Raw genomic sequence first — 72089 nt, 5'->3', positions numbered from 1 at the left:
AGTCTGGGGAATACACTAGTGGCCTGCCAGCCATGGAGAGCCACTGCCGACCTCCCTGCCAACCAAGAGTGGGCACTACTAGCCAAGAATGAAGGATTGCCGGCCACTGATGTGCTGTGACACCAAGCTACAACGGAGCACAAAATAGAGAAAAGGGAGGGTCTCCCAAGGGTATGTACGCACTATGCCACCCCTCAAAACATCAAGGGAGGGGTATAGTCGGATCCAAGACCATCAATCACGCATCCCGATGCATGATCGCCAAAGATCCAACTTGTGCAAATTTAATGTAAAATGAATGCACAAAAACACATAAATGCCTAAAACTCTATCATGGATAATCAAGAGCGTCGGCGACTGAGAATTGAGACACGTTTTATCACTTAAAGTATGAAACGTCCCTCGTTTTTCGTGCTCAGATTTAAGACTTAATCCAAACAACAATGCAATACAAGCATGGCATACACAATGTGACTCAAGCATGCAAACATGTAATGCAATATGAACAACCTAACAAGGGTAATGGCATGCACAATGCTAATGCATGCAACAACTAAGTATACACAATGCAAATGATGGCATGCTTAATGTAATGTAACCTAAGCATACACAATGCAAAGTATAAGGCATAGGCAATGCGATGTAATGCAAGCATGCAAACAATATGTAATCAACCATGCTCAATGGACTTAAACCGAAAGAGACAGACCTCAGATATGCGCAAATCAGTGGCCAAAAGTGTTGGAATAAGGGCACAAAAGCAAGGTATGCATGCACAATGCATTAGCCTAAGAATTAAAGCATAAGAACACAACTCTCAAACATGAGCAAAGAGTGATAATCATGATAAGATGGCAATGAGGTAAACTCTGAAATATCATGTAAATGGATGCCAAACCCACTAAACAATGTAAGCATAACATGCTAGGATGTTCAAAGCACGAAATTAGCAAAGGGACTCAAGCCAAGGCCACATGAATCAAACCCCAAAGGGCTAAGGACAACCAAAACAGTCCTAGATCATGCCAAAATGAATCTAAAGCATGCATAGACCAAGGCCAAAATAAGTCAAAACGGAAAGCATAAAGCATGGTGTAAGTAAGGCCAACAAGGGGGATTGCACTAAACCTATTACAACCAAACATGGCATGACTTAACCAATAGAAAATAGAGTTTTGGCATGATAAAACAAGCCCAAAAAAACCACTGAGATGGCATCCTAAGGACCTAAGCATAGAAACATGCATAATGATCCATTCATGAGGCATAAAACACCAACTCTTCAAGGCATTGAAAGCATGACAAAGGCAAGTGTTTGACCATGAAACCTGCATTGAAATAACATTTCAAATGATGCCAAAGCATGCAAACATCACAAGTATAGCATGGTAGGGGCCTCAAAGCTCAAGACTAGTGAAAGCATTTACACTATAGCTATACAAAACATGAGTGATATTACCATGAAAGCCCAAAATAGTCCTAGAACAGCCCAAAATATGAACAAAATCATGCTGGAGCATAGCCAAAATATGCTAGAATGATGAGTCAAAACATCATGCACATAAAGCTAGTAAGCAAGATTTGTTCTGCAAGTACATGAGCCACTCAAGAGACTACCGAACCAACTTTAGACAGAGTCATGACATGTCAAATGATGATAAAAAAAACCCACTAAAATGGGGCTAATGCATGCTAGCAAGACATGCTACTTTGATGAACCACAAATGGGATTACACTACACATACGAGATGTATGCACAAGGTGACCCAACCAGCCATGGACAGAGTTAAGGCAAGCCCTAAAAGTCACAAAAAAATGCCTAAACTAGGCCTCAAAAGTATAGGGATACACGCTCCTTTGATAGGCCAATAACTCAAGCAAACAAAACAAAACAAAAAGAGAGGGGGTCACCCCCCTCAGATTTGAAGCCTTAAAATCACATGCCAACCACTGAAAATCCACTAGATTTCAGTGGCTAAAAGGCCAAACCAATACTATTCCGAAGGCCTTAAAGCATGGCACAAAACAAGGCCAAACAAGGCATACAAGAGGGTTATACACCCCTAACACCAAAAAGACCTTAAACAATCATCAAAATCACTTAAAAAAAAACTTTTTTCAGTTGAAAGCAAGGCCTAAAACAATATGCAAGGATGGCCAAAATGAGATACAAACAAAGGCTTAAATGGGGAATATACTCACCCTCGAAGATCAACTTCGAATCCAGCAACCTTTGAGGCTAGAAACCAAGTTTCAGAGCTTAAGTAACCCTCCCAAGAACCTCAGCTCGAAGATGGTGGTGTATCACTATGTGTTGTAGTGCAAAGTGCCAGAAAAATGGACTTTAGAGCATAAACAAACACAATATAGAGAGAGAGAGGGAGTGAGAAATATATATAGAGAGAGAGATACAACTTTTCTAAGATTTTTCAACCCCTGATAGAGAGGAAGGGCCTCTCCTTACATAGAAGAATGCAAGAAGAAGCTTGTTAAACAAGCTTGGCAAGAGCTTCATCCCTCCATATACGTGTATGGAGGGGAGAGGAGTGAAAACCAGCTGGCTCAAAAGATCTGGCGTGAAACCTGATGAGACAAGGGGTCTGCCGGCCATCAGTGGTGGCCAGTAGTGGCTCATTGATGGCCAGCAGGCCTCATCAATGGCCGACAGTAACAAAGGCACGGCCGGCATTAGCATAGTATGGCCGGCAGTGCACCAAGAGAATTATGCTGGAAGGACCAACACATGGTCCAAAAATGGGGTAGAAAGGATACAGGGTTTGGAAAGCTCAAACCTGTGACGTTATGCCACGAAAGTCGAGCACTCGACGAGCAATCGAACTTGTGGCTGGATGTACCTGCAAACACAACCAGGTCTTGAGGACGGTCAAAAATAGGGTGTCTACACAAATCGATTTAGGAAACCCTGAATGGTCATTTTATCAGAGAGAGGGATGATTTTCCCTTTTGTGATTTTCCTGAACCGTGGGTGAACCTCAAGACAAAGGAGCGTCTCCTCGGATTTGAGGTATTTTTTTGATCACCAGTTATCTGAGAGAGAGGATGCGGAAACAAACTTCGGTAATGGCATGGATCAGGATGGGAGCAACCATCTAGGCAAAGTAGAAGGGGACAAAGTGGAGTTGATGCTATCTGACTGTGAAGCTAGCACCATGTTATGGGTTTTGAGCACATTAGTATTTTTGTGATTGAGAAATGATGGTTTATGGATTGCAGTGATCTTATCTTGGATGCGTCTAAGGCACATCGTTTGACTTGGCAACTTGAGAAAGGTTGTATCACAGAGTTTGAATTTGATAGCAAGTCTGAGTCTGATTCTACTGAGTCTGTAGAGTCGGAATCAGACTCGAGTTCTTTTGTATTTTCGAGTCAGGTGATTCTGGGAGTAATGAGCCAAATGCCACTATCTTGTCTCGATCCTCTTTTTTGTTTTCTTTTGAGTCCACTATATCTGCTGAACCAAGCTTGATGAATGAGAATGGTATGGATTGTGCTGACTTTTCTATGCCTTTAATTTATTGCATTGACTGAGATTTTCAAAATTTTGATAAAAATGAAGAAAAATAAATTCCTGAAGGTTTGAAAATTTTGATTAATTGGGAGGAGGAGAGGTGTGCAAAACCTTTGATAGATGAGATTGTTTCGATTAATCTAGGTACTAAGAAGAATCCTCGCATGGTCCAGATTGGTTGCATGTTGTTTTTAGAGGAATGCAAGTGATTAGTCACTTATTTAAAGGAATTTAAAGATGTTTTCCCGTGATCTTATGAAGACATGCCTAGAATCAATCTTGAGATTGTCTAGCACAGGATCCCTCTTGATCTCGAAGAGGTCACTAAGCATATCAATACATGATTTTTTATTGTGTCAAAATATCCGACATGGTTGGCAAACATTGTGCCGGTTCCAAAAAATGATGGCAGGATTTGAGTTTGTGTCAATTTTAGAGATTTGAATATAACTAGCCCTAAAGATGATTTCCTGCTGCTACATATCAATGAATTGGTAGACTTCACTGTAGGTCACTATAGACACCCCATTTTTGACCGCCCTTAGGACTTGGGCACCTCTTATTCAATGATGAATAATACGCTGTACAAACCATTCAATTTCTTCAACAAAGAGCTTCGATTTTGAGTTTCAAAGCCTAAAACCTTGCACCTCCTTTGGACTAATTCTAGAATGACCACTCAGAGGCTTGCTAATCGAAAAGTGGTCAGCAGGCCAATTTTATTGGTCGGCTGTCCCTCTTCATGACCAGCTGCCAGCCATGTCCAGCGGCATATAGATATTTGCTGCAACTGTCCCCCCTATGTGCATGCCTTGCACCAACTGGTTTAATATAGATATTTCTAACAGACCAACCAATTTTTTTTTTTTTATAAATAAGTGACCATCCCTCATGATTTTAGGTTAGAAAAATTCGGCCAGTGCTCAAAACTTGCCAAACACTCCTCCTCTCTATCTTGCAATATACATACACTATACATACATTTCATAAACAAAATTATTGAGGCTTCTTGCTGAGATTATTGAGCTAAAATTTCAGCTCTTAAGGGTGATCACCTTCTGGTTTGTGAACCAATGAACATCCTTTCTTCAAGAGGTATAACTTTTGCCATCTTTACATTACTCTTTCTTATGCTTTTCTTGCTATTTTTCACATTGTTTTGGACTAGTTTTGTGGGCTGAAACTTGTGATTTAAAAGCTATCAAAGGTGGATGGGTTAACAACCCTTTCTTGAATCTTATTCCATAGCTTACATCCTTATGTTTCCAACTTGTTTCTTCACTTTTAGCTGCTAATTTTCAGAGTTTTCGAAGGCTAAAACATGTGATTTTAAGGTCCAAAAAGTGAAGGGGTTGCCCACCCTTCTTTTTCCTTGCTTACTAGCTTTGTTCTCCTCTTTTTTGGGTTTACTTTTCCTAGCTTTTCAACATGATTCCAACACTATTTTTGCTGTTTTAGGACTGTTTTAATTGTTTACTTAGTTTATGCTTTGAATGCCATGCTTGTATTGTTGCAAGTCCTTATAGATTTGGTGGTTTAGGCTATAGACACCAATCTATTTGAGTTGATGGCTTTCTTTACATAACTTCCATGTAAATATTCATATTGGTCATGGTCACCTTTGCCTAATCATCTCTGCAACCTCCCTGCTTTCTTTGCTTTCTTTGATTAAGAGTTGTCTTAAACCCTAGTTTGTTGCTCAAGGCATGATAAAGAGACTTTCCATGCTTAATGGTTTAATCTCTTCGGAGGTTTGTTACCATGGCATTACATCCCTCTCATGTTAAGTACAACTTCTTGTTTGACACTTCTGTTTATTGCCTTTTTGCACTTAGTGGACGTACTCATCACTTAGGGAAAAAATGAATAAAGAATGGCTAGGTAATGTAAAAGAGCTTAAAAAAGGAATAAAAGTGGTAAGAAGTACTAAAATTGGTTTGGGTTCAATTAGACGTTAAATTGAACCCATTGCGTATCGAGTCATTACATACTCTTTAGTGTGTTAATGATTCGAGAAGCAATGTCTACCACTTCCGTTAAGGTTGCTCTGTGATAGTGGAATCGTTTTGTTGGTCTTTAATTTCCATTCATTGATCTTTTGTCTTATCGGTTCATAGATCATCATGCAACAACTTTATGATGATTGATGATTTGTGAATTGAATCTACTCCTCCCTTGATTAGTTTCATGATAGGGAGAGGCAGAGAGGATAAACATCTATTGGAAACACTCTACCTTCGCTCTATTTTGATTCTGTGGCAGCAGGGCAGAACCCAAAATCAGTGGCCGACTGGCCGCTTTTTGTCCGGCCGACCACTTCTCAAGGCCGGCCGACCACCTTTTGTTATGCAAGTAGTGGCATTTTCATGGCAAAACAGAGAAAAAGCTAAGGAAAAAACAAAATCATTGTTTGACTACAAAACATAACAGAATCTGGCAAAGAACAGAATCTAGCAACAAACATAGAGGTTTTTGAGAGGTTGTTCTTATTTGTGTGCGTGCGGCTCCTCGCCTCCTGTCTTTTCAATTAGTTCTTTAAGAATTATTGTGTTGTACTTAATACATTAGATTCATTCAAATTTGTAATAATTAGTTAATTAGTTTACTTCATTTATTTGATGTTGTAATAATTAGTTTAAGTAGGACATTTATTCCGACCCTCTTGTATAAAGACACACTTGTAATATTGTGTATGTCTTCCAACCCCCACTTCTTTCTCCTTTTTATTTACTTGCTTATGATGGTTGCGTTAATGTTTTGGTTTTATATCATTACCATGTATAAAATATCCATTTTTGCATGCATTAGGTTCGGTTCATTATTCTAACCTTGTTTCTATTTCCTGCTTACTTGAATACATGTGCTAAACACATGCTTTGAGTTACGCCATATGTCATGTTAATAAACCGAACCTAGTAGTTGCATTTTGTATGTGTTGCATTAGTCACTTGCATATTAGAGCATACATTTTTCTAATTACTTTATTCTATTTTGGCTTGCCTCGGTTGAGTACTAGGTGAGCGTTTTTGCTTTAGCATATTGCATGTATGTTTGTGAATCCCCTGAAAAAAATGTATTCTCTTTAAAAACCCTTATGTTTGAATTATTTCCTTGAAAGCCCCTCAGTTTCTTGAATTATTTCGAATCTTGCTGGTTAGCATTTTTTTTTAATCGAAACAGGAATATCCTAGCCGAATTAGGTTCCTTAGTCTAATTTAATTTAATTCTACATAAATAAGGTTCTAAAACATAGGTTTTATTCCAAGCCCTCACTTCTTTTATTAAATTCAAGATTTGCCCCAAAACTAGTACATGTACTTTTTATACTATTGTACCATCAAATCAATTTGACATCTATATATATATACATTGGGAAATGTGTCCATGGCACCTATATATTGAATAAAAAAATTCCCCATTTCCCTTCCCCTTGGCCGGCCAACCTAGGAGAATGTGAGGGACCTATTTTCAAGACTTGTAATTATGATATTCTAGAAGCTCTAGTACCTAGTACCCTTAAATCTAGGGTTGTGTTCCCAACACTAGTTCCATTCCAACTAGAGGCCAACTAAATATTGTCTAATCACATGATTAAGTTCCCTAATCACTCCCTATTCCATTAGACTCCAAGTAAATCCAAACTTTTCAATCCAATTCCAACTAGTGGGCCTTTATGTCTTTTTATAACAAAATTGCCTATAAATACAACCACCCCCCTAGCATGGCATACACAAACAACACACACTCACATACATTCAGCTTAGAGGAGAGAAAGGAGAACAAGAGAGAAGTCTTGAAAGGGAGAGGAAGGAAGAGGAGAGCAATCTTTTTCAAGCCTAGCAAGTAAGCCACAACACAACTCTCTCCTTCATTTTCTGTTTTTGAATACATGCTCTTAAGGGTTCTAAACAATGTTTTCAGATGTGTTTTAATGATTTCCTTGTGTTAAAAAAATGAAAAGAGTCGAGCCATGATTCTACTCGTCTTGTAGTTTCCCTTAATTGGTACAAAATATCTTTTTCATACCTCTCTCAAACTTTCCAAAGGCCCACCTTCAAGATAAATTTCTGAGCATAATATATATTATTTAGCATGTTTTCATCACACAAAAGAAACGAAGAAAAACTTCTCTTAGTGGATCTCTCTTCTCACAAATCCTCTTGTTTTTGAGTATTGTGCATTAAAAATCTGTTTTTACAGCCAACTTTCAAAAATTCTAGAAACAGGTAGAAAAATATTCTGGAACTCATTTTTATGCCAAAATCTTCCTTATGAAGTTAGTTTTCAAGGAAAATTGGTTTCATTGAAAACGAGTGAGCGATTTGTGAGAAACTCCAATTTTCGTAACGGTCGACGAATCTGGACAGTGCTGGAGTGTTTCGTAAATAACTAAAAATCTAGAAAAGCTATCCCATTTCTGAAACATGTTCTGAAAACTAGATTAAATTCTCTACGAACAATAGGAAGGCCGAGTTCGGGAAATATCTGAAATAGCTCTTTTGATTTAAATCTTTAAATGGTATTGAATCTGGAAATTTAGTTTTGCATAGGTGTTTTATGCTCTTGTGTACATGAATATGCTTATTAGTTTATGATCATGTCTTGGTATGATGTTTCATGTGTTATGGTTATGTTCCTTATCTTCTTCATTTTAATGATGCTTATGCTTATGTGGATATTACTATCTTGTTGAGTTTGTTCTAACTTGACTTAAACATTGATCCAAACGGAAAACTTAATTGGGATGGTATTGGATTTTCGATCACTTGAATATTGAAGAAATGATAATGTGTTATGTATGGATTGATGGTATGTGCTCCCTAATTGAAGGATTAGTCTTGCGCAAGCAGTTGTCACGTAAACCCTAGAATGGAACGGACGTATTCGGACTCTTTGCGATGGTTTGATTGGTGAGATAAGGTTGGGTCTGGATGGGATATTCAGGAGGATAAAACTTTTTGGAACGATAAGGTTGGATTCAGAAGATAAAACCTTTTTCTTCTCGCTGTCCCTTTTGAGGCCCTGCGGTTGGCGCTACGCGGTATATAACAGTTGGTAGGCATCCAAGGTTAGTTCTGTAACAAAGCAGCAAAAGGGGGAGTTCCGAATAGTCCGGTGTCCAATTCTTGTGGTTGGGAGGATGAAATCTCTTTGGGAGATTTCTAGAATACTAACCACTAATATTATAACCTTTGTTATCTATTTGAATGACATGTTCCTTTCCTCTATTATTGAAATTGCTGTTATTGACTTGAATATCACGCTTCACTACTTGCTTGCTATAAATGTGATGGTGAATTGGATTGGGAAAAAGGGACGGGGTGTGTGTGCCTTTACTGGGCATTCAAAGCTCATGGCGTTTCATGCCAGGTATTGAAGACTAGTAGACCGGTCAAAGGCAAAGCTGAAGTATTTGAGGACGTATGGCTATCCTATGAGAGTAAGGGGTTAGTTATGTTAAACGTGTTTGAGATTGTAAGTGATAGATCCCATATTGTATTTAAGATATGATTTGTAATTTGTATATATATATATAACATTTGTAACCTATCCTTATACCCCGTCAACTTATGTAGGCCTTGTGTTAATACCTTGTCAAGATCTGTCAAAAAGGTAGCTTTGCTATCTAAGGTGGTTGGATTTTGAAGGGAGGCTATTTTGACTCCTCCGACCTTCCTGGGATCTTGCTTGGTTATTATCCAAAGGATTCATTAGTAACGTTTCCTACTCTTGTAACCTTAGATAAACCTTGTATTTAGTGGTTAATATATTATCCGATGTTCCCGATTTTTGGGGCGTCACAATGTTAGTGTGGCCATATCAAGCATATTTGCCACGAGGCTAAGTGCTTGTTTGATATACCTCTTGAATGCTAGTGGATGAAGGCTATGTCGCCTAAATTGGGACGATTTGATTATTGTAAATATGAGCTTACTTTTTCAAAGTAACATATTCAAAACTCCTTTCAAACAAACATGAAATCAAAGCATTCCAAAGTGGGAGAAATAGTCTATACTTGTGTGCCTCACATAGTAATGTTAGCATATAATCGGAACAAGAGCATATAATGTACATAAAAATCACATCATGATTAGTAGAGGCCGATCTTTGATCAAGTAAGTGAGGTGCTCAATTCATGACCTTCCCTTCTCATATCTAAGTTCCCGAGTTGAGACACTTTGGTTATGATGGACAAGTGGCCTTTGGCACGAGTAACGGGTTTTCTAAATTTTCCAAAAATATTTAGGTGGCGACTTTGAAATCTGGCGATGCAGTTCATTTTTGGCATTTCTAATTGTAAATCGATTTTTGAAAGATTTTTCAGATTTGGACTCTCATTTGAGTTTTTTTTTTTCTGTTTCACATTGCACTTATGAAACCAGATTCAAAACCACGGGAGTCCGAACTATAGGGCTATCGTATCCGAGGAGATTAAACCCCTCCGAGGAGCACGAAAAACTAGCCACAGTTTCTGGCAACTCTACTGGGAAAATTAGAGAACTTGACTTGGACTTCATGATGTGAAATTTTATCTATAGATATATGTTCTTTGCATTGGATTTGCATTGGTGCTCTAAAGTCACTGTATTTTCCATCTGCTATTCTTGGATGGCTTGTAGGAGGCTTACCTAAAAAGCTTGCCAAAAAGGCTGGCCGGTTGTGGGCTTTGCCATGTTGGAAACACAACTCTCAGATCCAGATTACCACTATGTCACTTGATCCTCCTTTCACTTCTCGGTGTTCGGTGTGAGAGGTATATTTGGTAGTCTTGCTGAGGTACCCTTTTGAGCAATCGGCCTAGTTGCATATAGTAAAGACATAGTGATTGTTTCAACTTAGGACAGGATGCTCACCCGTATGCAGGATTTTATGAAACTGCTTGCTTGAAGTAGTAAAACCCTAGGCCATGCCAAATTTAAGACAGGGTAACCCTACCCCCTCATAGGGGTGTTTTGGCTCTCTTTACCTGGTATGTGCTTTACAGTGAAACTGTACAGGAATGCTCACATCAGTGGCGTAGTTGGCATCCGTATGTGGAGTAGAATTTAGTAGGGAGTACAGTCCTATAGCTTTGATCATGTCTATTTTGATGAAATCTTAGCTGAGGTGCTGTCCGATTTCTGATTTTGTTGTTCTTTTTTTTATTTCTTTTGTTAGGTAGTTTAAAAACATAGCTTCGAAAAGTTCTTATATTGCCCAAGTACTCTAGACCCGTTTTAGAAGACTGTGTAAGGTTGGAGATCTTGTTTAGGGACAGCCAGTGTTTGCCTCACTGTCACCTCTTGCACGGCGAAGAAAGGTCAGGTAAAGTTCACCAGTTCAGTTCTTTCAGCAATCACCCCTCAGCTCACCTACACTCAGTTCACCTCGAGCGCAGTCACCTACTCCCAGAATGGCTCAATATCTGCCATTAGATTTGGAAGACTTCTTAACCCGTTTACAGGAGTCAGTTGACTCACTCCAACATGATGTGGCCCGTCAAACTTAGGTCACAACTAGGTTGCAACAACAACAGCAACAGCCAGCTGTGGCTTCTACTTTACAGTACCTAATGTGACCATCCCCACACCCAGTACTACTGCCAATGCGGCCACAACTCAGGATCCATAAGCCAAATGTATTCTGGCTTTTGCCGTCTAAGCAGATCCCATTCCAGAGCCCCGGTTTACCAAGCCAAGGCACCTTTTGAATTCGAGGTTGACCCGACTGTGCTCAAAATCAACAAGCTGGAAAAACTATTCAAGAAAGCACAGGGGGTTAACTTTGTTCCAGATATAGAGGATGGGTACACTGAATCTGCAGTCACTTTGCTAGAGCGGTTCAAAATGCCGCATATTGACCGCTTTTATGGCGTCGGAGACCTAATGGTACATTTATGGCTGTTTTCAGATATCATATGACCAATGGGTTTGACTAGACTACAGAAGCTATCACTCTTCGGCTGAACTATGTCGGGTATAGCTGCCACCTGGTATGCCAAGTTGGAGGATTCTGTGAAGCAGAATTGGGAAGAGTTGGCTGAGTCCTTCATTGTTTAATACTCCTATAACACGCAGATCAAGGTCACAACTTGTGATCTTGAAGCAACACATCAGGAGCCAAAGGAGGGTTTCTCCAAGTTTGTTACTAGGTGGAGGGCCAAGGCATCCATGATGACCGCTCGACCCTCAGAGAAGGGCCAAATCAGAATGGTTGTTTAGAACTTCATGGAAAGTTGCTGCAGAAAATGATCATTCTCCCTTTATTCACATTCAAGGAACTTCATGAAATGGGGGTTCAAATTAAAAACACAATGAAGCAGAGGATCATCACTGATGACAAAGAGCCGACCAAGAGGCCTTTTGTTCGTAGTTCCAATGTTGTCGGGGGTAGCACTGCTACAAGGCCGTCAGAAGTGAGTGTTGTCAGCACAACCAAAATTGCCAACCCCTCTGCCAACATGGCCCCACAAACTTCTAACCCTACTCGACCTCCGGGTAGAACCTTCAACTAGCTCTACATGACTCTATCTCGAGCTATGTAGGTGCTAATCAAACAGGGACATCTAAAGCCCCTAGAACCTCGCCCACTTTCCGACCCTCTACCACCAAAGCACGATCTTACAAATACTGTGCTTTCCATCAACATCACGGCCATGAAACGGACTGGTGTTTCCGCCTACGTCATGAGATGTCATAGCTCCACCCCAAAAGCCCAATATAACTACCAGCTCACTCACTATCCACAACCAAGTCCCTCCGCCCAGAAATATCCACCTCATCCATACATTACCACCTGCCCTCGACCTGAACATCTATATCACCCGCTCCCACCAACCAAAGCTGATATTGTTCATCCTTGATAACGCAGACTTGTGCATAATGAACATATCCAACCCACAGCTTGAGCCTCACAAATCTATGGTGACAACATTTGAGGAAGGGGAGGTTTTGACCTCGGAGGGAAGTGTCAGTCTACTACTGGAAATTCCCGGGGAATCATCTGACCCAAGCTATTACATTGCACCTGAGGTATGGTTAGGGAATACGACCAAAGCCAAGGGTTAGATGATCTTGCGGATCTTGAAGAAGATTTGGACAACTTGTGATTCTTCAAAGAACAAGACCAAGGCAATGTACAGATCTGAGCTTATCGACTGACAACAGGGTGTGGTTGAGCGATGAATTTGACAAGGAAGAAGAAACTGGAGTTAAATTGGAGAAAAAGTAAGTCGGGGTTGCTATAGTAGCCGAAAAAGTTGAGGACAAAGGGAAAAAGCCAGAGGGTAGCACGGAAAAGCAAACCCAAGATTTAGGTGTTGTAGAAACTACAAACATTGAACGAGAAGTTGTGCTGGGGTAGTTTGAACATGAAAGGATCAAAGATAACCGAAAGACCACAACATCTTGTCACCCCAAGGGGGATACTTGTCTTGTGGGAGTGATCCGAGTTGAGCAGAACAACTGTTTGTCAGCGGCTGATGGTGAGTTGTGGGAAGATAACGACTTGCATCTTGCCTATACAAATGAAGACTAGGGAGATCATATCCCAGACAGTACTTGGCATGCGGAGGAAATAGACCACTTCACCTAGAGTGGATGGTATTTCAAACCTCCACATCCGGATCAGGCTGAACCCTCAAGGAAAGACCGGGAGGTTGAAAAGGAAAAGGAAAAGAAGCTAGAGGAGGAGCTGATCCTGAAGCAACTCAAAAAGATCTAAGCTGATATATCCATTTGGGGCCTTTTTATGGCCTAGCGAGTGCACCGACAAGTAGTATTGTCGGCAATGGATAAGATTAAATTGTCCATTAATTCTACACTAGAGTTGCTTGTTGGCCTGATCTTTCCAAATAGCACTAAGCCTATGCTCACCTTCTCTGACAAAGAGCTGCAGCCAGAAGGATCGACTCACAACAAGCCACTGTACATATCTGTTGAGTGCAAAGAAAAGTGGGTGCCAGTGGTTTTAGTGGACACCGGTTCTACAATCAACATTTGTCCTTCTCGTACTGCTTATACCATAGGCCTGAAACCCACAGTTTTCATCCCCATAGCCTAGATGATTCAAGCATATGACAATACGAGCAGAGAAGTTAAGGGGACAGTAAAAATACAAGTCCAAGTGGGCCCTTTCGAACATGAGATCAAGTTCCATGTACTTGATGTGCTAGCTACCTTTACCTACTTCTAGGGAGGCCCTGGTTGCATTACATGAAAGTTGTGTCCTCCACCCTCTATCAAATGATGAAATACCCTCATAAAGGAGGAGTGGCCACCGTTTTTGTGAATTCATCTATTCATCCACAGCCAGAGGTAACTACGCCTTTGTTGGAAATCAATCACGGTGATGAGGATGTATTTCTTTCGAGATTTACGCTGGCAAAAGCTTAGGTTGTACAGGCCATCTTAGCCGAGGACGAAGGCATATATGTTAGTGCTCAACCCATTTACTTCATGAACAAATTGCGGCATATTCTAGGAATAGGGGTCGGAATGAGCAAGAGGCAAGGCGTTACGGCGCTAGCTTAGGTGCCACAAAATCCACATGCATTTGGGTTGGGCTATGTGCCCACCAAAGAGGACTGGAGAAGGAATGGAGACGAAATGAAAGGGCCAAGGCCAAAAGTGCTGGGAAGCACTATGAGTTGGTTCACAGGCCAATATGGGGAATATGGAATGGGCGCTTTGTCAAAGAACATGAGGATTTCCCTTTCTGTGGCTTTCCAGAGCCTTTGGGGGATTTCTCATTGAAAAATCGTTTCCCCATATTCGAAATCTTCTTTGACCACCAGCTCTAAGACAATGACGAAGACGGGGTTGATCCAAATGTCAACGCCGGCCAGACCAAAAAGGACGATTCATACAACAGTGAGGCTGAAGTAGGGGCAGCACTAGCCAATTTCTTGACAGATTTTGCGACCAATACTGAGAACTTGGGGGTTACCTTTACTTTCTCTATGATCGGAGAGGAACCGATTGTGCATTCCACTAGTTGCATTCTGGATACGTCGAAGGCGCCACACCTTGGCTGTTAGAGAAGGGCTTTATTTCCAGCTCTGAATCAAATGATGAGCCAGAATCTGATTCCACCGAGTCTCTCGAGTAAAAATTAGATTCAAGTCAGTCTGAGGAGTTTGAGTTTGGCACTTCCAAGAGTGGTAACCCAGATGTTAAGGTAATGTCTAGGTCCTCTTTGCTTTCTCTTTTAAGTCTATTGTAACCAACGAGCCAGGACTTCTGAATGAGAATGCCGTAGATTCCGTTACTTCTCTATGCCATTAATTTATTACATTGACCAAGATTTTCAAACTTTTAATGAAAACAAAGAGAAAGAAATTCCTCAGGCTTTGAAAAACTTGTTTGACCGAGAGAAGGAGAGGCATGCTAAACCCTGCATAGATGAAATCATTGCAATTAATGTGGATACTAAGAAGGATCCACGTTTGGTCTAGATCAGGTTCACGTTGTCTTCGAAGGAGCGCGAGTGTCTAATCGCTTTATTAAAAGATTTCAAAGATGTTTTCGCGTAGTCCTACGAAGACATGCCAGGAATCGATCCTGAGATTGTACGGCATCGGATCCCTCTTAACCCTGAGGCCTGACCCATCAAGCAGAAACTCAGCAGAATCTGGCTGGGCTGGACATTGAAAATAAAAGAAGAGGTTACCAAGAAGATCGATGTAGGGTTTTTGCTGGTGTTTGAGTACCCAACTTGGTTGGCCAATATCGTTCTGGTTCCAAAGAAGGATTATATAATTAGTGTCTGTGTTGACTTTCAGCATCTGAAGAAAGCTAGTCCGAAAGACGACTTTTCACTATCGCATATCGACGAATTGGTAGACTTTACTGCTGATCATGCGTTTGTTGTCGTTCATAGATGGGTTTTTCGGGTATAATTAGATTTTGATGGCGCCTGAGGACAATGAGAAAACTGCATTCACTACTCCGTGGGGTACCTATTGCTACAGAGTTATGCCTTTTGGGTTAAAGAACGCCGAGGTTACATATCAGAAAGCTGCAACCACTATCTTGCATGACATGATCCATACGGAAGTCAAGGTGTATGTGGATGACATGATTGCAAAATCCAAAGAACGAGAAGGCCACTACACTGTGCTGGAAAAATTCTTCGAACGGATCAGGGGGTACAGACTAAGGTTGAACCCCACAAAAGTGAACTTTTGGGGTGACTATAGAGAAAATGCTAGGATTTTTTATCACGCAGAGGGGAATTAAAGTAGATCCTTCCAAGATCAAGGCCATCTTAGAAATGCCACCACCAAGGACTAAAAAAGGAGGTGCATGGCTTTCTAGGAAAAGTGCAATTCATAAGACGATTTATTGCAAAATTATGCTTGACTTGTGAACATTGTTTGGTCTCCTGAAAAAGGGGAAGAAGTTTTGATGGGATGATCAATGTTAGTTCGCTTTTAAATAGGTCAAACAGTACCTTCAGAATCCACCTGTATTGTCGCCGCCAGAACTAGGGAAGCCGCTGATCATGTATTTGTCGGTAACAGATTCAAGCATAGGGTGCATGCTAGCTCAAGAATCCGAAGCTAAGTTGGAAAAGGTTATCTATTATCTGAGCAAGAAGATGTTGGATTGTGAGACTTGCTACACTCCCTTGGAAAAAACTTGCTTAGCTTTGGTTTAGGCCACTTGGAAGTTGAGACACTACTTGTTAGCTCACTCTGTGATTCTGGTTTCAAAATTAGATCCCATCAAATATATTTATGGGTAGGCTAGCTTGTTGGTTGCTTCTTCTCTTCGAGTTTAACCTCAAGTATGTCACTCATAAGTTCGTCAAAGGGAGACAATAACGGATTTTTTGGTAAATCACCCCGTAGATGGAGATGAAACAGTAAAGTACCTCTTCTCGAATGAGGAAATTCTGTAGGTAGAAGAGCAGACATGGACAATGTACTTTGATGAAGCAGCTAATCAGTGCAGCTATGGGATAAGAGTGTTGCTGATAGCACCCGATGATTCCCATATACCCCTAGCTTTCAAACTCCGGTTCAAAGTATCTAACAATGAGGCAGAATACGAGGCATGTATCATTGGATTGGAAGATGCCCTAGAACTAGGGGCAATAAAGTTGGACGTCATCGAACACTCAAATCTGGTTGTTTCTCAAGCCAACGGAGATTGCTAGGTCAAGAAAGAGAAATAAAGGTTTATCATCAGACCCTGGACATTCTGATTCCATGGTTTGAAAAACTGACATTCACACATCTGCTGAGAGAGAACAACCAGTTTGTTGATGCGTTGGCAACTCTATCCTCCATGGTAGACATACCACTTAGGGTTAAGATGCGTCTGATCATCATTGAACAAAAGTATACGCTTGCTTATGAGATGATAGCCACAATAGATGAGGTTCAAGAAAAAAATTCCTGGTATTACGATATTTGGAACTTCCTAGAGAAGAATATGTATCCACCAGGGGCAAATACCAAAGATAAATGAGGAATACGACGTCTAGCCATTCAGTTCATCATCGGCGGAAACAAGTTGTACAAGAGAGGCCATCTGGGAATGCATATGCTCTGCGTTGAAGACGAAGAGTCAAAATGTCTCATGGAGGCCATTCACGGAGGAGAGTATGGAGCACACATGAATGGTGTAATGCTTGTTAGGAAGATCCTCAGGCAAGGCTATTATTGGTCAACTATGGAGGAGGATTGTATTAACTTTGTTCGAAAATGCCACAAATGTCAAATTCATGCTAATCGCATGAACATCCCGCCATCAAAGCTTTACAACATGACTTCACCATGGGCTTTCTCAGTCTAGAGAATTGACGTCATTGAGGCAGTCTCGACAAATGGCTCAACTAGACATGAGGTCATATTGGTGATGATCAACTATTTTACCAAGTAGGTGGAAGCACAGTCTTACTTAGTGTTGAAAGCATCACATGTGGCCAAGTTTATCAGAAACAATATCATCTGTAGGTATGGGGTACCAAAGGAGATCATCTCGGACAATGGCTAGCACATCAAGAAAGAGGTGGGGGATTTGCTTGAGAAATATAATGTGGATTTTCACAAGTCATTGTAGACACCCCATTTTTGACCGTCCTCAAGGCTTAGATGTCATCATTTGAACACTCGATGATCATCCATGTTCGTGTTCGTTTTGAGTTCCTGAAGGTCTTGGCTGTGCGCCTTGCCTTTGAGCCTCTCAACTTGCTGTTTTGTGCTTGGTTGTGGACCAAGGGCTTGTAGCTTTGTTTCTGGGGGAAGAGGGTTTCAAAGTCCCTAGCATGCTTTGCTTGAGTTGTTTGCATGCCTTATCCTCATTTCTCACATGATTTCAGTGTATATAGTGTAGTCACACTCTCACATGTTCCACTCTTTCAATGCTTTTGAGAGTTGTGCCTTATGCCTTGCTCGTGAGCCAATTTGTACGCATGTTTGTCTAAGCTTTTGGGCTTCAATTCCAACATATTTGGGCCATTGTTTTGGCATGATTGAGCTCTGTTCAGAGCTGGTTTGATCATTTGAGCATTGTATTGCATGTCTCTAGTATTGTGTCCTTCACTAGTTTCATTGCATTTGGCTCTTAGCATGTTATACATGAAATGTTTACATGTTGTTTGCATTGCTTGTGTTTGGATCGGACGTTAATCCAAACACAAGAAATGTGAGATGTTTCATACTTGAAGTGATGAAAGATGTCATATTTCTTAGTCGTTGTTCCCCTTGATCGCGCATGATAGGGTGGAGGCCTTTCGAGTCTTATGTGCGCATTCACTAAGCTTGTACAAACTTGGTCCTTTGGCTGCCATGCATTGAAAATGCTTGGTTGGTAGCTTGAGAGCCAAGTGCCACACTCCTTTGAGCTTGAGACATGATAAGGAGGGTGGCAATACACATATTTCCTAGCAAATACATTGCCATGCCTCTATTTGCTCACTGTTGCAGCAGAAAGAGGAAATACAAGGAATCAGTGGCCGACCGGCCATAAAATCTGCTGTCCGGCCACCATTCTTGGCCGATGATCACCAACCATGGCCGATCGGCCATCAATGTGTTCTTGAGATCAAACAGAAGCAATCTAGAGGTTGGCACAATTTTGAGAGGTTCGAAGATGTGCAAACAAAGGCATTTAGAGGCAAAGTAGTGGATTTTCGGGGCGAAGCCAACTGAGCATGCATATCTCCCTCGCTTCCCGAGACCCTTCATTTGAATTGTTTAGCTACTTAGTTCAATAGCTTAATTGTTTTGTAATTAATTAATTCGGTTTGCAATTAATTAGCTTAGTGTAGCTAAATATTCATTGCGGTTTTGTAATAATTAATTAGCTAAGTTAGTTGATTAGTTAGTTTGATTAGCTTAGCTAGTTAGCTTAGCTTAATTATTCGGACCCTCCTCCGAGAGGGCGCAATGTTGTAATAAGCGTGCGTGTGTGTGTGCATGTCTTCCAACCCTACTTCTTTCTCCCTTTTACTTATCAGTTTTCGATGGTTAGTTTAGGGCATTTTTCAATTAGCATACCTTATGCTTTGCATGCGTGCATCATTCATTTGTCTTGCATGCACCGGGCTCGGTGCATTATTCAAACTGAATTGTATTTCAATATACTTACTTGAATACGTATTTCAAAGCATGTTGTCAAGTGTTGCATTCATATGCCATCTTAGATAGCCGAGCCTATTTAGTTTCATTATTGCATGTGTTGCATTAAGCATTGCTAGCATAGTTAGGATCATGCATTGATTTCTAACTAGTTTTCTGTTTTGGCTCGGAGTACACTGTAAGTGTTTACGCTTTAGCATCCTTGCACGAGTGTAAGTGCTGCCATGATAGCATGCTTGCCATGAGGCTATTTGCTTAAGTGATTAACTGCTTGAATGCCTGTGGCTGGAGGCTTGATTGCCTGAATTGGAACAACTTGACAAATGTGAGTTTTAAGCCCACTTTGCGAAGTGGCAAAATCATATTTTCAAGCCCACTTGAGGGTGGCAAATCCGCGCTTTAGCCTACTTGCGAGTAGCACTTTCAAATCATTTTTGAAAACAAACTTGAGTTGCTTTGTTCCAATTCTCATGATTGAGTCTATACTTGTATGCTGTGCGCATCACATAGTAAGTTAGCTAATAACCGGAATAAGAACACATGAGGTTTATAAAACAGCATATCATGCTTAGTAGAGGCTGATCCTTTGATTGAGTAAGCAGGGGTGCTCATTTCAGGACCTTCCCCTCTTGTACCCAAGTTCCCGAGCCGAGGCAAATTTGGTGATGACGGACACGTGGCCTTAGGCATGAGTCAGGGTTTCCTAAATTTCCCAAAAATAAAATATTTAGGTGGCGACTCTGTATCTGGAAAAACAGTCCATGTTTGGCACTTTTTGATTCAAATCGATTTTCCAAAACGGTTTTCCAGATTTGGACTCTTTGGTGTTTATCAGTCTCACATTGCACTTTGTGAGATTAGATTCAGAACCGTGACAGGAGTCCGAATTGTAGTAAGACCAAATTCGCGCCCTCTCCGAAAGGGGGGGCGCGCGAACAAAGTCGGGTCTACAGTCATCAACGTACAGATCACAGACTAACGGAGTTGTTGAGGCCATAAACAAGAATGTCAAGAATATCCTGCGAAAGATGGTGGAAACTTAGAAAGAATGGCCAGATAAACTACCTTTTGCACACTAGGGATATAGAATGTCAATTCAAATATCTACAAGGGTAACCCATATTCTCTTGTATATGGGATGGAAGCTGTTTTTCCGATTGAGATCGAAGTATCATCGCTGAGAATCATGGCCAAGTGTCAGATAACAGAGGCAGATTGGCAGCAGAACAGGTTCAAAGAATTGATATTGTTTGATGATAAGAGGTTGAAGGCATTCTACTATTTCTAAGGATATCAACGTAGAATTGCCAGGGTCTTCAATAAGAAAGTCAAATCCAGAAACCTCAAAGAAGGAGATATGGTGTTTAAAGACAACCGAGCTCCCATCCATGACCGCAGGGCCAAGTTCAGACCTAATTGGACTGGTTCTTACATCATCAAGTCTATTTGGTTAGGAGGAGCAATTATCCTTATGGATTTCGATGGCTTGGAGTTCTTGCAACCGATTAACATGGACAAGTTGAAGAACTACTATCCCTGAGAAGCTCGCTAGGCCGAAAACCCGAAAGGGTGACGTATGCAAAAGTTAGAGCATGAAAAATTAGAAATGAAGAAAAACAGAGCTCGCAAGGTTGAAAACCTAAGAGGGTGACTTTGGCAAAAGTTAGAGCGCAAAAGAGAGAGTTAATACTTAAGTGAACCCCAATGGAACTACGTAAAGCCTGATTCCCATCTTTGGGATACGTAGGCAACTTCATCCTGAAGTTCGGCCACAACCATCTCCAACTCAACTGTCTTGTTCATTTGTTTGATCAGTTCATCTTTTTCCATCGTCTATTCGTTTGGTTGCATTACCTCCGTTATGGCAAAAAGGACCAGTTACAAGATGGAGCAGCGATGGTGGATGCAGTTGTGGGCAATTATAATCTTTTTGATTCAAGGTTGTACAACTTGAGGATTGATTTCGAGTATGTCAGGTAGTGACCATTTTTGAAAATTTTTTTGAAAAGTTTTAATGAAATTGATTTTCTCAAAATTTTACCTTTTATAACACAGACCATTATTCCGATCCAAAAAGGAAAATTTTCAGTACTTCCAACTTTAATTCCATGATTTCAACACAAGTACATTTTCCAACTCTCTGATTAAATCAAAGTTACTTTTACATCATAAAAACTTGAAAAGAAAAGTCAAAGCAATAAACTAGGGGCACAGATGAGTCAGGTGCCAGCCCTCTGCCTCCAGCTCGCACTTGCAGAAGTCTCTGTAGCCATGGATGGCGCAACCTGTGTCTCATCCTCGAGCCAAGCCAAGCACTCGCCGAAAAAGGGCATAATTGAAGCTAGCAGCAGGAGCCAGAAGCTGTCTTGTCCTCCAAGTAGCGAGGTATCAAGCCAAATGCGGAGCACGAACTGGAAATGGTGCAGGGTATTCCATCCTCCCATCTGAATGGGTCTGATCATGCCCAAACTAATGTTTGAACCGGAAAGGAAAATAAAAGGCACAGTGTGTGAGGCCTAATCAACTGTATACTTAGCCGTTGGGACATGTTGTAGCTCATCTCAATCAGGTTAAGCCAGGGGTAATGCCAAGCGATGTCAGCCACGAATCTGCTGCATATCCAGATGCACCACAATCCCTCTAAGGGAAAATCCACCAGCCATGGACGAAATAAGTAAGATCTGGCCAATTACTCGTGGCAAGGGTCCACCACCTTCAACTTATCCATCAACCACACCTAGAAAGGGATAAAAATAAGAGATTAAAGAATAGAGAGATGTATGTTGAGAGGAAAAAGTAAGGAAAGGGATTTGAGAGAAAATAGAGATGGTGTGCCAAGAGATGTGAGAAATCATAAATAAAAGAGGGTGAGAAACAATACCTGGAGAAGCAATAGACTCCCCGCAAACCGAGAAGTCTCCTGCTGATGGAAGGCATCCAAACCCATCAAAGTCTTGGCCAATGCCAAACTTGTGTAGCTCTTACCATCCTTGAGGCATTGGGCCACTTCGATCAACCTAATGCTAGCTTCACTGCAACTAGGGGCAAGTAGGAAGTGTGCAAGTAAACATAAGTAGATGGCATGTTGACAATAACCTTGCCAGAGATGGTCACCTCTGTCCCCAATGACGGAAAACCACTTAATCAAGCTGGGTATATCTAACTCCCCGTCATGAGCCAAGGACCGAGCCTTATGTAAAGTAAACCCACACATTTGTTCAAGAGCCCGTGCATGGCCAAAATGGGGTTGGGGCATAATCTCCTCATCACATTGGGTTTCCATTTAAGCTTGAAATTCTTGAATAGTTGGGCACATTTCTTGTGCTTGGAAGCAAAACACATGTGTAACAAGGTTCCAACGTCGAACAGTGTCATGAAAGAACGGAAAAAAAAGCGCAGTATAGCTCAACGGAAAAAGCATGTTTATGTTGAAATCATAAAAAATTTACCTTTTCTATGCCGTCCAAAGTGGCCATCCAATCTTTGAGCCTCTCGGCAAGAAATATCTCCATTCTCAAAGGAAATTGCTAAAAAGATAATGCTTTGTTGAAGGAATGAGCAGGGAGAACTCGGTACCACCAACGAGGGAATAAAATTGTCCCATATCGCTTCATGTGGTGGTTGTTGTCGTTATCTTGTTGCAAGAAAGATGATTAGTATAATACAAATATAAGGAAGTGTGAGTAATCATGTGAGCTTGGTATCAAGGCTTACTAGGCGGGCACCGTAGGATAGGTGTAACTATCGCTCTTGAAAGAGCGTGTCTGGAGTAACCCTCAACTAGAACTCAAAGAATGTGAGCATGCTACTGCAAATAATGCGGTGAATATCGGGCTGGTAGTGGTCAGATAGAATGACTTAAAGTGCAGTGGTGGTAGCTCAGGACCAAACACGAGAGGAAGGATGTCCTCTGCTGCCATAACCGACTTACCTACTCGGATGCCTATGTTCTCGGCAAGCATATGTATATCAGCCTTTGTGCGTCCATCAAGGGAATAGGTGTGGCTGAACCAAAAATGACGGAGAAAGAGGAAGAAATACCAAAAAGTCCACCTAAGAGACCCGAAAACTTGAAAAACAAAGAGAAATGCGAAGAACTAAAGGAAGTGAGCAAGAGGCTAACCCAAGATGTGCTAAACACATAATGAGGGGTAGGAAACTCAAAACCCCACCAACTCACAAACTGATTAGTTCAAAGTATAGAGGAAAGTGGTGGTTTCGAAAGAAAAAGGGTATGGGTCGTTGAGAAATGTGAGGGATTGAGAAAATCTAGAGAGAGAGTAAGAAAGATATGGAAGGTGTTTGGATGGTATGGAGTCAAAATAAACAGTTAGTTTGCTTTTATAAACTTTTTTGGAGGCGAAAGGTCGAAACTGCCCTTGGAACATCTAAAATAGCCGGTCGATCCATTATTCGTCCAGTCGGCTAGTTTTGTGGCTAGCGACCGAAATAAGTGGCTGGCATGGGTCTTTTGTACGGACAGAGTCCTATTTTTGTCTGAATAAGTTGTATTTGTGTCTAAAAGGAAGAATTGATGTCAATCAGGCTCAGTGTGGAGTTAACATGTCGATATGTGCCTGGAAAATCGAACCACGCAAACAATGGAAGCCAATTGGTGCATAAGAGGATTTCTATTAAACACAATAGGATTACAAGAGATTTTCAAAACCAAAAAGAAGGTTCTAGTCAGTATAAGAAACTATATCTCACAAGGGGGTGGTTATAGGACATGCAAGTCCTAAACATTCTTATTTCATATGTGCCAAATTCTTTAAGTACATGAAGATGTGTCCCTTGTTCTTCAAGGAGCAAAATGAAGAAAAGGCTCACCCAGAGTTAGCCTAAGTTGCTAGAGAAAGGCTACAGTGCTGCAAGGAGTGCGAAAAGTTTCCTAGTACAGAGCTGAAATCACCATGATCATTAGAGTTTCCCTCGGCACTGGAAGCAGTTTCCATGTCATTTTCATCATCTCTACTCAGCATCGAAGAGTCTGAAATGGGCAGTTGAAATAGTTACAAGTTGTCATCCTAAAACCAAGACAGCCATGCTATTGAAGACAGAAGTGAAAAACGATGGTACAAAATTGTGACGCCCTAATTTCTACTCTAAGGGTTAGATAACGTCACTAAAGAGTCCTTTGGTTAATAGCCAAGTAAGATCCAAGGAAGGTCGGAGGAGTCAATATAGCCTCCCTTCTAAGTCCAACCACCTTAGATAGTAAGCTATCTTTTTGAGAAATCTTAAGGGGTATTACCACAAGGTCTCATAAGTAACGCGGGGATAGGCATAGGATTACAAAAACAAATAATAATTATAGTGTTTCAAATCTTAAATTACAAAATGAGTTCCATCACTATTACAATCCAAAAATAAAAGCATGAATAAACTCATAAGCAAAATGGCTGCTAACTTTCTCTAAGACAGACACAAGTTGTAGCTTGCTTTTCATGCTTCTTTTGGATATGATTAGCCCTACAGTTCAGACTCCTGTGGTTCTGAATCTAATTTCACAAGTGCAATGTGAAATAGAGAAACACAAATAAGTCTAATCCGACAAATCTTTTGAATAATCGATGTTTCAATCAAATGCCAAAAATGGACTATTTTTCTAGATTACAGAGTCGCCACCTAAATATTTTTGGAAAATTTAGAAAACCTGAGACTCGTGTCAAAGGCCAGTTATCCGTCATCACCAAAGTGTCTTGGCTCGAAAACCTAGGTACGAGAGGGGAAGGTCATGAATTGAGCATTCCACTCACACGATCAAAGATCGGCCTGTACGAATCAAATGTGATTCTTATTTACATTATATGCTCTTGTTCCGATTTATTAGCTATTTTTACTATGTGACACACACAAGTATAGACTAATTTTGCAAAAGTTGGAACATTTTGATTTCATGTTTGTTTGAAAACTAGTTTGAATGCGCGTCACTTGAAAAACGTGAGTTTGTATGAACATTAATCAACTTATCCCAATTTTATCAATTAGCCTTCATCCACAGGCATTCAAATAGTTATATCACTTAAGCAATTAGCTTTATGGTATTATGCTTGGCATGGCAACAATCACACTTATGCCATATGCTAAAACACAAAATGCTCACCTTGTACTCCAAGGCAAGCCAAACAAAGTAAAATAATTAGAAAACATGCATGCGCCTAACTTATGCAATTTGACTAATGCAACACACACATTTATGCAATTTTTATAGGCTCGGCTATGAGCATGGTATACGATCCAATTCAAGACATGTGATAAATCACATTTTCAATCAATGAATTTAACATTGACATTGGTTAGTATGATGAGTCGAACCCAAATGCACATGAAACAAGTGTATGCGAACATGGGAATGCTAAGTAAATATGATGCTCTGTGCTACCATCATAAGTGGATAAATAAAAGAGAGAAAGAAATGGAGTAGGAAGACATACACCATTATTACATATTTTCTCTCACGCAAGAGGGTCCGAATAAGTGTTCAAATGTCTGGATTAAACTAACTATTACAAATTCGAAATGAATACTAATTAGCAAAATTAATTAACTACTTATTAAGCTACCTATATAATTTATTACAATAAGGATTTTAGAATGAGCAATAAACTAGCAATCTAAGTTAACTAGCTATGTAATTACGAATAAACAGCTATAATAACTACAACAATAACTAATTATAACAATAATAATTAATTACAACAATAATTATTTATAACAATAATAATTACAAAATATAAGCAACAAGGAGGCACAATGATCGCATGCAAAGTGTCCAGAAGCTGTTCCATCTGCCCACATTGTCTGTTTCACCCCCGGTCACTGCCCCTTATTTCTGCCAAAAGTCTTTGTTTTACCAGACATTAAGAGTCGGCCGGCCCCAAATGAGATCCGACTGGGTCACAAAAGTGCCGGTCGTACCCTAATTTTATGCCAAAAAATGTTTTGTGCTTTGAGGTGAGAACAGTGCAGACAGAACCTTTCTAGGCCCTGTTTGCCCCTTTTACTCCTTTCTGTCATGAGAAACTCAAGAGAAGAACGATTTTGAGTCCAAAACCACCAACAAGCGCAATTTGATAGCATGATGATTTCAAAAACATTTGGACAAAGTTTAATAAATGTAATGGAAAACCACCCATTTCTCTTATCATGAAGGCTCAAAGAGGGAAGCAGATACGCTCTAAGTCTTATCAACATATCATGGATTGATAGGTGACAATTCTCGGAGCAATGGACTCGGCATAACGTTCGGCCAAATCCCACCAACTCTAAAAATTTTCTTTATGTCGGTTTAGTTCATTTTAAGTTGATTTTATCAGTCCTTTCCATTCTTTAATCAATTTGTCCAAAGTGATGGTCAAGTCCACTAAATGAGAAGAAACATCAATTGAAAAGTGATTCTTGGCATGAAAGAGAGCCTATGCCTTGACGATGAACCTCCGTAGAGATTAAGCCATTGAGCATAGGTCTCTTTCCCATGCCTTGAATAATCGTTGATCAGTTGAAGTGACTCTCAAACAAAGCAAAAAAGAAAAGAGGGAGGCGACAGAAATGATCAGATGAATTGATTATTTAGGATGGGACTCTTGACATGAAAATTAACCAAAGAAAAGCTATCAAAGCATGGGTAACACAACATAACAAGCTAGATATTTAAAGCATACACTAATTAAATAAATTAGGACAGCTCTAAAATAACCCCTAATATACTAAAAATAGTGGCCAAAAATCATGTTAAGAGCATAAAAAAGAGTAGGAAAGAACAAGGCAGTGCAAGGCTAGTGAACAAAAGCAAGGAGAGGTGGCTAACCCCTCGAGTTTAGAGACCTCAAACCATGTTTTTTAGCCTTTTTCAACCTCTAAAAATCAATTTAAAAGGCAAAGAAAAGAGTGTAAAACCAGGGTGTGAGCTATGAAGTAGAGTGCAAGAAAATGTGTTTAACCCTTTTTACCTTTTGGTACCTATTCAAACCCAAGTTCCAGCAACTGAAATAGGATAAAAAAGAGTCCAAATCCTCGGCTGCTGTTTCCTGCGGCGGTCCCTGCAGCGGGTCAAAAACGACGTCGTTTTTGATTTTTTTTTTTTTTTTTTGAGGGGGGGGGGTCTTCCCTCTTTTCTCCTCTCTGTCATCTAACCTAACCTAACAGAGAGACCTGAACTGAGAGATGAAGAAGAATGACCGTGAAGGAGGTGACTCCGGTGGCTACGCGACGGCGACAAGGAAAGATTTATGGATTTGATTTGATAAGTAGTTTGATTTCTTGAGTTTTATGGATTTGATGATTTAGGGTCATTGATATTAGAATTTTGCGAATGAGGGATTTTGATCTGATGAAGGAAAATGGTAAATTGATTTGATAAATTTTTGCGAATTATGGATTTTGATTTGATAATAAATTTTGTAGATAGATTCATAGAAGAATCCATGGCGATGATGGTGCCAGGAAAGATTTATGGATTTGATTTGATAAGTAGTTTGATTTCTTGAGTTTTATGGATTTGATGATTTAGGGTCATTGCTATTAGAATTTTGCGAATGAGGGATTTTGATCTGATGAAGGAAAATGGTAAATTGATTTGATAAATTTTTGCGAATTATGGATTTTGATTTGATAATAAATTTTGTAGATAGATTCTTAGAAGAATCCATGGCGATGATGGTGTCGAGAATGTTGTCAGTGTGATAAGCATGGTCTCTGACTTGGTGAACCCAAGTTTAGAGCTCTGGGTCAGTGTCTTCAATTGCATGAATAACTCTCAAGAAGGCACTCATGCTCTGAAGAACCGAATTTCTCATCTCTGATGAACACAATTTCTGCCTGAACTCCACCCAATGATTTAAACTCCTCTCCTCAAGCTTGAAAGCTTTTTGAGCAAAAAGGTCACTGCACTTTCTGCCATTGTTAATGGAGGGGGGAGAGAGAGAGAGAGAGAGAAGAGTAGAGGAAAGAGAAGCTTCAAAGTGTTTGCATACCAAGTTGAGTCCAAATCATCTGCTGTTTGGAAGTGAAGAAACATTTCCAAAAGATTTGGTTCAACAACTGTTTGATGAAGTCAGACAACCTCTCCCTCGAAGGTTAGGTGAGGGATATGGAACAGAATAAGTGACAGAGAAGAGAAAAGAGGGGAGATCCAAAAAAAAAAAAAAAGACGTCATTTTTGATCGACCGCAAGAACTGCCGCAGGAAACAGCGACCGAGGATCCGGACTCAGATCAAAAAAAAAAAATAAAAACACAAGAAATAAACAGATAAAGGCAGAAATGAAAGTAGTAGAAAGGTGGTAAGCTTATACCTCTTGAAGATGGTAACCTCTAGTTTGTGAACCAAAACTTGGTCCAAGCACACTCTCAAGCTTGAATTGTGTTTCACAAAGCTCAACCAAGGCTCTTAGGCTTTTCTCTAAGGTTGTATATGGCATATGGATGATCAAATATCTTCAAAGTTAGCTTGTACAAGAAGGAGGGGCTCTCAACTATGGTTTTGCTTCTTTGAATTTTTTTCAACCTCTAGCACTGAGATATATGCTCATATTTATAGAATTTGAGCAAAATAGGTTGAAAATATCTTTAAAAATGAACAGCTGGTTTCTTCCTGCCCAGAACAGTATTTCTCGCTACAGAGAGCTGGCCGGCTCCCAATGTTCTCCCTTGTTCCACTATTTTAAACTCAGTGTAGGATGACACAATGTTCAAAAATGAATTTCTGGGGTAAGAACAGTATGAATATGAAAGGTTTGGGATTGATTTTGGAGCTTGAACTTAAATCCCTCATTGAGAACTCGAATCACACTCAATGTAACTTTCATCATCATGTGCGCAAGACAAAGCGCCCAAGTTTTGCTGGCGGTCAAAATGGGGTGTCTGCAGTTGCCCCTCTTTAACAGAACTCGAAATCATGGAATGACGTGAGTGAATGTCAAAGCCCAAAGACGACCCATTTGACGAGGCCATAAGGCTTGGGCAAGAAAATAAATCAAAATACAATTGCCAAAAGTTGAACTCGAAGGTTGCCTAGGTATCCCTTTGCAAGGAATCAAACCAGCGTACTTCAAGGGCAATGTACATAATGAAATGCAAGAAACATAACTTATGATCATGCAATGAAACAAGAATGTAAATGACAAGTGATGAAACAATGCTATTAACACAAGTACGTATGCAATGTTTGAACAAAAGTAGAACAACTCAAGCCGCGTCTCACACAGAGAGAGTTAAGTAAACAAACACGGGAACAAAGAGAGTGCGAACCAAACCATGTCCTGTGTAGGAAAGACGCTAGCCTAACTACGGGCGCACTCGAGTTTTAACCGAGGAACTCGAGATCCTAATGTGTCTCATGCAAAGGGAGTGAAAGCGGTGAACACTGGCAAACCAGAGGTTTTAATCGAGGAAAACAATCCTAACGCCGGCCAAACACGTCTCATGCAAAAAAAGGAGGGGCGGTGTGAACAAACAGGTGCATCTACTATTTTTAACCAAGTTGCACAATCCTAGCGCGTCTCACGTGAGTGGACGAAAGATGGTGTGAGTAAACATGTGCACCCGTTGTTTTTAACCAAGGAAAACAATCCTAACGCATCGCCCATGAAAGAAGGAGAGATGGTGTGAACACACTAGCGCACCTACTATTTTTAAACAAGGAAAACAATCCTAATGCATCGCACGTGAAATGAGGAGGGATGGTGTGAACAAATAGGCACACCTGCTGCTTTTAACCAAGGAAAAAAATCCTAACGTGTCACACACGAAAGGACAAAGCATGGTGTGAACAAACAAACGCATCTCTTGTTTTTAACCAAGGAAAACAATTCTAACACGTTGCATGTGAAAAGAGGAGGGATGGTGTGAACAGACAGGCACACTATAGCTTGACTTTCTGTGCTCCTTTCGGAAAATGAATAGCCCTACAGTTCGGACTCCACTTGTGGTTCTGAATCTGATTTCACAAGTGCAATGTGAAATAGTAAAAACACAAAAAGAATCCAAATCTAGCAATTCTTTTTTCAGAAAATCGATGTTTGAATCAAATGCCAAAAATGGACTTCTTTTCCAGATTTCAGAGTCACCACCTAAACATTTTTAGAAAATTTAGGAATTCCGAGACTCGTACCAAAGGCAATTAGTCCGTCACCACCAAAGTGTCTCGGCTCGGGAACCTAGGTACGAGAGGGGAAGGTCATGAATTGAGCACCCCACTCGCTCGATCAAAGCTCGGCCTCTACTAATCATGATGTGTTTCTTATTTACATTATATGCTCTTGTTTTGATTTATTAGCTATTTCACTATGTGATGCGCGCACAAGGAATAGACTAGTTTGGAAGAATTAGAACTTTTGATTTCATGTTTTATTTGAAATTATTTTCTGAATTTGCCGCTTGAAAAAGTGGGCTTAAAATGGACATTAAACAAACTATCCCAATTCAAGCAACTAGCCTTCATCCACAGGCATTCAAGCAGTTATATCATTTAAGCAATTATCCTCATGGTATTCATTCTTTGAACATGGCAATACAAGCATTCGATGAAAGATGCTAAAACATAGAATTACTCACCTAGTACTCCGAGCCAAAATAAAGCAAAATAATTAGAAAAAATACGCATGCTCCTAACTTAATGCAATATGACTAATGCAAAGCATAGATTATATATTTTTATAGGCTTGGCTATGAGCATGGCATATGATTGTATTCGAAACATGGGAGAGAGCACGTATTCAAGTAAGTAATGAGTTTGAACAATTTGATATTGGGTTAGCATGATGAGCCGAACCTTGGATGCATACAAGACAATGGATGTAAAGCATAAGAATGCTAATGAAATGTGATGCCCTACTAACCATCGTAAGCAAGTAAGTAAAAGGGAGAAAGACGTGGGGTTGGAATACAACTTATTACAACATTGCCCTCGTGCAAGTGGGTGCGAATCAAAGTCCAAAAGTCCAAATTTAACTAATTATTACAAAACCGAATGAATAAATAGGCATGGCTAATTAACTAGCTAACTATGCTATTACAACAAGGATAACCAAGAGAAATAAACCGGTTATTTAAACTAATTAACTGCAACAATTATAAAGGGACAATAATAATTATTATAACACTTAATAATTAATGAGATTAATTACAACAAACAGTATTAAATTAAATTAATTACAATGATCATAATGTATGCGAGGATGTGCAAGAATTGCATGCATGGACATGCACAATGTTCAAGAATAGCTCTGTCTGCCCCAGGCTTGCTCTGTTTCACCTCAGCCACTGCCCCTTATTTTCTACAAAAATACACTGCTGACCAAACATTGAAGACCGACCAGCCCTCAATGAAGCCCGGTTGAGCCTAAAGAAGGTCGACTGTGCCTCAATTTTGTGCAAAACTGTGTTTTGTGTTCTGAAGTGAAAACAGTGCAGATAGAGTTGTTTAAGCTTTGTTTGTCCCTTTCTTCCTTCTCTGTCATGGAAAAGCCTCGAGTGAAGGTCAGAATTGTTTCCAAAGCCATCAATGAGCAAATTGATTGCTTGAGGACTTTGGATACAATTTCAGACAAAAATCAATGAATGTAATGAATATGACCACCCCTTCCTCTTTATCATGGAATGAACTCAAAAAAAGGAAGTAGAGATGCTTCAAGAATCATCAAAACACCATGAATTAGCATATGACCACTCTTGACTCAATAAACTTGGCATAACGTCCGGCCAAGCCCAACCGAGATGACTCATTTTCTTTATTTGTGTTGGTTACTTTTAAACCAATTATTTTAGTCATTTCCATTCTTTAGTCCATTTGTCTGAAGTGATGATTAAGTCCTATAAATGGAGAGAAGCGTCAAATGGGAAGTAATTCTTAACATGAAAGAGAGATTATGTCGTTGACAATGAATCTCCGTAGAGATTAAGCCATTAAGCATGAATCTCTAGTTCATGTATTGAATAACCATCAACTGATTGAAACAACTCTCAAATGAAAGAAAAGAGTGGCAAGTTGATTCTTAAAATGAGGTTATTACCATGAAAGTTAGACAAAGAAAGGCTAAGCACAACATAATACAAGCTATGTACAAAGACCAATGCTACAACAAATGAACTAATCAAAGCCTGAAATAATTAAATAGATTAGGACAACCCTAAAATAGTCTCTAATAAGCCAAAACAGTGGCTGAAATTGCAAGAAAAGAACTCAAAGAGCTAAACAAAAGGCAAAGACTCTAAATCTATGTAAGCAAAAACAAGGAGGGGTGGCCAACCCCTCCAATTTCAAGACTTCAAACCATGTTTTTTGGCCTTAGTTCAACTTTGAAAATCAGTTCAAAAGTCAAAGAAAAAGAGTGTAAAGGAACCAAGGGTTGAGCTATAAAAATAGGTGCAAGTAAGGGTGTTAACCTTACCACTTTTGGTAGCTTATCCAAACCCAAGTTTGAACACTTAAAATGGATGCCAGACATCCCAAGATTACAACAAATAGGTAGAAATGAAGTAAGAAAAAGCAAGAACAAAAGTTACAAGCTTATACCTCTCAAAATGGAGTAAGCTTTGGTTGATGATCAAACTCACTCTTGACACACTCTCAAGTTTGTATTATGCTTCTCAAGGGTCAACCAAGGCGCTAAGATGATGAGTCAAGGTTGTGTATGGTGTATATGTAGGTTAACTCAAAGGTAGCTTGTAATGGAAGAAAGAGGAAGAAGGAGCTCTCTCTATGTGTATAGGTTTTCTCTCAATTGTTCAACCCAAAAAACAGGGGCATATGGTCGTATTTATAGAATTTGAGCAAGAAACATCATAAATATCTTAAAAATTGGACAGCTAGTGGCCTCTCGCCCAAAACGGTGTTTCTCGTTACTGAAGCTTGGGCGGGCCTCAATGAATTCCCCTGTTTTTCTATTTGAGCCTCAACATAGGGTGGCACAAGGTGTACAAATGAATTTCTTGGGTATGATAAGTGGGAATATGGAAGGATTGGGGTTGTTTTAAAGCTTGAACAAGACTCCTTCATTGAGACCTCGAACCACGCACAATACCACTTTCAGCATCGAGTTTTCTACATAAAGTGCTCGAGCCTTGCGGGCTGTCAAAAATGGAGTGTCCACTATTACCCCTTTTTGACAGAGCTCAAAGTCATAAAGTGACATGAGTGAATGTCAAAGCCCAGAGAGGACCCATTTGACAAGGCCGCAATGCTCGGGCAAGAAATCAAGACATAAATGCAAAAAATTAAACTTGAGGCAAAATGCAAAAACGAAATGCAACAAATAACTTATGATCATGCAATGAAACAATGCTACAATCTAACAAGAATGCAACGTTTGAATGACAATGCAAAACAAAGAAAAATAAACCTCGTCGTGTTTCACATGGAAAAAAGTGAATAAACAGGCACGCCTCGTGCGAAAATTACAAAGAAAGCACAAATCAATCTATGTCTCACGTAGAATGGATATAAGAAAATGCAAACCTAACTATGCCTCACGTAGAGAGGGGAATGGACAACGTAACCATCAAGCGCACCCGAGGTCTCAACTAAGATCCTAACACGTTACACGTGATAGGAGGAAGGGTAGTGTGAACAAACGAGCGCACCTGATGTTTTTTTAACCAAGGTAAACAATCCTCAAACGCCACATGCGAGTGGAGGAAAGGTGGTGTGAACAGATAGGCGCACCTGCTGTTTTTAACCGAAGGTACAATCCTAATGTGTCACATGTGAGAAGAGGAAAAGTGGTGTGAACACCAGGCGCACCAAATGTTTTTAACCGAAGGTACAATCCTTATGCGTCACATGCAAGAGGAGGAAAAATGTTGGGAACACCAGGCGCGCCTGATGTTTTTAACCGAGGGTACAATCTTAACGCGTCACATGCGAGAGGAGGACAAGTGGTGTGAACACTAGGAGCACCCGATGTTTTTAACTGAGGGTACAATCCTAAAGTGTCACACACAAGAGGAGGAAAAGTGGTGTGAACACCGGGTGCACCCGATGTTTTTAACTGAGGGTACAATCCTAACGTGTCACACGCGAGAGAAGGAAGAAAGATAAACAAATTGCATAAGTAGGAATGAAAACAAACAAAGCGGTAGGAAAGCTAATTCACCAATGTGTTGAAACAATGAACGCAACACACCGCACTTAAATGTGGTTGTGAAATGGATGATGATTTTACTGTGGCACGAACGATTTAATTTGGAACTCCTCTAAATGAACCGTGCATACAATATCGTCTGGTTACAAAACATAATAACAAAAGAAACTACGATTTTAGACAAAGAAAATTATAAACTATAGTTTAAACAAATAAAAAGTTTTGAACAAATGAGTTTAAATAAGCAAACAAATTAAATCAAGAATCAAAAACACAAATGCGTGTAGACGTCCCCGAACGCCCCGGGAGGACGAGTCCCCACGTGCTGTTCATATTGGGCTCACTACAGTTCAGGACTCTCAAATTGTCACGGTTCTAAATCTGAACCAAAGAGTCCAAATCCGGCAAATCATTTTGAGAAAACAGATTTTGAAAAAGAAGTGCCAAACATGGACTGCTTTGCCAGATACAGAGTCGCCACCTAAATATTTTGTTTTGGAAAATTTAGGAAACCCTGACTCGGTGCCAAAGGCCACGTGTCTGTCATCACCAAAGTTGCCTCGGCTTGGGAGCTTGGGTACGATTGGGGAAGGTCAGCTATGAGCACCCCCTCTCGCCCGATCCTAAGATCGGCCTCTACTAACCGTGATATCCGTTTTTGAAAACGTTATGTGTTCTTATTCCGGTTATTAGCCTAGAATTACTATGTTATGCGCACAGCAAACAAGTATAGACCAAATCACCTAAATTGGAGCAAAACATTTCATGCTTGTTTTGAAAATGGTTTGCTACTCGCAAGTAGGCTGAAATGCAGGTTTTGCCACCCTCAAGTGGGCTTTAGAAAAGATGGTTTTGCCACTATCTAGTGGGCTTAAAACTCACAGTTTTAATGCATTATCCCAATTTAGTTAATTCAACCTCCATCCACAGGCATTTAAGCAGTTAAATCACATAAGCAGCTAGCCTCATGGTAATCATGCTGTTATGGCAACACTCACACGCATGCGGTATGCTAAAGCATAAATGCTTACCGAGTACTCTAAGCCAAAACAGAAACTAGTTAGTAATCATCTGCATGATCCTATTTTAAGATGGCTAATGCAACACATGCAAATGCAACTAGAAATGGGCTCGGCTATTCTAAACATGGCATGTGAAATGCTACAGCTAACACGTATTCAATTTGGAATTGAAACACAATGCAGTTAGCATGATGTGCCGAGCCTGGTGTATGCAAGACCAATGTATGAAATGCACGCATGCATAGCATAAGGTATGCTAATTTAAATATGCCCTAGTCTACCATCATAAGCGGGTAAATAAAAGGGAAGAAAGACGTGGGATTGGAAGACATACACACACTCACGCACACTTATTACACAATTGCCCTCGCTCGGAGGGTCCGAACAAATATTACAGTCTGAATAAATAATGCTAAATTAATTATTACAGAATTTCCAATTAATTAACAAATTAAACAAAGAATTAAAGTGGCCACAGCCCCTGCATCGAAATGCGTGGATGATGCATGCTTGACTCGTCTGGCCCAAAAATTCGTACCATGCCACTGTTGCCTCTGTTTACACTGCCTTGCTCCTCTGAGGACTGCCAAAGTCCAGGGATATGCTCTTTGGATGCTGGGGGGTATCACCGACCAAGTAAAAACACCACCGGCCGGAGGGGATGATCACCGGCCACTGAATAAGCTATCGGCCAAACATGTTTTTCCGGTCGGCACCCAACTCTGCCGGCTAGCCAATTCTTCCTGCTGAAACTTGCAGCTGGCAGCAGCAGAGGGCAAGCAGTGTGTGGCATGGAATTTTCAAACAAATGTGGGCATGGGCACACTCCCTATCATGCAATGGACTCAAGGGAGCATGGCCCTCGACCTTCGGGCCATCAATCACGCATTTCAATGCATGATGGCCCAAAAGCCAAGTGTGCAACTTTGATATCAAATGAAATGCAAGCACAAAACACATCAAAGGGCCCCAACCCCTATCATGGTTCATCAAGAGGCAAGGGATGCATGCTCAACGAAATGCAACCTAGGCATGGAGGCTAAGTATGCAACATGAATATGCAAATGAGCAATGTATACTAGGCACGCAACCTAAACATGTAAGCAAACATGGCATGCAACAGCATGCGATGATGGACTTAAACTAACATGGATAGCTCACAAGCATGCCAAAATCAGTGGCCATGTGATGAAAATGAGGCAACCAAGATGCATGCAAACATGCACAATGCAATGGCCCCGAGTCTAAGGCACAAAACACAACTCCACAAAGGCATTGAAATGATGAATTATGGCATACAGCGGCATATGTTTCAGCACTGAAGTATGATGCTAAACAGCCCCGAAACATGGAAAAATGGCACCCGATGCATGAGATGAACCCCGAAACTCGAAACTAGGCATACGGAATGACTTACAGCTATACAAAGCATGCATTATTTGATCATGAAGCATGAAGACAGAACCAAGGAAGTCCCAAAATATGAACATTTCTAGCTCAAAGCATGGCCAAAAAGTGCTAGCAAGATGGACTAAAGTAGCATGCAATTTTGACTAGCAAACATGGTTTACATGGCAAGTGTGTGAAGCATATGGAATCTCACCAAACCAGAAAAAATCAGTGAACAAAACATGTGAAAATAGGCCCAAATAACCACTGAAATGAAGCCAACACATGCAAAAAATGATGAGCTCCTTTAGAGGGCTATGCAAGGGATTCTTAAGCACATACAAGATGGACACTTAGCATAGCCAAATCAACTCTGAAAATCAAATATGATAGTCCCAAAACTCACCAAATAGGCCCTAGAAAGTGACTTCGAAGCATGCAAGGCAGGGTCTCTTTGGAAGGCCCAAAAGGCTACCAAACAAGAGAAGGAGAGAGGGGGTCACCCCCCTCTAATCTTGGCTCTCAAAATAGTGTTCTAGTCACTGAAAATCCACTGGATTTCAGTGGCTAGAAGGCTGAACAAAGCATGCAATTAGGGCTAAGGCGTAAGGCTCAAAAAAAGGGACAATCAAGCATACAAGGAAGCATATGGCCTCAAATAAAATAATGCCCTTAATAAAACATGAAGATGATGTCAAAACATGCCTTTTTACAGTTAATAACAAGTCTAAAAAATGATCAAAAATAGGGCTAATCTATCATGCAAAAATGGCCCTAAAAGAGAGAATAGGGACAAGGGACAACAACTGGCCTCAAAGAGTGAAGAGCCCTTCAACAAAGTTGAAGAGGAGCTCAAAATGAAGCACTTTACAGTTTATGACCAAGTCCAAAACAGCTCACAAATAAGCCTAAAATATCATGCAAAAAAAAAAGGCCTAAAAGAGAGTTTAAACACAAAGGGGGAGGAGGAGACCTCAAACAGAGAAAAACCCTTGATCAAACATGAAGATGAGCTCAAAATATGACTATTTATAGTTTGGGTTGGAGCCCAAAAATGTAAGAAAAAGGAGCTAAAACATAGAGCAAAATAGTGCAAAAAAGGGGAACATAGGAGCTTACCCTTGCAGAACAACAACACAGTAGCTTTTGGTCCAAGGAAATGAGCTTCTAGCCTCTGGAAATCAGCCTCAAGTTGCTGGAATAGAGTATGGAGGTTGTAGGCTATGAGTGGTAGTGTAAAGGGGGGAGAAGAACCTTAAGGTTTGAAGGGTTTGGAAGAGAGAGATAGGGAGAGAGTTGAGAATTTTAGAGAGAGAGGAAAATGTTTTTTTTTTCTTTCAAGTTGTATCTCTCTTTTTCTTCCTTGTATCCCTTCTCCTATGTGAGAGAGCTTGATTGATATAGAAATATATCAATCTGCAGCTCCTCAGAACTCCCACGTCCAGGCATGGGCTGGGGTATGGCCTGGAATGACAGCTGCCAGCTGTCTATAGAAATATCTGTTGAAAACCACACTCGGCCGGCCGGCCATCACTCTTGGCCGATTGAAAATCAAGGTGGCCGGTGGGCAGGAGACTTGGTCGACAGGCTCCCCCCTTTCCTCATGAACACATCCACAAGCTCTTGGTGCAAAACCAGACACAAAGCAGTCGAGCCGAGAGATTCTGAGGCAAGGCGCGCAGCCGTGACCTCTGGGAACTCAAGACGAACACAAACAAGGAGGATCACCGAGTGTTCAAATGGTGACGTCCAAATCTTGAGGACGGTCAAAAATGGGGTGTCTACAGTTGCCTTCTTTGACAGAACTCGAAAGTCATAAGATGACGGGAGTGAATGTCAAAGGCCGGGGACGACCCATTTTTGACAAGGCCGAAGACTTAGACAAACATACAAAACGGCAAAGGTATGCACCCACAAGCTGGGGCAAAATGCAAAAGACAATGCAAGGAGCCGAACATAACTTATGATCATGCGAAGAAAGCTGTAACGAAGCATCACATGCGACCGTTTTAAGCTAGCATACACCAAACTATACTACAATGCAGAAAGGATGTGAGAGAATTATGCAACTCTCGATACATCTCACTCGGAGAATACAATACCTGTACGGTTCGTCTGGTTGCACCAGCCTCAAATGAACCGTACATACAATATCGTGCCTGAAAAGAAAGCAAGCTTAACAGGTACAGATATCGTTAGCAATATGCATAACATGCAATTGAAAGTGTGTGACAACGCAAGTTGAGTGGGACGCATAACAATGCTGTGAAGGCACAAACACATGTAAGTAAAGAACACGTGACAACATGCACAATGTGTATAAATAAATTTGAACACATGTAAGCAAAGCGTGCGGTCTACACAAGCAATGTGTATAGAAACTTGAAATTGAACACATGTAAGTAAAGCATAACGCAACAACGCATGCAATGTGTATAAAAACTTGAAATTGAACACATGTAAGTAAAGCATGCAGTCTACGCAAGCAATGTGTACAAAAGGAACTTGAACACATGTAAGTAAAGCATAACGCAACAACGCATGCAATGCGTATAAAAGGAACTTGAACACATGTAAGTAAAGCATAACGCAACAACGCATGCAATGTGTATAAAAGGAACTTGAACACATGTAAGTAAAGCATAACGCAACAACGCATGCAATGTGTATAGAAACTTGAAATTGAACACATGTAAGTAAAGCATGCGGTCTACGTAAGCAATGTGTATAAAAGGAACTCGAAATATGGTAAGGACCAGTTATTCATGATGTTGAAATGCCAAGTACTGTAACATGGTATAATTGAAGTGATTTGTGGAATTCACAAGATATGAAAAGGATACGGGAAGGGACGTTCCTTGCGCGTACCGAGCATCGCTCATAGAAGACATGACTTGAGGTCAACTCGAAGGCCTACTAATGTTCGGAAAGTGTGCTTTCTTGCACTGTCTCGAGTAATGAAGGCACCAAACCACATAGTTGACCCGAACAAGGGCGCGGGAGGTACATTGACCACAAGGGGAGGTTACGAGTATCAATTCCGATACTTTGCTGCCCCGCTCTTCTTTTTGCTTTACTTTTCTTTTTACTAGTAGTTTAAACACATTGCACTGCCTTAGGCAGGTTTTACCTTTTCAAAAATGTGTATTTTGCAAAACACATGAGGGAAATGAAACAACCATTTTGTTCAAAATGATGTTACATTTGTGTTTCCTATGCATCGCATCGTATGGTATCACATAACAATGTGAATGAAATTGAACTTGGTTTTAAAATTGAGCATTCGCATCGTAATAATCAGGTAGTGAACTGACTTACAACTCGATAAGCAAAGCAAGGAAACTCGATAAGCTAGCCAAGTGCGAGTACAACTCGATAAGCAACAAAGACTTGAAAAGAGTGAAATACAACTCGATAAACAAATTTACAACAACTCGTTAAGCAAATGGGCTTGACGCCGCAAAATCCATCATCGGAGGGCCTTGGAAGTGGTGGCATTCTCCAAATTCTCATCATGTTTCAACATATAAACAGCTCAGGGAGCAAACAGGAAGACCACCGGCCACAGGAGTAAGCCACCGGCCTCAAGAAAAGGCCATCATCCAGAGTCTTTGATCTGTCGGCCAAAAGTGGTGGTTGGTCGGCACTATATTTGGCCGGCCGGCCATGAATGAAAGAATCACCAGAATGTTGACACCTGTCCTCCACTCAATCTTATCCTCCTACAAAAACCCCAGCTTCATAGTTCTACTCAATTCAACACTGATTTGCTCAAAATGGAGGGATTTCTTGCCCAGAATCTCTCATCTTGGATTAACAACTTGGATGGCTCGAAAAAGCTGAATTTTCGGGGTTTCGGCATAAATGCACTATTCACTCTGAGTCGCACTCCGTTGCACTTTCCGTTTCTTCGCTGCAGTGAGGTTTTGGAACCCGGTGACTCATGTCTTTAGCTTTAGCGGGCAAGAGGTATGCCCTACCTTCGAAGATTTTCAAGCTTTAATGGAATCCGAGCATGACGAGGAGATCTTACCCCAGCTTAACTTTGGTCATGTTCAGACCTTAGGGCGAATGTGTGGACTCACTACGTATGACGCTCGATCTCTGATTTGTGATGGAATGCTAGATATTCCGAGTTTGATTCATCGGTTTTCGGATACCGGTGACCGCGGCGACCATCATTGGCAAGGCTTTCGGTGGCATGCCCTCTGTTTGTGCATGCTATCTCATTTTCTGTTTTCCTCAGGCTCCGGGGGATCTACCGTCCAATTGATCGAGGTTGCCCTAGGCTTGAAGGAGGGCAAGAGCAGCATTGCCATGACTCTAGCAGAGACGTTGATGGGCTTAGACGCCTTTTATGATCGAGAGACGACCAGATTTGCGGGGAGTCCACTACTGCTGTAGGTAATGTTTCCCACCCAATCTTACACATGTATTGCTCACATCACTCGACCCTCAAGCTCAGTTTTTCTCACAAAATCCCTTTTCTCACTTTTCTCTCATCGTACTTCTCTCTATTCTTTATTCTCTCATTTTTCATCCCTTCCCAGGTGTGGTTGATGGATAAGTTGCAGGTTGTGGACCCTTACCCAGCATACTCAGCTCGCGGCTACTTCTTCAGGCAACGTCTGGTCAATGCCCTTGATGAGGGATGGTGGTTTGATTGGATGTTCAGCCTGTCCGCAGACCGCATTGCTTGGCGGTGCTCTTGGCTCAATCTACCGGCAATGGGCTACAGCATGTCCCGACAGATCGGGATTCAGTTGATTGGCTTGACCCACTGCGTCTTCTATTTCCCGTTCCGATTCCATTGCCAGTTTGGCCACGACCAGGTTTGCCCTACAGAGGGGATAGAATATCCAGCTGCCTTTCCGTTTCGAGGTGCGCAGCTTGTTCGGCAGGCCACAGCGTGGAGGACAAGAGAACTCCTGGCCCCCGCTCCTACTTTCAGTTGTACTTTGTCAGATGAGTGCATAGATTGGCTTAATGAGGAGGCACAGATCGGGCCCAGCTTGGCATCGGGGGTTTCGACCAGCTCTAGGAGGGGCCGTAGGAACACCTGACTTGACTATGCCCCGGATTTATTGCTTTATTAGTACTTTTGAGTTTTCCTTATGAATGTAATAAACAGCAACTTCAATTGTATACAAGAGCAGGAGAACTCTGTTTTGAAATCAATGAACTTTGAAGGTTATGGTATTGAAAATTTTCCGCTTTGGTCCAAAAATGGTCTTAGTTGTAAAGAGATTAATTTGAACAAAGTCAACTTTTATTGAAACTTTTCAAAACCATTTTCGATATGGATCAGAACTGGACACGCCTAAGATCTGTCGCTGAGATGCACAACCCCAGATCCCTGCAACTGGAAAGTTGCCCCTAGTCTGAATAGTACCGCAGCACTGCATGGCAACGGAAAGTTACCCCTAGTCTGAAAAACACTGTACCGGAGATCATAACCGGACTCTTGAATGCTGAATAGAGAAAGATGACTGAGATGATCAAATGGACAAAGTTGATCGGGGAAAAGTTTATGGCTGAACTTCAAGATGAAGTTGCCTACGTATCCCTAAAATGAGAATCAAGCCTTACGTAGTTCAGGCTTAGGTTCACTCGAGTATTTTCACTCTCCTTTTACGCTCTAACTTTTGCCAAGGCCGCCCTTTGCGGGCTTTCAACCTTGCGAGCTCAGTTTTTATATTTTCTAATTTTCTGTGCTCTAACTTTTGCCTAGGTCGCCCTTTCGGGTTTTCGGCCTAGCGAGCCTCTCAGGGGTAATATTTCTTCAACTTGTCCATGTTAATCGGTTGGGAAAATTCCAGGCCATCTAGGTCCATCAGAACCACAGCTCCACCTGACCAGATAGCTTTGATGATGTAGGGACCAGTCCAATTAGGTCTGAACTTGCCCCTTGGGTCGTGGATGGGAGCTCGGTTGTCCTTGAGCACCAAATCTCCTTCTTTTAGATTCTTGGACTTAACTTTCTTGTTGGAAGCCCGGGCAATTCTGCGCTGATAACTTTGAACATGGTACAGTGCTTTTAGTCTTCTCTCATCAAAAAGCATGAGTTCCTCAAACCTGCTCTGCTGCCAATCTGCTTCAGCTATTTAACACTCAGCCAATACTCGCAATGACGGAACCTCAATCTCGATAGGTAGAACGGCCTCCATCCCATAAACCAATGAATACGGAGTCGCTCCAGTAGAAGTTCTAATTGAAGTCCAGTAGCCCCACAGAGCAAATGGCAGCTTATCTGGTCAATCCCGGTAGGTTTCCACCATCTTCTGCAGTATGTGTTTGATATTCTTGTTGGCAGCCTCGACTGCTCCGTTGGTTTGCGGCCAGTATGTGAATGACTTGTGAAAAGCCACGTTGTATTTCTCCAACAAGCTAATCACTTCCTTCTTGAAATGGGAACCATTATCTGAAATGACCTCGTTCGGGACCCCATAGCGACAGATGATGTTATTTCTGATAAACTTCGCAACGTGCGACGCCTTCAACACCGCATAAGACTGGGCCTCAACCCACTTTGTGAAATAATCTATCGCGACCAGGATGAACTCACTCCCATTCGACCCCTTCGGAGTGACAGCCCCGATCACATCAATTCCCCAAACTGAAAACGGCCATGGCGAAGTCATGTTGTACAGCTTCGACGGCGGGATATTCATGTGATTTGCATGGATCTGACATTTGTGGCATCGCCGAACAAAACTAACACAATCCTCCTCCATGGTGGACCAATAGTAACCCTGTATGAGGATCTTCCGTGCTAACATTACTCCGTTCATGTGTGCACCGCATTCTCCTCCATGGACGGTCTCCATCAGGCGCTTCGATTCCTCGGCTTCGACACACAACTTATGCATTCCCAGATGACCTCTCTTATACAGCTTACCCCCACAGATGATGAATTGAACGACCATTCTTTTGATTGCCGTTTTATCCTTGGCATTTACCCCTGGCGGATATGCTTCCTTCTCTAAGAAGTTCCAAATGTCATAATACCAGGGGTTTTCGTCTTGAACCTCATCTATAGCAGCAATTGACTCGTAGGCTGGCGCAAATTTCTGGTCAATGATGACGGGACGCATCCGGACTCCGAATGGGATGTCTATCATGGAAGATAGAGTTGGTAAAGAATCTGCGAACCTATTGTTCTCTCTTAGTAGATAAGAAAAGTTTAGCTTCTCAAACCGAGGAATTAACAAGTCCAAGGTCCAGTGATACATCATCATCTTTTCTTCTTTGACTTTCCAGTATCCTTTTGCTTGAGACACAACAAGGTTCAAGTCCCCGATGACGTCCAACCGTCTTGCCCTTAGTTCCAGGGCTGCTTCTAGACCGGCAATGCATGCCTCATATTCTGCTTCGTTGTTCGAGACTTTAAATCGGAGTTTGAATGCTAGAGGAATACGGGAGTTATCGAGTGCTATTAGCAACACCCCTATCCCATACCCGTACTGGTTTGACGCTCCGTTAAAGTACATCATCCAAGTTTCATCTTCGATGTGACAAATGGCCTGGTCTGGGAATAAGTACTCAACTGCTTCACCCCCTTCCACTGGATGATCGGCTAAGAACTCTACCACTGCTCTTCCTTTGACTGACTTGCGCATCACATATTTTAGATCGAATTCGGAAAGCAACAGCAACCAACGAGCTAGCCTACTCGTAAGTGCCGGTTTCTCGAAAAGATATTTGGTGGGATCGAGTCGTGAAACCAATATTACGGAGTGAGCTAACAGGTAGTGCCGCAGCTTCCTGGTATCCCATACCAAAGCTAAGCAAGCCTTCTCCAACGGTGTGTAGCGAGTCTCATATTCTAGCATCTTCTTGCTCAGATAGTAGATGGCTCTTTCCACCTTGTCCTCTGATTCTTGCCCGAGCATTCAGCCCATTGTAGTCTCAGTCACTGAAAGGTATAATATCAATGGTCTCCCCGGCTCTGGTGGTGACAACACAGGCGGGTTCTGTAAGTATTCCTTGATCTGTTCAAAAGCAGCTTGGCATCGGCCGTCCCATTGGAATTTCTTTCCTTTCCTCAGGAGACCAAAAAGTGGTTTAGAAGTCAAGGTTAATTTTGAGATAAACCGTCTTATGAATTGCACTTTACCCAGAAAGCCTCGCACCACCTTTTCAGTCCTTGGTGGTGGCATTTCTAGGATGGCCTTGATTTTGGAAGGGTCGACTTCGATACCTCTCTGGGTAATAAGAAACCCCAGCATTTTCCCTGCTGTGACACCGAACGTACACTTCTGAGGATTCAGCCGCAACCAGAATTCTCTGATCCTTTTAAAGAACTTTTGCAAGGCGGTGTAGTGGCCCTCCCTTTCTTTGGACTTGACAATCATGCCATCCACGTACACCTCAACCTCTTTGTGGATCATGTCATGCAATATTGTGGTCACGGCCCGTTGATATGTAGCTCCAGCATTCTTCAACCCAAACGGCAACACTCTGCAGCAGTATGTCCCCCACAGGGTGGTGAAGGCAGTCTTTTCCCGGTCTTCTGGTGCCATCACTATTTGATTGTAGCCTGAGAAGCCATCCATAAATGAAAGCAAAGCATGCCCCGCCGTGAAGTCCACTAACTCATCAATGTACGGCATGGGAAAGTCGTCCTTCGGACTAGCTCTGTTTAAATCCCTGAAATCCACGCATACTCGGATCCTGCCATCTTTCTTCGGCACTGGAACAATGTTGGCCAACCAAGTCGGGTATTCGGATACCGGCAGGAAGCCTGCGTCGATTTTCTTGGTGACCTCTTCCTTAATCTTGATGGCCTAGTCTGGACGAATCCTTCTGAGTTTCTGTTAGACAGGTCGGGTCTCGGGGTCAAAAAGGATCCGGTGCTGTACAATCTCAGGATCGATTCCAGGCATGTCTTCGTAGGACCATGCAAAAACATCTTTGAAATCTTTTAATAAAGCGACTAAGCGCTCGCGTTCCTCTGAAGACATCGTGGACCCGATCTGGACTAGCCGCGGGTCCTTCTCAGTACCAATATTCACAGTAGTGATTTCATCAACTAAAGGTTTAACAAATCTTTCCTGCTCTTGATCAATTAATCGTTGCAAAACCGGAGGAATTTCTCCCTCATCGTTTTCGTCAAAATTTTGAAAGTCCTGATTTAAGCAATATATCAAAGGCACAGAAAAATACTCGGAAACCACATCCACTTTATTCTCATTAAGTACTTCCAAACCGTCCGATTCTTCTGTTATAACAGACTCAAAGGAGAAAGAAAAAGACGACCTGGACAGGACTGTGGCATCCGAGTTATCACCCCCAGGAATACCGGACTCAGACTCAGCCGAGCTAGAACCTGATTTCAACTCACAAGACTCGGTGGAATCAGATTCTGGCTCACTACCTGACCCGGTGCTGCTGGACAAAAATCCCTCTTCATATTGCCAAACGAGAGAGGGTGTGATGGATGCATCCAAAATAGTTGCTGGTAGGCCCGCAACCGTTCCATTCCCGATCATGCATACCGAGAAGTTATCCCCCAAGCACTTCTGTTCGATCGGAGGATCTGAAAGTAGCCATGCCAGCGCTACCCCCATTTCATTTTCAGCGTCCTCAGACTGCACTTCCTTACTCTGCTCAGCCTCAGCTAATGGGTCTGTCTCCTCTTCCACAACGTCATGCCCAGGTAACTGCAGGTCAAAGAAAATCTCAAACCCCGGCACGCGCTTTCTCTCCGCGTTCAGCCACGGCTCTGGGAAGCCACAGAACGGAAAGTCCTCCCCCTCCCGGACGAAGCGTCCGTTTAGGGTACCCTGAATGGGCCGGTGCATTAAGTCAAAAGGCTTCCCCATCTATTTCGCTCTGGCTCTTCCATCCATTTCCTTTCCTTTCCTTACCCAATCCTCCTTGGTGGGCAGATAACCCAAGCCAAAGGTATGAGGGTTATGTGGCACTTCGACCAATGCTGCGACGCCCTTCCGGCCGCTCCTTCCTAATCCCATCCCGGGGATATGTTGAAGCTTGTTCATGAGGTACACTGATTGAGCACTGACATATACCCCCTCGTTAGCAGCCATGATGTTTTGTACAACCCGAGCCTCAGCAAGGGTGAAACCTGACATAAACACGTCCTCCATGCCGTGCTCAATTTCCAAGACTGGCGTAGATACTTCCGGCGGTGGATGGATCGATAAATTCCCAAAAACAATGGCTACTCCCTTTCCATTGGGGTATTTCACCATTTGATGCAAGGTAGAAGAAACTGCCTTGACTTGATGCAGCTACGGCCGCCCCAAGAGTAGATTGAAAGTGGCGGGAACCTCTAGGATGTGAAAGTCAATTTCATGCTGCCCTGGCCCAACCTTGGTCTGGATCTTCACATGTCGTATGCCCGAATCACCTGGGCTGTTGGTACGAAGTTCGCAGTTTTCAAGCCAATTGCATAGGCAGTCCTCACCGGACATACATTGATGGCGGACCCTGTGTCGACAAGCACCACGGGTATCCATTTATTTCTGCACTCCACGGAGATGTCGAGTGGCTTGTTATGGTTCACACCCTCAGGTGGCAGTTCTTTGTCAGAAAAGGTCAACATCGGAGTAGCTCCTCCCGGAAAAACTAGGCCCACCAACTGTTCGGGCATGGTGTCTATAGAAAGGTTGGCTTTGTCCATGGCTGATAAGACAGCTTGTCGATGTACTCGCGATGCCATAAGCAGTCCCCAGATGGAGATGTCTGCTTGTATCTTCTTTAACTGCTTTAGTACAGCCTCTTCTTCGACTTGCTTCTCTTTCTGTCTCTCAGCTTCCTTATCTTTCCCAGATGCCTCCGGCTGGTCTAGGTATGGGGGCTTGAAATACCGTCCGCTTCTAGTCATATGATCAACTTCTCCAAGGTACCAAGTGTCCGTATGGGCAAGACATAAATCCTCATCTTCCCACCACATTCCATTAGCAGCCGACAGACACCTGTCCGGTTCTGGTGTGACTGTTCTCGTACTCGCGGTACCTTCCACCCCTATGCTCGTAGCATTCTCTGCTCCTGTGCACACAGCAGTTTCAGTCCCCACATGGGCCTTTTCCTTTCTGATTCTTGCGGATCTTCAAATCTTTCCTGTTCCGACCGTATCAACATAGCTGGCTGCTCAATAATTCCTGTATTCAGAATACTCCAATCCCAAGCGAAATTCTTAACACTGGCGCTCCCCGGCGACGCATTCTGATTTTCGACTCCCTCGACTGTCACTGACATTCGTGCCCCTGTCGGACCCCATCCTGGTTGGAACTCTTCCACCATATCTGGTTGATCATCCAACCACCAGTAGCCACTGCTGATTCCTCATAATCAAACCAGCTGACTGCTGCGCCCCCTGGATCTTGGTCACTGTAAAACTGGAGATTGGCAAGGTCCTCTTCCACAGCCCTTAAATCATCTGTTCCGTGTGCCAGACTATCCTCTTGGATCACACACAGTTCTCCCCCTGTTGGCAATTCCATATCTGGCCCATCCTGGCCTATTGATGAAATGTAGTCACTCGGACTATATGTCTTCTCAACACGATTTCCAGATTCTGCAGACTCTGACTCAATAACCTTCTTCTCCTTTGGGATCTCCTCTCTCCTGTTCTCGATAGTCACCACCGTTGGCCTAGGTCGGGTTATGGAGATGTCCATCATGCACAAGTCGGTGCAGTCGGGAAGGAATACCTTCGGCTTAGGCAGGTGGGAAGGAGTGATATAGATGCTAGGATCGTAAGGCACGACCCCAGTTTGGATGAAATTGATCCTTTTAGGCGGTGGAGCTTGGTTATGTGTGGGGAGAGGGTTTGTTGTAACATTGGGTTTCTCAGAAGGCAGAATCACCCCATTATCGATGAGATCTTGAATCTCATGACGTAATCGGAAGCACAGATCAGTGTCATGACTGTGCTGTTGGTGAAATGCGCAATATTTGGTTGGGTTGTGGGTAGGGGGAGGTCTTTCTGGTAAGGGCCGCGATTCTAGGGGCTTCAAGTGCCCTTTTCTGATTAAAACCCCCAGAGCTTTGGATAGGGCATATACAGTGGAGCAGAGGTTCTTGTGTTTTTGGGTGGGTATTTGGCTGTTTAGGTATGGCTTCCGGACGCGCCGTAGAATGGCGCAGCTGCCATGGTTCTTGGAGGGGGGTTGGTGGTGACCATACTCACTTCGGAGGCTCTTGTAGTTGTAGTACCGCCCGGGCCTGCATTAGTGTTGCGGTTGAAAGTTCTTCGGGGTTGCTCCTGGTCATTATCAATTAAGCCTTGCTTTAAGGCATCCTCAATCTGCACCCCCATTTCATGTAGATCAGAAATGGCAGGGAAGGGGAGTACAATCATCTTTTGCATCAACTTCGGCTGAAGATTGCGCACAATCATCCGAATCTGGTCTTTGTCTGTAGGCCTTAGGGTCATCATCGAAGCCTTGGCCCTCTATCTAGTCACGAATTCTGAGAAATTTTCTTTAGGCTCTTGCTTCGTTGTCTCGAGATCACGGGTTGTAATCTCGATTTGTGTATTGTATGAGTATTGCGTAATGAAGGCCTCGGCCATCTCGTCCCAGTTTCTCTTGACATCATCTTTTAATTTGGCATACCATATGGCCGCCACACCCGACAGGGTTCGGCCGAACAAAGACAGCTTCTGAAGTTTGCTGAGGCCCATTGGCCTTAAGATGTCTGAAAACAATCTTAGGTGCACCATGGGGTCCCCGGACCCATCAAATCGATCAATGTGTGGCATTTTGAATCTGTCAGGCAGCGTCACAGCTGCGTCGGTATATCCATCTTCGATGTCAGGGATGGTCTTGACTCCCTGGGATCTCTTGAATAGCTTTTCGAGCTTGCTCAACTTCAATACTGTGGGATCTGTCTCGAACTCAAAGGGAGAGTCCGGTAGGTTGGTGGGTGTTTTGGATAACTGGGGTTGGATTTGGGGTAGGATCGGGGGTTGAGGTGGTCCCGTGGGAATGTTCGTATCATTCTGAACATTAGCTGTCTCCCCGAGGGTGGGATTCCTGGCGGGGGAGGAACTTGCTGCGAGGCAGATGCTCCGGTTTGCTGCTGTAACCTTACGATTAACTCTGCTTGTTCATTCATAACCGTGGCCTGCTGCTTGGCGAACAGCATCCTGCTGCATCATTTTCATACTCTCTTGGAGCTGGCGCACCATCTCCTCTAAATTGGCCATACTGTTTTGCTCTGACTGAATTATCGGTATATGTTCCCTTTCTGTGGGAGAAGCAAAATCCTGATCCCTACTGTACATAGGTGGGGTAGACAGAGCCCTCTGTACTGACTGCTGAACTGATACCCTCTGCCTAGCTGTCCTCCGTCTAGTAACCAGGGGTAAAGAGTGGTACACTGGTTGTCCGTCTGCCAGATCCTCGGATCGATGGAGTCGACGACCTCTAATCCAGAGTGCTTGGGGAATATCTACTGGGTCAGAAGTAATTGTGCTCGACTACCTAGTAAAAAGATAAATAAAACGTATAAATAAACAGACAATTGGACAGCGTAACAACGTAAAATAAACACAACACACAGTTGGGTATCACAACAAATTGCCAACAAGCTGAATGTACTGTTCCTTAATCACTGATCACTGTTTCCAAATTGTTGCCCCAAAGTCTAAATCTAATACCCTCAGATGACTGATTCCCAAAAACACTGATGCCCGCAGGCCTGACACTCAGACTTGCGAACTGATATGTGTGTTCCCTGCATAGATACACTCTAAAAACACGTAGCAAGTAAAAGAGAGCCAAAACAACCCTAAGTTGGGGTAAGGTTTCCCTGTCCTATTTTTGTCAGGAGCTAGGGTTTCACTATGCACGCAGTAGTTTTCAAACAACCTATCATCGGGTAAGCAACCTGTCCTAGTTTGGAATAGTCACTATGGATTTCGATATGCACTAGGTCGAATGGTCGAAAAGGGTGCCCCGGTAAAACCGGGGTTTGTGTTCCCATAGTGTCTGAGCCCACAACCGGTCAGCCTTACGGCATGCCTTGACAAAGTCAACCCTCCGGCAGACCGTTTAGGAATGGCAGATGGCAAACACGGTGTCCTAGGTGCACCAATACACATGCAATGCAAAGAAACACATAAGTGAAATCAAAACAGGATATCACGAGTTCGAGTCAAGCTCTCTAAATCTCCAGCAGAGTCGCCAGAAACTGTAGACGTCCCCGAACGCCCCGGGAGGACGAGTCCCCACGTGCTGTTCATATTGGGCTCACTACAGTTCAGGACTCTCAAATTGTCACGGTTCTAAATCTGAACCAAAGAGTCCAAATCTGGCAAATCGTTTTGAGAAAACAGATTTTGAAAAAGAAGTGCCAAACATGGACTGCTTTGCCAGATACAGAGTCGCCACCTAAATATTTTGTTTTGGAAAATTTAGAAAACCCTGACTCGGTGCCAAAGGCCACGTGTCCGTCATCACCAAAGTTGCCTCGGCTCGGGAGCTTGGGTACGATTGGGGAAGGTCAGCTATGAGCACCCCCTCTCGCCCGATCCTAAGATCAGCCTCTACTAACCGTGATATCCATTTTTGAAAACGTTATGTGTTCTTATTCCGGTTATTAGCCTAGAATTACTATGTTATGTGCACAACAAACAAGTATAGACCAAATCACCTAAATTGGAACAAAACATTTCATGCTTGTTTTGAAAATGGTTTGCTACTCGCAAGTAGGCTGAAATGCAGGTTTTGCCACCCTCAAGTGGGCTTTAGAAAAGATGGTTTTGCCACTATCTAGTGGGCTTAAAACTCACAGTTTTAATGCATTATCCCAATTTAGTTAATTCAACTTCCATCCACAGGCATTTAAGCTGTTATATCACATAAGCAGCTAGCCTCATGGTAATCATGCTGTTATGGCAACACTCACACGCATGCGGTATGCTAAAGCATAAATGCTTACCGAGTACTCCAAGCCAAAACAAAAACTAGTTAGTAATCATATGCATGATCCTATTTTAAGATGGCTAATGCAACACATGCAAAATGAAACTAGAAATGGGCTCGGCTATTCTAAACATGACATGTGAAATGCTACAACTAACACGTATTCAATTTGGAATTGAAACACAATGCAGTTAGCATGATGTGCCGAGCCTGGTGTATGCAAGACAAATGTATGAAATGCACGCATGCATAGCATAAGGTATGCTAATTTAAATATGCCCCAGTCTACCATCCTAAGCGAGTAAATAAAAGGGAAGAAAGACGCGGGGTTGGAAGACATACACACACTCATGCACACTTATTACACAATTGCCCTCGCTCGGAGGGTCCGAATAAATATTACAGTCCGAATAAATAATGCTAAATTAATTATTACAGAATTTCCAATTAATTAACAAATTAAACAAAGAATTAAAGTGGCCACAGCCCCTGCCTCGAAATGCGTGGATGATGCATGCTTGACTCGTCTTGCCCAAAAATCCGTACCATGCCACTGTTGCCTCTGTTTACACTGCCTTGCTCCTCCGAGGACTGCCATAGTCCAGGGATATGCTCTTTGGATGCTGGGGGGTATCACCGACCAAGTAGAAACACCACCGGCCGGAGGGGATGATCACCGGCCACTGAATAAGCTATCGGCCAAACATGTTTTGCCGGTCGGCACCCAACTCTGCCGGCCGGCCAATTCTTCCTGCTGAAACCTGCAGCTGGCAGCAGCAGAGGGCAAGCAGTGTATGGCATGGAATTTTCAAACAAATGTGAGCATGGGCACACTCTCTATCATGCAATGGACTCAAGGAGCATGGCCTTCGACCTTCGGGCCATCAATCACGCATTTCAATGCATGATGGCCCAAAAGCCAAGTGTGCAACTTTGATATCGAATGAAATGCAAGCACAAAACACATCAAAGGGCCCCAACCCCTATCATGGTTCATCAAGAGGCAAGGGATGCATGCTCAATGAAATGCAACCTAGGCATGGAGGCTAAGTATGCAACATGAATATGCAAATGAGCAATGTATACTAGGCACGCAACCTAAACATGTAAGCAAACATGGCATGCAACAACATGCGATGATGGACTTAAACTAACACGGATAGCTCGTAAGCATGCCAAAATCAGTGGCCATGTGATGAAAATGAGGCAACCAAGATGCATGCAAACATGCACAATGCAATGGCCCCGAGTCTAAGGCACAAAACACAACTCCCCAAATGCATTGAAATGATGAATTATGGCATACAACAACATATGTTTCAGCACTGAAGTATGATGCTAAACAGCCCCGAAACATGGAAAAATAGCACCCGATGCATGAGATGAACCCCAAAACTCGAAACTAGGCACACGGAATGACTTATAGCTATACAAAGCATGCATTATTTGATCATGAAGCATGAAGACAGAACCAAGGAAGTCCCAAAATATGAACATTTCTAGCTCAAAGCATGGCCAAAAAGTGCTAGCAAGATGGACTAAAGTAGCATGCAACTTTGACTAGCAAACATGGTTTACATGGCAAGTGTGTGAAGCATATGGAATCACACCAAACCAGAAAAAACCAGTGAACAAAACATGTGAAAATAGGCCCAAATAACCACTGAAATGAAGCCAACACATGCAAAAAATGATGAGCTCCTTTAGAGGGCTATGTAAGGGATTCTTAAGCACATACAAGATGGACACTTAGCATAGCCAAATCAACTCTGAAAATCAAATATGATAGTCCCAAAACTCACCAAATAGACCCTAGAAAGTGACTTCGACGCATGCAAGGTTGGGTCTCTTTGGAAGGCCCAAAAGGCTACCAAACAAGAGAAGGAGAGAGGGGGTCACCCCCCTCTAATCTTGGCTCTCAAAATAGTATTTCAGCCACTGAAAATCCATTGGATTTTATTGGCTAGAAGGCTAAACAAAGCATGCAATTGGGGCTAAGGTGTAAGGCTCAAAACAAGGGACAATCAAGCATACAAGGAAGCATATGGCCTCAAATAAAATAATGCCCTTAATAAAACATGAAGATGATGTCAAAAAATGCCTTTTTCCAGTTAATAACAAGTCTCAAAAATGATCAAAAATAGGGCTAATCTATGATGCAAAAATGGCCCTAAAAGAGAGAATAGAGACAAGGGATAACAGCTGGCCTCAAACAGTGAAGAGCCCTTCAAAAAAGTTGAAGAGGGGATCAAAATGAATCACTTTACAGTTTATGACCAAGTCCAAAACAGCTCACAAATAAGCCTAAAATATCATGCAAAAAAAAGGCCTAAAAGAGAGTTTAAACACAAAGGGGGAGGAGGAGACCTCAAACAGAGAAAAACCCTTGATCAAACATGAAGATGAGCTCAAAATATGACTATTTATAGTTTGGGTCGGAGCCCAAAATTGCAAGCAAAAGGAGCTAAAACATAGAGCAAAATAGTGCAGAAAAGGGGAACATATGAGCTTACCCTTGTAGAACAACAACACAGCAGCTTTTGGTCCAAGGAAATGAGCTTCTAGCCTCTGGAAATCAGCCTCAAGTTGCTGGAATGGAGTATGGAGGTTGTAGGCTATGAGTGGTAGTGTAAAGGGGGGACAAGAACCTTAAGGTTTGAAGGGTTTGGAAGAGAGAGATAGGGAGAGAGTTGAGAATTTTAGAGAGAGAGGAAAATGTTTTTTTCTTCTTTCAAGTTGTATCTCTCTTTTTCTTCCTTGTATCCCTTCTCCTATGTGAGAGAGCTTGATTGATATAGAAATATATCAATCTGCAACTCCTCAGAAGTCCCACGTCCAGGCATGGGCTGGGGTATGGCCTGGAATGACAGCTGCTAGCCGTCTACAGAAATACTTGTTGAAAACCACACTTGGCCGGCTAGCCATAAAAGTGGCCGACCGGCAGTCAAACTGGCCGGCCGGCCATCACACTTGGCCGATTGAAAATCAAGGTGGCCGGTGGGCAGGAGACTTGGTCGACAGGCTCCCCCCTTTCCTCATGAACACATCCACAAGCTCTTGGTGCAAAACCAGACACAAAGCAGTCGAGCCGAGAGATTCTGAGGCAAGGCGCGCAGCCGAGACCTCCGGGAACTCAAGACGAACACAAACAAGAAGGATCACCGAGTGTTCAAACGGTGACGTCCAAGTCTTGAGGACGGTCAAAAATTGGGTGTCAACAATGCGCTCACATAATAAATATATATAAAAAATTCATTTGTTTTCTTTTTCACTCTCTTATTATTTATTATTTTCTTTTTCACTCTCTTATCTTTAGTTTTTCTTCTTTCTTTTTTCTTCTTTTTCCATTCACTATCTATTTATTTATTTATTTTTTGAACCCTCTTATTTTTAACTCCATAAAACAAGAAATAAATAACAGAAAGGAAGAGAAAGAGGGAAAGAACAAAACTGTACTGTGTCATCATTGAGGGCCGGCTAGGCCTCAATGAAGCACGGCTGGGCATTGCAATAGCCGGCCAGGCCTCGATAGCGGTGAGGGCAGTTTCGGCATTTCCTCACGATTTATTTGTTTAAAACAAATCGAAACCCTATTTCCTCACACCTTCTCATCCAAAATCATTCTCTCTCTCTCTCTAGATTTCCTCTTTTCCTTGCGTTTCCTAACAAATCTCGTCATTTTCTCTTCGAAACGCTTCCTCTCTTCTACATATTGAACCGATTGGATTTTGATTCGTTCAAGTTTTTGGGTTTCTCATTGTTTTTTCTTTGTTTCTCACGAGTTTTCTAGGTTTTTGGGGCTCACTCTCGTGTTTCCCTTTCCCCTCTCATTTTCTCTCTCCTAGGTTTAGCCCTTTACATTTTCTTGCTTTCTCTTCATTTCGTCCACTCTTCTCCATGGCTAGTGATGAAGTTCCCATTCCGGACCCCGTCATTAGAATTGAGGCTGCCCTAGGCAAAGACACGGAGGCTGAAGACACTCCTGCGTTGCCTCTCCTCGTTGATAGGCCATTTGATGCGGCCACATACCGACCACATGTACATGCTCCACCCCTAAGTGGTATTTTGAGATTCAAGGTCCTAATTCCCGAGATAGACGAGGATATCTTGCTCCAAGAGCCCACGGAGCATTTGTCCGCCAACACCACCAAGGTAAGCAACTTTCCTTTGTTTTGATGTATTATGGAAACTCAAAAGTAGACCACTAGTTAAATGCCATATATTTCCTATTTGCAGGTGATAGCCAAGAGGATTGGTGGATACAGATCCATATTCGGGCCTCGGCACTTGTATGAGAGACTGCCTGCGGAGGTCCGCGCATTAGTTGACTTAGCTGGCTTTGGGCCCTTCTGCTCAGGGCTTATACAGATAAGGGCCAAGTTATTATTATACGGGGCCCTGGTCAAGAGATGGTGGGACACCACTGATTCATTCCACTTCTCATCGATCGGGGAGTTGACTCTCACCCCGTACGACTTTTCGATGCTCACTAGCCTGCGGGTTGGAGTTGGTGGCCCAATTCCATGGGATCCTAACATCACGAAGTAGAGAGTTGCATAACGTCCGCTTTCTGGGGTGATCTGAATGCTACCATCTATGAGATGGTGAGGTACAGCTAGTTCTTCGAGTAATTCTTCGACTTTCAGCCCACCACTCCAGATGAGGTCACCTAGTACACTTGCGGCTTCCGTATGTATCTCCTCGGTAGTACCCTGCTTGCGAACAGGGAACATACCATGAGGTTATATCTTCTGGGGGCACTGGTGCACCTCCTCCAGGTGGCAGAGTACGATTGGGGTGGCGCTGGCCTGGCCACCTTATAGTATGAGCTCCGTCTCCCACCGCAAGGTGGATTCACTCGGCGACTATTGGAGGGTTTAGGTGGTATGCCTCACATTGATCTTTTCTATTCATTCCATTCATTCTACCTTTTCTGGTCATTTACTTCATCCATCTTTTTCTGTTTGCAGCTATGGGTTTACACGTATTTCACCTCTCTGGCTCCAGTCCCGGTGAGGCTGATGGAGTTATCAGTACCCCCCCCCCCATGATACTACAACTCTCGATTTGAGCATCGTCATCGTGTAGACCGAGATTTCCCCTACTTCCGCCGCTTCTTTGACACGATCACTGCGGACCATGTAACAAAATACCAGTCTTTAACTGTTACATACTGTAAGTAGACTGCACTGTTTCCCACACTACATTGTCATTCTCGTACTGTTGCTTCCACACCGCACTACCATTCTCACACTGTACTGATTTCTTGCACTGCATTGATTTCTGACATTGCACTAATCTAACACTGCACTGATTTCATAGACTGCACTGATTCTTAACATTGCACTGATCTAACACTGCACTGATTTCTCGCACTGCACTGATTTTTGACTTTGCACTGATCTAACACTGCACTGATTTCATAGGTTGACAGGCATCCTCAGGCAGGCATTCCTCAGGTGTCGAGGATGACCTATGCCACTTCATGGCATGCCTCCACCATGTGGATTCTATTCGAGGGCCCCTTTGGCCAGGCGTACTACCTGGGAAGAGGTTCATCAGCCAGACATGGGGCATCGCTGACTCCGACATCCCATATCTCCCTCCTTCGACTATGAGGGTAGTTGATGAGCTGTTGGACGGTCCTTAGGTCAACCTCCTGATGTTTGGCGAGGACAACAATCATCATCATGAGCCTGGCGACTTCACTACCTTCTTACACACCTGAGTGATAGCGCCTCTCACCCCGAGCGTAGCTCGAGCTGTGCCAGAGGTTGCTGCTGCTACTGCTGCAGCTAGTGATGTGCCTGCTACAGGTGCCCCTACCGTTGCTCCCATTCCTAGATTTCTTTTGATCCCCACTAAGATCATGTACATGCATCCAAATGGAGTGATCGAGCAGATCTCGCTTGAGCGCATGGAGGAAATGGACCGCAGACTAGTTTTCACCCCTGGCATCGAGTAAGTATACATTCCTTTATGTTTCTACTTGCTGCACTTTATCTTGTTTGTTTCCTACTATTTCTGTTTATTGGTCTCTATAACTTCTGTCTACCTTTCTTAGATTTTGTTCCTTTTATAGGTACCCCGGGCGTATGCTGATGACCTCCTTTGCACGATCGACCGACTGCTCCTCATGGTACGGAAGAGACAGACCGCCTTAGTCACTCATGGTATTGAGGTACATTCTATATGTAGTTTACCATTGTTGCCATACTATACACTCTTGTTAGTTCATACTTATACCTATACCCATTTTAGTTTGAGCAGGCACCAGTAGTGCCTGCAGGACCTTCCGTAGCCCGTAGACAAGGGGCCGAGGGGGAGCTGATTGAGAGAGAGGCTGAGTGAGGCTACGCTTACCTTCTGAGGAGTCTTTTGATAGGTCTATGACCCTCGAGGATGAGGGAGAGGAGGTTGACTTGCAGTCTAACAGCCCTACTAACGACAGTAATACACCTCCCTCGCAGCCGAGGAGGAAGAGGACGAGGATGTGCAATTGACTATGGCGATGATTTCTTTTTAGTTTTACTTTTTATTGTTTTTTCTTTAGTTAAAGACTAGCTTCAGATAGATCCTTTTGTTTTGTTTGAAAGATTTTCTTTTGTTTTATTGCTCTGTAAAACAATGATTGGGGTTGGACCCGCCATTTATAAAAGACAAGTTTTTTGTTGAATGACTTCCTTGCACAATGTGATGAATGGTATTTGCATGTGATGAATAGTGTAACCTTTGCATGATAACTTCATATAAGACTTGCTCTTGCATTCATTTGAATTGGATAACTACCCATAACCGGACAAAATTGTGAAATATAACTCGATAACAGGAAAACAAAATAAAACCAACTCGAAAATATCAAAAAACACTTGGTACAAACAAAACAAGACTCAAAATACAACTGTGGTATGTCAAGGCAAAGGTTGGCCTTTCTTGCAACTGCATTGATTCTGAAACATCATTTAGACCCGGCTAGGCCTAAATATGCATGGTCGGGCTTCACTAAGGCACAGTCGGGCCTCAATGTGAGGTCAGCTAGTGCTGTCTAGATATCATGCACTGCTCCTTGTCAGCCTCTATAAATAATGCTCCTCTGCTGTTTTTCTAGTTGAATAACAAGTCATTGATATTTTGCTCTCAAGATGGAGACATTATGTGCCAATAGGCTCCGAGAATGGATAGCCACTTTGGACGGCTCAAAAAAAGTGAATTTTTGTGGTTTTGGCCTAAACGTCCTTTTTGTTTTCTCTGACTTCTCTTTGCCTTCCACTATTACATGCCGCTGTTCGATGTTGGAACCCAATCACACATGTGTTTCAATTCCAAAGAGAAGAGGTGTGTCCAACACTGGAGGAATTTCATGCCTTGATGGAGTCCCGGTGCAACGAAGAAATCATACCACAGCCCCATCATGGCCATGCCCAAGTTTTGGGATGGATGTGTGGGTTGACATTACATGAGACTCGGTCTTTGGCACATGATGGCGAGCTAGATATCCCCAGTTTAGTTCATCGATTTTTTGTTATTGGAGACATGAGTGATCTTCTTTAGCAAGGTCGTCGGCAATATGCTCTTTGTTTATGGCTTCTTGCACAGTTCCTCCTTGCTCCTAGTTTCGGCGGAGCTAGATCCGGTTGATGGAAGTAGCTCAACATCTGAAAGAGGGTAAGAGTTGCATGAGTTTGGCACTAGCCGAAACCTTGATGGGTTTAGATGCTTTCCGCCGAGGAGAGACCACCCGGCTAGTAGGAAGTCCGCTACTTCTCCATGTATTATTTTCCACCCTTCTAATTTATGATTCTTACATCACTCAACACCCATTCTTTGTTTTTCTCTCATAACATCTTTCCTCACTTTTCTCTCATCGTACACCTCTCTATTCTTTAATCTCTCTTATTTTTCATCCCTCCCTAGGTATGGCTTATGGATAAACTGCAAGTAACTACTCATTGTCCCGAGTATTCGACCCGAGCTTACTTCTTTTGTCAACGGCTAGTGGATTTCCCCTCAGAAGGTTTATGGTGTGATTGGATGTGCAGCCGCAACTGACATAACTTGGCGTTGTCCCTAGCTTAATTTGGCGGAGATGAGCTACAACATGTCCCAACAGTCGGGTATAGAGTTGATTGGCCTCATATATTGCGTTTTCTATTTTCCTCTCTAGTTCCGATGTCAATTCAGGCAATATCAGATACGACCAGATGAGGGAGTTTCTAGAATAGTCTCAACATTTCTCAACTTATACATATAAATAGCATTAGTTTAATTTTCCAATTGCCCATTAATTTAATTAATCACTTCTTAATTTTAATTAATTGTGATTAATCATAAATCCCACATAACTTAATTAACTTAATTTATCCCAATTAAGACTTAATATGATCATATTTAATTTTACCAATCTGAGTTAGATTTTTAATTAAACTCCCAATAGGCTCCAAATATTAAACTAAATTTATTAAGCTCATCAATTTTGGTTTCTCAAATCATTAAAGTTTTCAATTCTGATCAGAATCAAAATTACTATTAACAATTTACATATCCAAATTAGACACTTCACAAGAAAAATCAATTCAGAATAATCACAAGTCCCAATCCTCGTAACTTAATTAATTCAATTAATTTCAATTAGGACTCAATACATGAAATTAAACTAATTCAACTCATCAATTTTACCTTCTTAAGCCATTTAGGCTTTCAATTTCTGATTTTGAAATAAATCCTTAGCAAAATCATATACGGATCAAACTCAACAATGCTCATAAATTGCAAAATTAAATCCGAATAATATGCAACAAAAATTCAAATCTCCGTAATTAATTAAATACAAAATACTATGCACAGTGGGGTTGTCACAATATATCTACTAGGATCATATCCTAACAACTCCCCAATTTCTATTAATGGCACCTCCGTTGCCACCATAGGATTTTTGGGTTCTGACTAAGATTGAGGTGCATCCATAATGCACAAATTAATGATCTTAGGAATGTGGACTTCAGGTTTGGCTAAATTGGAAGGAGTGATATATATGCTGGGGTTAAAGGTGAGAGATAGTGTATAGATAACGTAAAGACGGGGAGTTGGCAGAACTCGATCATAGGTAGGCAATGGGATAGTAGTGACATTTGGCCTTTGTGGTGGAGCTTGTGATGGAGCTATGATTTTGCGGTCTATAAGGTCCTGGATCTCATCGTGGAGACGAATACAACGGTCGATTTCATGGCCTTCTTGTTGGTGGAAAGCATAGTATTTTGATGCATCATACCTAGGTAGAAGTGGGTTAGGGAGAGGTTGAGGATCAAGAAGTTTGAGATGGCCTTCTTCCACCAGTGTTTTTAGGGCTCGGGTTGGAGTCATATAGAGTGGATGGAAGTCACAGTTTGGGAAATGGTTTCAATTGTAAGGCTGCGAGCTAGCATCGACAAATAGATTGGGTTAGACCTATGGGTTTCAAAGCATCTAAGAATAAGCGGATAAGTACCATAGGGTCCCTTGATCTGTCAAACCAGTCAATATGTGGCATCTTGAATCTTTCCCGTAATTTGACAACTACTTCTGCATACCCATCCTCTACATTAGGAATGGAATTGATTCCTTGAGAATTTTTGAACAACTTCTCCAACTTGGATATCTTCAGCATGGCTGGATCATATTTGGCAATATCGAGGAGAAAGAGTCCTTTAACTTGATGTATCGGGGGCTCTAGTAGAAGGAGCCTGGGCAGTTTTTCTGGTTGGCCAAAACTTGGTAAATTCTCAATTGGCGGGACTAGTCTAGACCCAGATGATTAACTGGCAGTGGATGGGCGACAGTTGCCCCAGCTGTTTGTTTCATCCCAGCGATTGCATCACCCTGAGCAACTATTGTATAATTAATAGCATTCATAGACAGCTGGAGGTTAGCAATCATTTTTGCGATATTGGGTAGATTCTAAACCATTAGAGAGTCCGGAGAATGGTTTGCTAGGGTACTAAATAGAGGAGATCTGATAGGTGACTAATGTAAAATATGCATAGGAGATTTGAGAAATGAGGGACTCCGAATCGACTGTGTTTGTCTGATCCTTCTTTTGGATACTAATGGAAGTGATACTAACACTGGCTGGCCTAGAATAAGATCTGTAGTTTTACAAAGTCTACCAGCACAAGTCCACAGGGTTTTAGGGGTGTCAAAACTTCCCGAAGCTATGACGAACCAACTACCTAGCAAAAGAAAAATAAACAAAGAAAACATAACATACATTAAACAAAAATCCGACAGTGATTTGGCTGACAACACACATATTAAACATGAATCTGGCAACATTTCAGCTCAATTCGTACTACTGACCATTGTATATAGCACTGGACTGTTCTAAACCCAACCACTGATATGAATAACGAACCCCTGTATTGAATCTCACACATAGCTTATAACAAGCAAGGTGAACCAAAACACCCCTATGGAGGCTTGGGATGCCCTGTCCTTGTTTGGGGGTCCAACTAGAGTTTCACTATTCAAGCAAGTAGTATCATTGCGTCTTAGACACGGGAAAGCATCATATCCTATTTGTGGATGTTGCTAAGCTAAATATATGGACTAGGTCAGTCTAAAAAGGGTACCTCAGCAAGACACCTGATATACTTACCCTGCCCAACACCTATAAAAGAAAGGAGGATCAAGCAGTACGTTTGGTGATATAAATCTGAGGCTTGTATTTCCACTATATAACAGAGCCCATGTCCGGCAAGTCATCCAGGATATTAGATGGCAAATACAGTGACTTACGCGCACTATGCATGTAATGCAATGAATATACATACGAAAATAAAATTCACATTTTAAAGTTTGAGTCAAGTTCTTCTAATCTCCTTAGTAGAGTTGACAAAAACTGTGGCATGCCTTTGGGGTTACCAAGAGTACCCGACAGTTCAGACTCCCAACCTCTGATCTAATATCACCAGTGCAATGTGAATCAGAAAACGAGAGTCCAAATATGGCAACTTTTATAGAAAATCCATTTTTATTGCAAAGCATTGCCAGAAATAGATTACATCACTAGATTTCTGAGTCGCCACCTAATCTTTTCAAAAAATTAGAAAACCCATGACTCGTGTCGAAGGCCACCATCCGTCATAACTAAAGTATCTCAGTTCGAGAACTTAAGTATAAGAGGGGAAGGTCATTAATTGAGCATCCCACTTACCTAATCAAAAGATCGGTCTCTATTAAGCCGTGGTGTGGTTTTTATAATCAATGTATATCTATATTCCGATTATTAATAACGCTGCCATCACTATCTGAGGCATGCAAATTAGATTGTGCCATTAATTTTGGTTATGCTCTAATTTCATGCTTTGTTTTTATAAAAAAAAAAAAAAAACAAAAATCCACAAGATAAGAATCATCTACATTTCAAAGTGAACAACACAACCTCCATCCATCAGTATTCAAACAAATATCTCGCTTAAGCACTTAGCCTCGTGATGTAGCAACAAATATGACAAAGAACATACACATGCAATATGCTAAACCTTGAAATTTCTCACATAGTACTCCAAGGCAAGTTCTGAGACACATGCAAATATATATACAAATATGCATGATCCTATATACAAACTACTAATGTAGTACATACATAATATGCACCTAGGAGTCCGAATACTAAGCCGTGACATGATTGTCATTTCAAGACATGGGGTTATGCATATTTTTCTTTGAAGATAGTAAATTCCACAAATGCGGATAAACCAGACCCAAATGTATGAAAAATGAATGCAATATACAGGCATGATAAAGAAAACGTGATGCAGTACCAAAAGCATGTAAATAAAAGGGTTAGAAAGACGTGTGGTTGGAAAATTATTACAACAATTTGAATAAGAAAGGAGAGAAGAGAGATTATTACAATAATGAATCGATTTAGCTAAATTACGGTTGAATCTAACAAATCATAATGAATAAAAGAATCAGGATTCCATAACCATCCAGGAGAGCATTCGCTAGAAACTATGCACTTTGTTCTTGGGAGGAGGTGGTCAGCCAGACACAAGATAAGTGGGCTGAACTCCTCCTCCTCCACCTCCGGCTAAGGGTTAGGTCAATATAGAATCCCAAGACAGAGGCCATGAGGAGACTTTCTGGGAGATGCTCATTCCTTCTACCTCCTTTGTTGACGGAGATCATTTGGGGAAGAGATGGATGGGCCATAGCCCTCAACAATGATATAAACAGATATATATATATATATATAACAGATATTATACTATAAATCAATGATTCAAAAGAATCAAAACCAAGAACAAATTCAAGCCGAAGAAAATAGATAGGAACCTACATCTTCTCTTTGCGAATAAAGGCAAATCAATACCCAAATCCATACTATTAAGTAGAGAGCGTAGATTAATGTAAATCATTTCTTAGCGGATTAAAACATGGGACTTATCAAAGTCATTAAAAATTCCTCATCTAGTCATACAACAAGGATTGCTACACCCCTTTTTATATTCACAAATGATTGAGGAAGGATGTTTCAACTTCCTTTGACCACAAATCTCTTGTTTTACTTCCAAAATACTCAATGAAAAGGAAAGGACACCACTTCTTAACATCAAATCCAATGGATCATCCAAGCAATCTCATGGAACAACCCCTAACACTCATTGTCATTGAGTAAGGAGTTGAAACACATAGATTATAACACACTTGGGCTATAGGATAGATGAAGAGAAGGAGTGCAATAACAAGGAAAACATACTTTACTTGTTGAACTTGTGAATGGATGGCTAAAACATCCACAAGGGCCCAAAATACATAATAACTATGAATCTAAGGCTAAGGAAAGCAAGAAAATGAAGTGAGGAAAAAAATAAAAAAGCCATCAACTCAATGAATGGGTGGCTAAGGCTACTTCCTCCACATCCATGAGGACTTACAATAATTACATAATTGAAATGAAGTTAGAATTGAAGAAAAAGTATGAAGAAAATGACCAAGGATGCAAAGGATTCACCTCTTAAAGATGTTGAGTTCTTCTGTTCACAAACTCCTTTTAGGTTCCCTCAAGGGCTTTTAGGTCAGTTCTTTAATGTTCAAAGTCCTATGTCCAGAGTTTATGATCAAGCTTTAATGGCGTGTTCAATGTTAAAAGGTGAAGATGGTAGGTACGAAGCAAGGGAAGAAAAAAAGGGGGCTTCCAAGCTTGTATATGCCTTGGGTAAGTTTTTCAACCCTTTGAATCTAGTTGCTGAGCTCTATATATAGAGATCAAGATGTAAATATCTGAGATATTCGGGGTAGATGAGCAAAACAAGCTGAAATTCCCGAAAATTCTCTGTACCCAGAACATTCAACCAGCTGTGCTTCTTAGTGATCAGTCGAGTGTTTTTATAGTTGGCCAACACATGGTGTCCAGCTAGTTAGTAGGCATATCATCATATCAACAAGAGAAGGTTAGCCTGAATTGAAAGGAGAAACAGGTATTTCAAAGGATTTCATCTCTTTCATTCATTTCCACTATATTCTTGACTCAATTTGTTTAAAAGAATACAACACTTTTATCTTTGAAAATATAAGCCTCAAAATATTGTAGTAATGTCTGGAGTTCTACCACTAAAACTTGTTTTGAAAGAGGTTTCCATTTTGGTCAAAAAACATTTTTTTCCAAAACAGGCCTTTAAATGGTTTAAAACTTGATCCTTAGGCTTCTTGTCATAGCACTTGTAAGATTAACACATCCCATCTTCATCATCGGGAACTCAAAAGGGAGGCGCCTAAGTCTCAAGGCTAGTTTAAAATGGGGTGTCTAGAGTGTTACGTGGAAAAAATGAGAATAAGGGAATTTAAGAGAGAAGATCGAGTGTTGAGTGTCAGAGTGATGGGAGAATTACAAAAGTAAGAGAGATGGGAAACAGTACCTGCAGAAGTAGTGAACTTCTCACAAATTGGGAAGTTTTCTATTGATGGAAAGCATCCAAGCCCATCAAAGTTTTAGCTAACACTATGCCAATGCAACTTTGACCTTTCCGGAGGCATTGGGTTATCTCAATAAGATTAATGCTAACCCTATGACCGTTAGGGGAAAGCAAGTAATGTACAAGGAGACATATGTGAAGAGCGTGTTAGCAATATTCACACCAAATAGGATCACCCCGATGCCTAACAAATAAAAATTGACGAATCAAGCTAAATACATCTAACTCCTCGCCATGAGCTAAGGACTGAGCTTCATCCAAAATTAGACTGCACATCCGTGCAAGGGCCTGTGCGTGGCCAAAAGTGGATTAGGGCATAATCTCCTCATCTCGAGGAACCTTCATTAATGCCCGAACCTCCTCAATGGTTGGGCATAGCTCTTGTATATCGAAGTGGAATACATGGGTAATTGGATCCCAACAACGAACACCTGCTTGAAGAAAGGAAAAATGAAGTGGGGTATGGCTCAAGTGGAAAACGGCGTTCAAGCCAAAACCTGTGAAGTTTACTTTATTAATGCCATCCAAAGTAGTCATCCAGTCCTTGAGCCTAGCCATGGGTGAAGCTTCCATTTTTAGAGCAGAACTCGAAGTTTCTCTAGTTCTGGTTGCGAAAGCAGTGGAAGAGCACCTTTTGAAGGAGATAAGGTTGTCTTAAGCACATAACAGATGTTTCCAGCTGCCTAGTCGGAGTTTTCAGCTTGCCGAACACCTTTTGTTCGGCCGAACAAATTTTGGTCTGACCGGCTTCTTTTAGTACAGAAACAGTATGTCTCAATAGCTTTGACTTGCTATTTTCTTTCAGGTCTTGTTTTGAGTCTTTTTCATTCCAGCAAGTGTAATTTGGTGTAAATAAGTTGTTTTTCCTTTGTTTTTCTTTTATTGAGTTGTATTTTCCATTTTGGTCAATTATGGGCTCAACATCTAATACAAAACTCGTTTTAAATACAATCCTTCTTTATTCAAAATCAGAAAAAAAATGTGTTTGTGCTCAAGTGCGGTGCCATTCATGCCATGCCAAAAGGTACCCAAAAAAAAAATCTTTCTTTCTATTTACTAACAAGGTCATGCCCCATTACAAAAGAGAGTTTTCAAAAAAGAAAAGACTTATCTGAAGCTATATATGATGTGGTAACTACTAAGCAAAAGAGAAAAGTAAATTGAAAGAAAGCAAGATGAGGACGGGCTCACCCTCTTGGTCTTCTTCCATGGAGAGAACCCGACAGCGGCATTATCATCATCACCATCATCACTACCACTACCGCAACCACCATCGTCACTGCCACTGTCGGTAGCATCCTCCTCATCCCCACTGCCCCTATCTTCATATATTGGTTTCCTTGATGAATTGAGGGTGATCAATGGATCAACGGACTTCATATTGACAATCATCAAAGGGTTTCTTTTCTTTTATCATTCATACAAAGAGTGATGTTCATCGGTGGATTCTGGAGAACTTGAACCTGAAGCTTTGGTAGATTCTGGAGTGGCTCATCATCATGGATTTGACATCAGCGTTGTGAATTCAACGTTGGGTAAAGCAATTCCGAGGTAAAGACAGTGGCGGAAGAGGCACATTGAGTTCGGTTCAATTTGGGCATTGATTCGCTAGATAATTGAGGGTTTTCATGTGTAATTTCTTTATCTTCTTAGTGGATTGTTTTGTAATTTTGACCTATGATTTTTTATCACAATTGGAGGTACTCCAATTGTGATTTTTTTTTTCACGTTATATCGTTGTATTGATTTGTTGATGTTTGTTTCGTAAATGCAATTCAATTGCCTAATTGAATTAGATCTACTTATGTTTGATTGTAAATTATTATTTATTTTTAAATTTAAATCTTAATTGCAAATAGTTATCGGAGTTTTTAAATGATTTCACTTTGATTATGTGAGACGAGTATAAATAGGTTTTGGTAAAGAAGATATTATGTATCTTGGATTTGAAGGTATTGTTATTTTTATTTTTAAATTTTTGGAATAATGAAATGTGTCTTTGCGAATGTAGATTTATATGGAATCACATATATCTTGTCTATTGTGTGATTTACACAAGATTCTAGACAGTTTTACAGATTTATTATTAGTGAGTTAGAGTTCGAGTTTATTTTTTATTTTTATTTTTCTAGGAGTAAATTACACTCATCTCTTTTAAAGTTTTAAAATATACAGTTAATCTTACATTTATAGTATAATTACATTAGTCTCCTTTATAATTTTAATTCACAAGACATTTGAGCTCTTTTTTCATCATAATTTATTAGTCATACGGATAAAAAAAATTATGTTCTCATCTCTTTTGAACTAAAATGTATATTTAACTTTATTTATTTCGGTATTTGCCCACCATTATTACTTTTGATCACTCTAATTTTACGAAAAGGGAAATTAGAGTAATTATATCAAATTTGTGGAGCTAACTGCATTTCTTTTTTAAAATCTTAAAAAGGGTGAGTATAATTTACTTTTTTATTTATATGTAAGTACTAGCAGGTGGCCGTGCAATTAGCAAGAGTTTATTTTTAAAGTAAAAAATTAATTTTGTGTTTTAATATTTCATGTGTAAAAAATTTTAACAATTAAAAGTCAAATCCAAACAGATTGGCTAATGCTTGATATGTAAAATAGGTTCATAAAAATAATTTATTTCAAATTTTTTTTAAATAAAAAAAAATGATGTATTCTCAACTTGAAATCAAATCCTTATTTGTGTTAATCAAATTTATAAAAAAATCATAAATTCTACTTGTATCAATTTTTTTTTTTTTTTGAAAAAAAAAAAAATCAATGGAAAATTATATATCATACAAATTATGACTTTGTTATAACTCATGGTGTATTATTTTGGTTATTAATTGAAAAGGTCTTTGCTAATTTTTTATATTTTTGGTTATGTCTATAGTAGTGTATCGAGTCTTTAATTATATGTCAAATAATATTTGATTATGATTTATTATAATATTTTTATATGACACCATTTAAATATTTTATTTTATTACACGAAAAAAGTGCTTAAGGTGGATTAACTCAAAAGTAGGATTTATACTTATATCAGTAAGATTGTAAAAGTTATTCATGTTAATATATAATAAATTATAAATTCAAATCATAAACAATGTCCTCAAAGGAAATAAAAAAATAAAAAATAAATTTAATTTAATACATACGACGCACATAATTAAGCACATTCTCTCTTATTTATTTATGTATTTATTCGTATATCGAGATAACTTTTTTTTTCAAATATCATAATAATTAAATTAAAATTTAACTATATAGAAGAAATCTGACAACGATAAAACTAAAACACAATAAAAAATATATGAAAAATAAGTATTTATCAAATAGAATCCATATAAAATTAATCATTATAATTAAAATTGAATTTGTATAAAACTTTATAGATAAATGAAAAAGGCATACTGATGTGATTTTTTTTTAAAAAAAGTAAGCCTTAAAATATGTCACCTAAGCAAAAGAAAAATACCACTTTTAATAATATATATGATATGATTGGGAGGTTGCGTCGGTTATTTTGCCGAGTTAAAGATTTTAAATCACAATCATCGCAACTCACATAATATTAGTGTGAGTCCACCCAATTCAACTCAATTCAACCCAACCCACCAACAATTTCAAATTGTGGGCTTTAAATCACAAACAACGCATCTCACATAATATTAGTGTGGAGTCCACCCAACCCAACCCAACTCAACCCAACCCACCAACAATCCCAAATTGTGGGTGGCGGAACGGGTCAACTCAATTTGGACGATTTGAGAAGTTAGGCAGGTTTTTTGGCACACTCCTAACTTCTTTTATTATTATTTCTTTTTAATAATTGGGTATTAATGAACTTTGAAATTAATGATTTAGCATACCTTTAATGACATCTTGGGTTACTCAAACTCTAAACTTAATTCTTACCGCTCTTATGAATTAATTTCTTTATTTAAAATTTATAAATAATTACTCTTTTTATATTCAAAATCATCAACTACTATGTGTTACAAATTTTTGTAAGACTTAACGGGACACCAATATGGACTTGAAGATCTTCTCATAGGCTTATAAGAGCATATTATATAAATGAAGGTTAAAAAAATCATTAAAAAATATTTAAAAAATGAGATGAAAATTATATTACAAGACAAGAGACCTTTTGCGATATGGGAGACAGAGCTAGATGTGTCTGCAAATTTCAGGACAACTTATGGACAGGGAAGCACAAATAACTCAAGACAACATACTCTGTTTATTTTTTGTTTACACTCGTGCAGTATTGGGAAGATAAAATTGGGACAAAATATTAAAAGATGATATAAAAGTGATAATTGCAAACAAGTCAAATAAGTAAGGTGCTGTTTTGAAAATTAAAAATTGAAAATTAAAAATTGAGTATTGAAAATTTAGATGCTCAATTTATTAAATTAAAAAATTATTTGATAAAAATGTAAGTACTGAACAAAAATTAAATTGTTAGATATGTATAAGATTAAATTTGAAATTTATTATTTTCAAATTACATATTTTAATTTTTATATTGTGATGATGGCAGTGGTAGTGGTATGATGATGATGGTAGTAGTAGTGGCAGTGGTAGTGGTAGCAGCGGCATGGTAGTAGTTGTGGCGATAGTAGTGGCGGCGGCGGCGGCGGCGGTGCCATGATGGTGGTAGTGGCAGTGAGTTTATAATAGTGTATATTGATACTTATATTTAGTATTTATAAATTTATTGAGAATTAACTAAGTTTCATATGATTTCAAATTTTTTTAAGTTTTAATGTACATTTTAATGGACACTTAAATTTTTAAGCGATATTAATTGTGGTTATCAAGCCGACTTAATTGATTATCACTTAATATATTCAGTTTTAAGTGTTGAATTATGTTATCAAACACCCCTAACTTATTAGATTATTGATTTATTTGTGTCATATTGGATATCTAGTTTTTTTTGCACGTTTTCTATATAAATAAAAAAATAATCAATAATATATTTCTTGTTATACTTAAGAGGCAAAGAGAAGCGCTTTTGCTACTAGTAGATGCCCGAAATAAAATCCTATTTAGCAATATGGACAATCTATTTACCTAACCTTGAGAGCGGCACGTGTTAAGGATTGATACACTTAATTAAGATTGGTGAGACACAAAACACTAAGATTGGTGAGACACAAAACACAAACATGAATAAGGATAAGAAACAAAAACAAACAAAGTCACAAAACATAAAAGATTTATATAGTTCATTTCAAAAGCAGAGTTAACGCCACAATTGTTGTTGTTTTCAATTGTGATCAAAGAATAATAATAAATATAAATATAGTAGACACCCATCAACTGTAAATAATAAAAATTAGAGTGCTAAATTACACTTTACTCCTTTATGTTTAGTCACTTTCTCACTTTGACTCTTAAAGTTTATTTTTTGTTCACTTTGGCCCTTCATGTTTCATGTTTTTCTCATTTTACTCCTGAGAGGGTAATTTATATATAAATTGAGTCGAGCTAAGTCCATCTATTGGAATGGACCGAGCTAGGTACAGCCTCTTGGTCGTTGGGCCACGTTATAGGCGAAAGTGAGAATGGAATAGCTCGATCGTAGACCGAGCGGATATTCGGCCAAACACTTGGACCGAGGTGATTATATGTGATCCAAGAAGGACTGGGCTACGATCGTGGCGGAGGACCGAACTTGGTCTAATTCGGTGGAGCGTCATTTTTGTTGTCCAATACTCAGAGCAGGGCTGCTTTATTTCAGTTGATGGTGCTACCAAACCTTAGTATAAGAGTGGCAACCATCTCACTTGGTTGGCAATGGGAAGGGTGTTTCCAAGATAGATATTATCCTTGGGAGTATGGTTCCTAGGAGGACTCTACTTAGGAGAGTTGGAGTCTTATTAGGATTGTGCCAGGCGGAATTTATAAAAGCTCATAGCAAGACCTATGTACAGGTATCACAATTTTTACTCTCAAATACACAGAGCCTTTGTGCTTATTGTCTATTTGCTGACTTAGGCATCGGAGAGGTTTCCGCCGCACACCCACTAGCTATCTCACGTTTGTGTTTTCAGGTAGTAAAGCGACGACATTAGGAGGAGTGCAAGCTTGATCAACAGGATTATACGAGAAGATTATTTCGTGCTCGTACAATAGGCGCCGTCTGTGGGAAAGACACACAAAGAACAAACCTTTTGATTGAGTTTCCTCTTTAGTTGAAATCTATAGCGCACAATAAAGACTTACCACATTTTGCCATTGATGGGCAAACCCCGAAAGGGGGCGAGACGTGCGAAGGTTTACCCTTTATCCCGCCTATGGCAGAATTAGATCCCCAGTGACGGAACCCACAGAGAGACATACGAGAAAGACGGGGTTCAAGCCCTCGTCGCTCTCAGAGCCCTAACAGGCAGAAGCGAATGATGGATCCTCAGGTTCTGGAGGATCGCGTAAGGGAGCAAGACAAATTGATACGGAGGATGGTGGCAGACATAGAGACAATAAAGCGCCAGATTAAAGGAAAAAGGGTGGCAACCGAAGAGGGGCGCAAAGGCAACACACACTCTTACCATTCAAAAGGTCGTGAGAGGCAAGTCACACCATCACAAGCTGAAAGTTGAAGCCTCAGGACAGGCGACACA

This window comes from Camellia sinensis, chromosome 14, assembly GCF_055761805.1.
Source record: "Camellia sinensis isolate YWXY chromosome 14, ASM5576180v1, whole genome shotgun sequence".
NCBI lineage: Eukaryota > Viridiplantae > Streptophyta > Magnoliopsida > Ericales > Theaceae > Camellia > Camellia sinensis.
The sequence above is the reverse complement of the archived record's forward strand: the minus strand, read 5'-3'. Positions refer to the sequence as shown.